The following is a 72089-nucleotide window of genomic DNA, read 5'->3' on the forward strand; positions in this document are numbered from 1 at the left end:
TCATAAAACATAAAAGAAGCATAGATCGAAGCTTACCTCTTGAAGATCGAGAGGAAGAACGACCCTAGCTCGGAAAATGGAGGGATTTAGCTCCAAGACTTCCAAGCTCCAAACTTGCTTAAAAACACTCAAAAACCTTTGTGGAACCTTAAAACTCAAAGAAAATGGTGGGGATTGAAGGAAAAACACAAGATTTGGGAGAGGGAGGTCGGAAGCTTGCTGCGGCTGAAAATGGGAGAAAACTCTCTCATTTCGGCTAAGTGCCCCTTTTATAGGTGGCTGGCCAGGCCACGTTCGGGGGCCGAAAGTGCCTCCGCATGCATGCAAGGTTCGGCGGCCGAACATGAGGTTCGGCGGCCGAACCTGGACTTCCCTTACTCATGCTTTCGGGCGCCTAAAGTCCCTCCGAAAGCATGCATGTTCGGCGGCCGAACTTCGAAGTTCGGCGGCCGAACCTGGGTTTTCCTCCAAAGATTTTTCATGCAAAAACTCATTTAATTTCTTACTTAAAAACATGAAATTCATGAAAACATTTCATAAAATCATAGTTTTACCCTTCTAGAGGTTTCCGACATCCGAGGTCCCACCGGACGGTAGGGATTCCGATACCGGAGTCTAGCCGGGTATTACACAAGCACACACTAACATCCATAAAACTCATTACATAACTATACTGTACTTTTACATTACAATTTGATCATGTCCATTGCTAGCTATTACATAAACATGACTTCTTTACACTATCCGGACTCCTGCTATATCCTGTACCTGCAAGCCTGGGGGTAAAGGGAGAGGGGTGAGCTAAAAGCCCAGTGAGTAGAGCTATTAAAACACATTAACACTATGCTCTATGAAATGCATCATAACACAAACAATTCACATAAGGGTTGGGTGAACCCGTCACCAATTAGTCCAAGTTAACTCTGTGCCAGGCCTGTAGAATAGGGTCCTGGTCTTTCCTGTCAGAACATACATTACTTACCATTTTCCCAGGGCCTCCTCTGGGCTCCTGGTCTTCAAGTCCCATAACCGTGCTAGACCATAGGATGGGATCCTGGTCTTTTCTTACTCTGTGCCAGGCCTGTAGACTGGGGCCTGGTCTTTCTTACTCTGTGCCAGGCCTGTAGACTGGGGCCTGGTCTTTCTTACTCTGTGCCAGGCCTGTAGCATGGGGCCTGGTCTTCCTGTCATGGACTAACTGGGTCATCCGACATTCACCCACAACAACAACAATTTATGCAATGCGGCATATTCGTGAAAACTAATGCAATCATCCTATTGCATAATCATGATGCATGAAACATGATAAAGCATTTAATTTAAAAGATTAAGTTTTAGTTCCACTCACCTCTGGCTGACTCTGACAACACCGAAGCAGCTGAACTCACTGCTGGGGTCCTTGGTTCCTCGGGTCCGAACCTACACAGGTGGACTCAAATGAGGGACCAAACATACCTGAACATAACTATAAACTACTCCCCAAAAACCCCCTAAAACATCCTGAAAATATCACATATAGATATGCATGAAATGGCTGAATAGGGCACTTTCGGCGGCACCTTCGGCGGCCGAAAGTCCTGGACAGATCCGAAAGTCAGGCACTTTCGGCGGCACCTTCGGCGACCGAAAGTCCCAGACAGAGACGAAAGTCTCTTTTCGGGGGCAACTTCGGCAGCCGAATGCTGCCTCCACAAAGGGGGTTCGGCGGCCGAAACTCCCTTCGGCGGCCGAACCTGGTTTCTGCCAGAAGGGCAGAAACTTGGTTCACATGAACCCCTTGCCTCCCAAAACTTCAAATCAAGCATATATCTCACCCAAATCATGCATACAAGTTCCTAGGGGTCTCAAACAGTCATATACCCCAACTACAACACTTCAAACATATTCAAACAAGCCACATTGTTCAAAACATCAATATTAACCCATAAACTCAACATATACCCTAACATGCATTTCTACCCATAGATCTTGCATAAAACTTATTTAAAACACATAAGGAGCTTAAGATCGGCTCTTACCTCTTGAAGATCGAGAGGGAGACGACCTAAATTTGGAGATCCACGAAAATGAGCTCCTGAGTTCCCAAAGCTCCAAAACTTGTTTCAAAAGCTTAAATCTTCAAAACCAAGTGAAAACAAGTGAAAATCTTGAAAGATTTAGAGGAAGAACATCAAAAATGGGTGAGAGACGGCGGAGAGCTCACCTTGGCCGAAAATGGGGAAAAGCTCGCCCGTTTTCGGCTAAGGGACCCTTTTATAGTGGTTGGCCAGACCACGTTCGGGGGCCGAATGTGCCTCCGCATGCATGCCATGTTCGGCGGCCGAACATGAGCTTCTGCGGTCGAACCTGGACTTCCCTCACTCATGCTTTCGGGGGCCTAACGTGCCTCCAAAACGCATGCATGTTCGGCGGCCGAACTTGACTTTCGGCGGCCGAACCTGGGTTTTCCTCCAAAAACTTTTCATGCAAAAACTCATTTTATTTAATACTTAAAAATCATAAAACACATTAAAACATTTTACAAAAACATGATTTCACCCTACTAGAGGCTTCCGACATCCGAGATTCCACCGGACGGTAGGAATTCCGATACCGGAGTCTAGCCGGGTATTACAGCTACCTTTAATATTTCTGATTTGTCTCCTTTTGATTTTGGTACAGATTCGAGGACGAATCCTTTTCAAGAGGGAGGGGATGATGTAAGCACAACCAACAACACCAAAAATGATGAGCTAGCATTGCCTCGAGGACCAATTAAAAGGTTAAGATTCAATAGGTTGAAGGAAGCACTTCAAGGATTCATGTAGGAATATGTTGAAGCTTTGCAAGTTCATTTTGAAGTTGAAGAACAATCTGGCCATTCCAAGTCAATTAGGCCGAACGTGTCCTTATTGACAATTCAAATTTTGTATTTATAGTGGGTAGTTATTTAGCAGTGGGTAGTTAACCAGTAGTGAGTAGTTATCCAGTAGTGGATAGTGGCATAGATCATGGATTCATGCATAGTAGTGGGAAGTGGCAAAGACAATGGGTCCATGCATAGTAGTGGGAAGTGGCAAAGATCATGGGTCTTTATTTAGGTTATATAAAACATCTCTTTTTCCATATTGTATACAGATTATCAATTATTCAATACAATTGCTTTACACGATTCTTCTTTGAGAGCTTAAGAGAGATCTTGGTTCTTGACATTGCATCACGAATAAGGTTTGATACTAACTTGTATGATTCTTATTCTTGCTGCTCTTAAAATCAATCAATTATAAGTGTTCTTAATTGCATGTTAATTAAGGGTGCTTTAGATTGGGGAATTGTTTTCTGAACTAAGTTCTTTTTACTAGGGTGTGTATCATTTCAGTCTCTAATAGGCTGGGGTTCTGCATCATGGTCTTTGCCACTTCCCTCTACTATGCATAGACCCATGATCTATGCCACAACTAGGGATGAGCAGTATTCGGTTCAAACCGAAAAAACCGACCGAACCGAATCGATTTGAAAATTTGGTTCTGTTTTTTATACATTTCGGTTCGGTTCGGTTTTTAATTTCAGAAATTTTGGTTATTTCAGTTCGGTTCGGTTTTGATCAGAAAAAACTGAAAAAACCAAACCAAACCGATTAGTGATAATAATATATTTTTTCAATAATATAGAGAAATTAAATCATATTAAAATTAAAATATTTTAATTAAATTTTAAAATATTAAAAATAAAGTGTAAAAAATAAAAAAAATTATTAAAAATTGAAACCGATCAAACTGAACCGAATCGAATCGAATCAGACCGGTTCAGTTCGATTCGGTTTCTGAACAAAATCGGTTCGGTTCAGTTTTCATAAACACTAAAATTTTGGTTTTCGATTTATTCGGTTCGGTTCGGTTTTGAACCGAACCGACCGAATGCTCACCCCTAGCCACAACCCACTACTATGCATGGACCCATGATCTATGCCACTATCCACTTTTGGATAACTATCCACTATTGGTTAACTACCAACTGCTAAATAACTACCCACTAGTGAATTAGTGATGGGGAATCTGTTAATACAAATACAAAATTTGAATCGTCAATAAGGACACATTCGGCCTAATGGACTTGGAATGGCCAGATTGTTCTAGAACTTCAAAATGAACTTGTAAAGTTTCAACATATCCCTTCATGAATTCTTGAAGTGCTTCCTTCAACCTCTTGGTTCTCAACCTTGTAATTGGTCTTTGAGGCAATTCTAGCTCATCATTTTTAGTGTTGTTGGTTGTGCTCACATCATTGTGCCACATTTTCCTCTTCATAGGATGGATCGTGTGTATCATCATCCTCCTGATTGGTTGCTCTTTTAAGATCTAAGGTTGTCCTCAAGGTTATCCATTCTCAAATTTAGCTTTTGAAAACTATCCATGAAAGCTTTATACATATCTTTAATATCAAACATAGGGTCAGAAGTATTACCAGTATTATTCCCAGACATTATAGAAAAATTCACAATTCTCTCAACTCACGTGTTTAACTTTCAAGCACTCACTTTGTATGTCAAAAGTGCACTTCAGAATAAAGACTCAATAAGCCAAGGTTGGACGATTCAAATAATAAGGAAAGCAAGGAAAGACCTAACAAGAAAAGATAGGAAACAACACTAGATGCAAACTGACCAAAATGAACAAACGGATTGATTTAGCTCACAAAAGTGAAATTTCATGTACTAAGTGTAATTAGATGTTAAACAATGTGCAATTTGTCAAAATTTGCCACTTTCTACTACTATGCATGGACCCATGATCTATGCCACTATCCACTACTATGCATGGATCCATGATCTATGCCACTATCCACTTCTGGATAACTATCCACTACTGGTTAACTACCAACTACTAAATAACTATCCACTACTGAATTAATGATGGGGAATCTATTAATGCAAGTATAAAATTTGAATCATCAATAAGGACACATTCGGCCTAATGGACTTGGAATGACCAGATTGTTCTTCAACTTCAAAATGAACTTGCAAAGCTTCAACATATCTCTTCATGAATCCTTGAAGTTCCTCCTTCAACCTCTTGGATCTCAACCTTGTAATTGGTCCTTGAGGCAATGCTAGCTCATCATTTTTTGTGCTGTTGGTTGTGCTTACATCATCAGGCTGGGGTTCCGCATCAAATTGTATGTTAATCTTAAGAAATGCACATTTTGTACTGATAATGTCATATTCCTAGGATTTGTTGTTAGTTCACGTGGAGTTGAGGTAGACACTGAAAATGTTAAGGCTATCCAAGAATGACTTACACCTAAGAATGCTAATGAGGTGAGATCCTTTCATGAATGAGCAAGCTTCTATAGGAGGTTTGTTAGAGATTTCAGCACTATTGTTGCACCTCTAAATGAGATCATTAAAAAGGCTATTGGGTTTAAATGGGGTAAAGAATGGGAACTTGATTTTTCTAAAACCTTTGAAATTAAATGTGATACTTCTGGGATTGGTATTGGTGTTGTTCTTATGCAGGAAGGCCGACCAATAGCATATTTCAATGAGAAGTTAGGTGGCGCACATTTGAACTATTCCACTTATGATACGAACCAGCAAGCACAATCACATGAGAATCAAGGAAGCAAGGATCTATTGGTGCTCCCTAGTGGACCAGTGATAAGGAACAAAGCTAAGAAGCTTGAAGCAGCTATGAACTTACACATTCAAGAACAAGTAACACAAGAATTGACTGAGCTTGCCATTGGCAAATGTCTCGCGAAGCTTGAAGACACAACTAAGCTACTCACATTGCTTAAGGTGTGTAATGGAGATAGCGTTGTCTAATTTATTCGACGGGTTATGCCTCTTTCTGGTGGGATCAATTGAAATCCACTAGGAGGAATAAGGGCTTAAGGGCAGTTCCACCATGGGAATACTTGAAAGAGTTGAAACGCCAAAGATTTATTCCTTCGCACTATTATATGGATTTGTACAACAGGTTGGCAAGACTGGTGCAAGGAGGAAAGAGTGTGGAAGAATACCACAAGGAGATGGAGATGATGATGGCTCGGGCTCATATTAAGGAGGATGAGCAAATGTTGATGTCCAGGTTTTTAGGTGGTCTTAACCACTACATTGCTGAAGAACTTAACATGTACCAATAAAATACCATGGAGGATATGGTTGACAAAGCAATGAAAATAGAAAGGCGTCACAAGGGCAGGAATAATCTTAAAATCACATACAAGTCCTCAAATAGTGGTGGTGGATTTCCGGCTATAGAAGTGGAGAAAAGAAAGATTACAAAAGCCCAATCCAGGGGGCAAAGATTCAGTCTCCACCATTAAAGGACCTTCTCAAGGGAATGACAAGCAACTGTCAGGTAATTCGAACTTTTCTAACCCTAGTAGAGATATAAAATGTTTTAAATTCTTAGGGAAGGGACATATTGCATCTCAATGTCCTAATAAAAGAGTTATGATAGCAACTACTGATGGGGGTCTAGTGTCTAAGTCTGATCATAGTGATGATGAGATATATGCTAATATGACTTAATTGATTGACTGTGATGATTCGGATGTGTTTGTTGATAATGTGTTGCTTGCTGAACATGGTGAGATGCTTGTTGCTAGGCGTGCTCTGAATATCCAGGTTAAGAAAGAAAGCCTAGAACAACGGGAAAACATATTTCACACTAGGTGTTTGGTTAATGGAAAAGTGTGTACTCTCATTATTGATGGAGGTAGTTGCACAAATGTGGCTAGTGTGTATATGATGGAGAAATTGGGCGTGGCTTCTATTAGACACCCTAAGCCATACAGATTGCAATGGTTGAATGATTGTGGTGAGGTTAGGGTTGCACGCCAGGTGGTTATACTATTTTCTATTGGTAGGTACAAGGATGAGATCTTGTGTGTAATATCCAGCTAGACCCCGGCATTGGAATTCCTACCTTCCAGCGGAATCTCCGTTGGAATCCGAAATTCTCGGATGTCGGAGCCTTCTTGAAGGGGTAAAATAAGGTTTTTATAGAATGTTTTAATGTTTTTAAAGTTTTAACAAAGAAAGAAAATTGAGTTTTGAAAGAAAAAGCCATGGAGGAAAAACCCAGGTTCGGCCGTCGAACCTCAAGTTCGGCCGCCGAACATGGGGAGTTTGCGGAAGCACCTTTGGCCCCCGAAGGTGGTCTGGCCAGCCACCTATAAAATGCCCCTTGTCCGAAAATGGGCGAGTTTTCTCTCTCTATTTTCGGGCATAAGTGAGATTTCGCTCTCCTTTGGTTGATTTTATGTTTTCCTTCAAATCATTCAAGTTTTTGACATGCTTTTATCTTGTTTTGAAGTTTTTAAGCTCAAAATCAAAGTCTTCAATCTTGGAGACCCCCGAAGCTCGTTCCTCCACATCTCCAAGTTCCCGAAGCTCGTTCCTCCACATCTCCAAGTTTGGAATCGCATCTCCTCTCGATCTTCAAGAGGTAAGTGTAGATCCTCCTCTTCTTTCATGTTTTAATTAAGTTTTATGAGGGGTTAAGGGGTATTGATGCATGTTTGAGAGTAGATCTAAATGTTAGGGTTTATGTTAGTTTTATGCTAAATGTGATGCTATGTTGATGTTTGTTGGGGTTTAGGCTAGTTTTATGCCCCTATGAGCTTGAAAATGTGTTTATGCATGTTTTAAAATAGTTGGATGCATGTTGGGAAGTTTTGGGTGGCTGGATGAGTGAGGCGGAATCGGGTTCTGCCCTTCGGGAGGACCCAGGTTCGGCCGCCGAAGCCAGTTTCGGCCGCCAAACCTGCCTGTGGAGGCAACTTTGGCCGCCTAAACTTGCCCCCGAAAGTTTGGACTTTTGGCTCTGGAGGGGAGTTTCAGCCGCTAAACCCCCGAAAGTGCTTGACTTTAGGATCTGTGGAGGACTTTCGGCCGCCGAACCTTGCCCCCGAAAGTGCCTAACTTTCGAATCTGTAGGGACCTTCGGCCGCCGAACCTGCAGTCGAAAGTCCCCTGCCCAACCTTCCTTTGCTTGTTTTCCATGCATGTTTTATGATGTTTTAGGTGGTTTTTGGGGAGTTGTTTAGAGTCATGATAGAGTATGTTTGGTCTCTCATTTGAGTCCACCTGAGTAGGATCGGACCTGAGGAACCGAGGTGATCAGCAGTGAGTTAGCTGCTCCAGAGTTAGTTCAGAGTCAGCCAGAGGTGAGTAGAACTAAACTAATCTTTTATTTCGAGAAAACAAATGTTTTAAGCATGTTCATGCATCATGATATGTAATAGGTTGTTTGCATTAGAATTCACGAATATGACGCATTGCATTATTTATTGTTGGTGTGGATGGACAACAGGACGACCCATTAGCCCTTTAGATGTTATGTTATGTAATAGAAGTCCTGAGGAGCTCCACCGAGGGCCGGGCACAGAGTAGAGGGATTTTTGGGTCAGTCCATCCGTGATGTGAATTGTTTGTGATGTGACGCATTTCATAAAAGTATACGTTTAATGAACTGTTTTTACTATTCTGCTCACTGGGCTCTTATAGCTCACCCCTTTCCTCTAAACCCCCAAGTTGCAGGGTCAGAGATAGCACAGGAAGTCAGCAAGGGTAATGGCTACATTTATGTAATAGATTAGTAGTGGACATGAAATGACATGTAATGTAATGTAAGGTATTGTACAGTGATGTAATGAGGATTAGTATTGTGCTTGGCCCTAATGTATGGTTAATCCCTTTGGTATATGATCTTTATGAAATGTATTTAATGATGATATATGTTGAACCAAGCTTGATGTATGTAATGTTGACCCAATTAGAGCATTTGATGAGGGCTCTAGTACGAGATTTGTATGTATAGAGTTATGGTGCATGCACAGGTCAAGCTTGGTATATGAAAAGTTTAAAGTTTTTACGAAAATGAATGATCATGTATGGGATTTTATCAGATGTACAGGATGTTAGGCTTGCTACGAGTTTCGGCGACCTTAAGTCGATCTGAATCCTAGCGCCGATAGCGGTCCGGTTTTCGGGTCATTACATTGTGTGATGTGGTACCTATGCAAGCAAGCCATATGTTGTTGGGTAAGTCGTGGCAATATGATAGAAAGGTGCAACATGATGGGTTCAATAACAAGTACTCCTTCACTCATGAAGGACAGAAGGTTATACTCGCTCATTTATCACCTCAAGAGGTATATACTGATCAAATAAAGATGCTGGAGAGAGAGAGAGAGGCTTCGACCTTAGCTACTAAGGGGAGTGAGAGCTTGAGTTTTGCAGAAAAAATCAGAAAAAAGAGTGAGTCTGTAGGTAAAGATGCTGGAAAAGAATCAAGACCAATAAATGGCCCATTGGTGAGAGAAAAGATGCAAGAGGGGAGGGAAAAACAGACATTTTATGTGAGAGCGAGAGAGGTTAAGAGTGATATTTCTTTAGGGAAGCCCATGTTGCTTATAAGATATAAGGAGATTTTATTTGCTGACACTGATATTAACCTTTCTTCTTTGCCTTCTAGTTTTAAGTCTATGATGCAGGAATTCACTGATGTCTTTCCAGATGAGCTACCTAGTGGATTGCCACCGTTGAGAGGGATTGAGCATCAGATAGATTTCATACCTGGTTCTAGCATCCCAATTAGACCGGCTTACCGAAGCAATCCAATAGAAACAAAGGAAATGCAAAGGCAAGTTGACGAGCTTATGGAGAAGGGATTGGTGAGAGAGAGTTTAAGTTGATGTGTTGTTTCTGTGCTGCTTGTTCCAAAGAAGGATGGCACTTGGCGAATGTGTGTTGATTGTAGAGCAGTTAACAAGATCATAGTGAAGTATAGGCATCCTATACCTCGGCTAGATGATATGTTGGATGAGCTTCATGGTGCCAGGTACTTTACAAAAATTGATCTTCTCAGTGGATATCATCATATTAGGATGAAACCTGGTGATGAATGGAAAGATGCATTTAAGACAAAGTATGTTTTGTATGAATGGTTAGTTATGCCTTTTGGTTTGTCAAATGCACCTAGTACGTTTATGAGGCTGATGAACCATGTATTGCGTGCATACTTGGGAAAATTTGTAGTTGCTTATTTTGATGATATCTTGATCTATAGCAGGTCCCTCGACGAACATATTGAGCATGTTAGATTTGTTAGTGTATATGCCCTAGGCCATTATCTTGGGCCTTTTTGTATGTCGTTTTGGTTATTAATAAAAGAAGTTTTTATCATTATTATTTGTTTGCATGTTATATAATAATGATTATCATCCCTGGTTACTTATTATTATGTTGATAATAATAAAATATAACTGGTATTATTATTGATTGATAATCATGAGATGATTATGTATATGTTGATATAATTCAATAATCATAAATACTTGTTAGAGAACAAAGTATTGGATGGACCCGCATTGAGATCACTACATGGGTTATTGTCATGAGTGAATCTCAAAGTAGTTATGTCTTAATCCTTTGACTTGAGATTGTCATAGTTTCCAACATAAGGACTATTATGTTTTGACATAACCAAACGTTGTCTTTAATCGGACAATCATAAAGGTTATGATTGAGCATAATAGAAATTATGTAGAGGATAATGAACAATCAAGATAGGATTTGTCCCTCTCTATGAGAGAGATATCTTTTGGGCCCCTCGATAAGTGAGACTGAGAAATGCATGACCGTGCTCAAATGAATTGATAGTGTGATCAATATCATTTGAATTTATCAGTCTACTTAGAGATCGAGAAATCATAAGTTTGAACATTATAAGTTTGACATTGACCATGACTTATGTTCAAACTAGATATCGTGTGACAAAGGAATTAATTCATGTTCTATTAGGCTTTATCGGACTATTGATCCTCATAATTAGTTGGGTAGTCATAATGTCTTGCTAGAGGCCACTTATGACTTATGGGCCTTGTGGGATTGGGCCTATTGCCAATTAATGTGAGCCTATTGGGTCACACACAAAAGAACGTTGTTGATGTGCTATGTCATATTAATGGGCTAAAAGTCCAAAGTCCATTAATATAATTAATAATAATAAGTGTTATTATTATTAATCATTAATATATTTAATAATAATAAAGTGTTATTATTATTAATATTTAATAATAATAAAGTGTTATTATTATTAATATTTAATAATAATAAAGTGTTATTATTATTAATCATTTATTATTATGAGATAATAATATTTAAAAGATCTGCAGTCTATCTGTAACTCTCATAGATAAAGGATTCTATCACATAAGATATTTGAGTATCTGCAAAATTGTAATAGTGGGTGTAACAGCCCGAAAATCGATACCCCTTTGTAACGGCCCAAACTGCTCGGCGCTAGGATCCAGATCGGCTTAAGGCCGCCGGGACCCGTAGCAAGCCTAAACTGCACTCTGTGTACCTGATCAATCCCAGACATGGTCCAACTCGAACACTAGCTTTTAAACCATTTTCTGTAACACTACCAAGCTTAACCGTAAAACCACAGCCGTCAAGGCCTACACCAGTGATCTACTACTAAGCTGAAAACATAGAACCCTCTCTCTTAGGGTCAGCATAAGACAGGCTAGCCTTACTTTCCATTATGGGTCAAGGGGTTTTATACCCTTTCTTCCCTCTCAGATGGGTCAAGGGGTTTTATACCCTTTCTTTCCTGATCACTGGAGTTTTATAAACACATCATATGTTAAGCCTAGCTTGACACATTTCTCATCAAGAAACGTAAAACAGGACACATGCATACACCAGGGATTCAGCATACACTGGGCAAAGCACAACTCTCGACATTATCTCATTATATACTCTATCTCTTTTCCACCTGCTCTTTCCATGCATAACCTGTATATACATCATGCTAAAACATCATGTCCATACATCATGTCCACGACTATACTATACACACATACATAACATAACATAACATAACATAACATCACTTTCTCTTTACAACATCAACACATATACATCAAGCTTCTTTCATCCATATACATGCCACATGCCACTCTAGCAAAACCTAGCTATGCTCTTACAGCCAACCACTGCAACCCCTGCTTACACTATGCTTTTCCCATAGCTCACTCTGCTGACCTCTGCTGAACTCTGGCCCTGCAAAACTGGGGTTAAGGGAATGGGGTGAGCTACAAGAGCCCAGTGAGTAGAAACCATAAAACAGTTCATTCATTACATGCTTTCATGGAATGTCTCATAACACAAACATCTCACATCTCGGATTAGACATGATCCCAGAACTCCCTCTGTCGGTGCCCGGCCCCTATGGACTCCCAGGTCACTACATGTACTAGAGCCCTGCCCCTAACTGCGGAGCTCCCAAAGGTCTTATCTAGACATAACAGGTTGCGGGCTACTGAGATCGCCTTGGTCCATCCCATCAACAATAATAATGCAATGCAGCATATTCGTGATCGCTAATGCAGTACAACCTAGTATCATATGGCATCCATGATGCGTGTCTCATGCTCATACTGTCACTATCTTAACCATTAGCATTAAAACATGCATAGTTAGTTCTACTCACCTGAAGCCAAGCTGTGGCTAACTCTGGGCCAACTCTCACACTGGAGCTAAACACCTCGCCTCAGATCCGATCCTACACAGGTGGACTCACATAAGGTGCCAAACAACTCTAACATAACTCTCAAACATCTCCCCAAAAACCCCCCTAAAACACCATAGACATGCATGGAAAAACATGCAAAGGAAGGCAAAACAGGGCACCTTCGGCGGCACTTTCGGCGGCCGAAAGTCCTCTCCAGAGACGAAAGTCAGACATGTTCGGCGGCAGGTTCGGCGGCCGAAACTCCACTCCAGAGCCGAAAGTCCAAACCTTCGGGGGCGAGTTTAGGCGGCCTATCCCACCTCCTCAAGGGTTCGGCGGCCGAAACTCCTTTCGGCGGCCGAACCTGAGTTCCTCCAGAACCCAGATCCATGCACCAACAAGCCTCCCTAAACCTTCCTAACCCTCTTAACATGCATATAACCTCGTAAAACCATGCACAAACCCTTAAACACATATATAGGAGCTTAAACACCCTTAAACTCCCACACACAACAACACATAACCACATCGAGCAAACAAAGGCATAAAGGATGCATAAACCCCTTCATGCACAACTCATGCAAACCATGCAAACCTACCCTTTATCCCTCCATAAAACTTGCTTAAAACACCATAAAACATAAGGATCAACACTTACCTCTTCAAGAACTAGAGTTGGTGTGATCCGAACTTCAAAACATGGAGAAATCAAGCTCTATAAGCTCCAAACTCCAAAACCTTGCTCAAAGCTCACAACTCTCTAAACCAAGGATAAAACTCATTAAAAACCATGCAAGAACTTGCAAAAACCATGAAATCATCTCAAGGAGGACATGAGCTCACCTTGGGTGGGAAGAGGAAGAAAACTTACCTCTTGAACCGACCTAAGGGCTTTTATAGGTGGCTTGGTCAACCGTCTTCGGCAGCCAAACTTGCACCCGCAACTCAGCCAACTTCGGCGGCCGAACCTAGCTTTCGGAGGCACAAACTCTACCACCTTCGGCGGCCGAACATACCTTCGGCGGCCGAACCTCTGTTTTTCCCTCATTGACCTTTTCTCGTCAAACACTTAAAACCATGTTAGAAAACCTTTAGAAAACCGTGTAGAAAACTTCAGTTGACCCTTGCAATACCCCTCAAAACGAATCCGACATCCGAGATTCCATCGGACGGTAGGAATTCTGATGCCTGAACGAGCCGGGTATTACAGTGGGTTATGAACACAACTCCTTTTAGGAAAAGGAGTTGTGGGAAAAATACAACTCCTTTTAGAAAAAGGATTTGTGTGAAAACAAAAGACTGAAATATATAAATACCCCTTTTACGAATTATGGAAAGTATGTGTTTTTTAGAAAACTCAGTCTAAAAGATTGCAGATTGTGGAGCACATAATCTATCCATCTTTGAGAGAGCTAGCACTCTAGAAGGATAGAAGATGTTCGTGTGGATACCATTGAGGGTGTTCGTTTGAAAAGGCAGCACCATCAGTCCGGCATTGTTTCTTCTTGACGAGATTAATAGGTTAGTCTCATATCCATCTTATTAATTAAACGAAGCACTTGGATTATGGGAAAGGAAATAACCAGAGATTTTATTTTTCCGCTGCGTAACTGGGTTGCAATAATCTCGGAATTTCCCAACAGTGGTTTCAAAGCTTACCTGTGCTTTTCGTTTAAATTAATTATGCCATGATTGATATTATATATGCGATATATGGTTATTAGAATGGCATGATAATTATGGATAAATGATCAGATCATTTAGATAATTTTTGTTAGAAAAATTAAATTAATTAAAAAAAAAGGAATTTGAATCTGCAACTGGATTCATATCGTGAACCCATAAATTGGGCATCACTACAGCATTGTGGCTGCTATGATTGTCGTGCGGCAACCGAACCTAGTAGCATGGGCTTGTCACCCAAGTGGGGGGCTATGAGATGATGGGACGTTGTTCCAGCTAAGAAGGTTGGATTCGGTCTAGGCTAATTTCAGGCTTTGCCCATTCCAAGCTAGGCGTTGAACCATGGGTGACTCAAGCGAAGGCTTGGCTCTCCTGATTCTTAGAGCAGAGGGTACCGCGTTAATGCAGGTTGCTGGATCCTCGGGCAGCAACTACGGTTTCTCCTTAGGAAGAAGATGCCCTAATTACTATTCTGCCCCTGAAACAAAAAAATAATAATAATAAATTTGAGAAAATAAATTATTTTCTTTTAGTCTTTAAATCAGATTTAAATGACTATATTTTATTATTTTCTTTTAGTCTTTAAATCAGATTTAAATCAGATTTAAATGACTATATTTTATTATTTTGTCATATGTTAGTATGAGATACTATGCATCATTGTCTATATATATCTATGCACATTGGATACTATGATATATATATATATATGCAAGATAAAATAATTAAAAGTTGAACCCTCACTCTAAAATTTTAAGTTTTAATGCCACCCATATATTAAAAACTTATCAAGACTAAGATCACCAAAATGCAAGTTTTGCCAAAGCAAAGTGCATTAGGTTATCCTAGTAAGATAGGATGAGTAATAGTTACTCATTTATTTAATTTTGGTTGAGCTTAATTTGGCTATCAAAACGGTTTTGGGCCTAAGGCATTAGATGGGGTATAACATGCATTTGACATATGATGTCAATACCTCATAATCTAAGAGTTACATTAGATGTAATTGGTAAGGGGTTACCTACCTAAATAACTTAATTCTAAGCGTCATGCCAAAGTTGACTTAGAATTAGGTGAAATATGGATCTTAGCCCGCTAAAATATTATTATTTTGAGGGTTATATTTTAGTGGGAGATTATTACCACCTTAATATTAATTTACTAAATTAATCATCTTTGCATATTTTGTAGATAATTATGGCTGCTAATAACAATTCCACCTTATCACTGCGATCTATCCTTGAGAAGGATAAACTGAAAGAAAATGGGAATAATTTTGTTGACTGGTTTAGAAACTTGAAAATTATTCTCAAGCAAGAGAAAAAGTCCTATGTGCTTGATGAAGCTATCCCAGAACCACCTCCTGCTGATGCTACTAATGCTGTTAAGAACAAGCATAAAAAGCATATGGATGATTCTAATGACATTGGATGTCTTATGTTGGCAACTATGTGCCCAGAACTTTAGAAGGATCTGGAGCACCTTGAGGCCTATGAGATGAGTGTCCATCTCAAACAGGCTTTCCAACAACAAGCTAGGCAGGACAGGTATGAAACCACCATCGCATTGCATGATTGAAAAAGGGCTGAAGGTGATTCAGTTAGTGCTCATGTTTTAAAGATGAAAGGCTACATTGATCACCTTGCTAGGCTTGGCTATCCTCTGAGTTTAGAACTCTCCACGGATTTGATCCTACATTCTTTACTTGGCAGTTTTTCTCAGTTTGTCATGAACTATAATATGAACAACATGGAAAAATATATTCCTGAGCTGCATGGGATGCTAAAAATAGCTGAGGTAAATATCAAGAAAAGGCCTACCCAAATTTTGAATATTAATAAGGGTAAGCCCATGAAAAATAAGGGGAAGCCCAAGCCCAAAGGTGGTAATGGGCCTAAGGGACGTGGCAAGCCTAAATGGCAATCCAAGCCAAAAGTTCCTAAGGAAATAGTTCCTAAGGAAGGAATTTGCTTCCATTGTAAGGAACTAGAGCATTGGAAGAGAAATTGCAAACTCTATTTGGATGAGTGCAAGAAGAAGAAGAGTAGTGAGACTACGACTTCAGGTATTTATGTTATAGATATTAATTTATCTATTTCTACTTCATGGATATTAGATATCGGATGTGGCTCTCACATTTGTACAAATGTGAAGGGTTTCAAAAGGAGTAGAAAACTGAAAAGGGCGATGTGGACCTACGTGTAGGCAATGGAGCAAGAGTTACTGCCATAGCTGTAGGGACATATGAACTAGTGTTGCCCAATGGGCTTTTGTTAGTTCTGAACAATTGCTTTTATGTTCCTACTTTGAGTAGGAATATTATTTCAGTTTTTGTTTTGGACGATAAAGGTTTTTCTTTTCTTATTAAGAATAAGAAATGCTCCATTAATAAAGATGATTTGCTTTATTGTATTGCAAATTCATATGATGGCCTTTAAGTCCTTGATCTAGATGATTCTAGAGACAACAATATCTATAACATAACTGCTAAGAAAACTAAGTCAAATGAGTTGAACCCAACATATTTATGGCATTGTCGTCTTAGCCATATAAATGAGAATCGCATACTTAAGCTCCATAAAGATGGTTTATTAGATTCATTTGATTTTGAATCATTTGAAAATTGTGAATCTTGTTTGCTTGGTAAGATGACAAAGGACCCTTTTACTGGACAAGGTCAAAGGGCTTCAAACTTATTGGGCTTAATACATACAGATGTATGTGGCCCACTAAGCATTAGTGCTAAGGGAGGTTATCAGTACTTCATTACATTCACTGATGATTTCAGTAGGTATATCTATGTCTACCTAATGAAACATAAGCATGAATCTTTTGAAATGTTTAGAACTTTTCAAAATGAAGTACAAAATCAACTTGGTAGAACTATTAAAATGCTTCGATCTGATCGAGGCGGTGAATATTTGAGCCAAGAGTTTGATGAACATCTTTAAAACTATGGAATTGTTTCACAATTAACTCCTCCAGGAACTCCACAATGGAATGGTGTTTCTGAAAGGAAAAATAGAACTTTATTAGATATGGTTCGATCTATGATGAATCAAACAAATCTCCCTTTATCGTTTTGGGGTTATGCCTTGGAAAATAACTGCATTCATTCTAAACCGAGTACCATCAAAAGCGGTTGAAAAGACACCATATGAGTTATGGACTGGGAAAAAGCCCAGTTTGTCTTTCCTTAAGATTTGGGGTTGTGAGGCTTATGTGAAACGCCCAATTTCAGATAAGCTAGCTCCAAAATCTATCAAGTGCAATTTTGTGGGGTATCCTAAGGAAACCAAAAGATACTATTTCTATATTCCTTCAGAGAACAAAGTGTTTGTTGCTCGAAATGGTACCTTTTTAGAAAAGGAATTTATCTCTCAGAGATTCAGTGGGAGTACAGTGCGATTTGAGGAAACTCAAGAACCACAAGAGAGCATTGAACCGCTGGTAGAACCACTTCCAGAACCACAAACAGTTGTGGAAACTGAAAGGGTGACACAAGTCCCATGCAGATCTGATAGGACACGTCATCAGCCTGAGAGATATGGATTTCTCATGACTGACAGTCGTGAACTTTTGCTCGAGGATGTGTACATGACACAACCTAAGGGTTTTGTAATCCCTGAGAATTCTAGAAAGATTTGCAAGTTTCAGAGATCCATTTATGGATTGAAGCAAGCTTCTCGGAGCTAGAATCTTTGTTTTGATGAAACAGTCAGTGACTTTGGATTCATCAAAAAAGAAGATGAACGTTGTGTTTACAAGATGGTTAGTGGGAGTGCAGTTGTGTTTCTAGTCCTATATGTGGATGGCATATTACTCATTGGAAATGATATCCCTACCTTGCAAAACGTTAAGACTTGGTTAGGGAATTCTTTTTCAATGAAGGACTTAGGTGAGGCCGCATATATCCTTGGTATTAAGATCTATAGGGATAGATCCAAGAGGATAATCGGTCTGAGTCAAAGTACTTATATTAACAAGGTGCTGAAAAGGTTCAGCATGCAAGATTCCAAAAGAGGATTCTTGCCCATGTCTCATGGTATTCATCTCAGCAAGAATCAATGTCTTATGACATCTGATGAGCGAGAACAGATGAATAACATCTCTTATGCTTCTGCTATTGGATCTATCATGTATGCCATGTTATGTACTAGACCAGACGTCTCATATGCCTTGAGCACAACAAGCAGATATCAGGCAGATCCCGGTGAAAGTCACTGGACAGTTGTTAAGAATATCCTAAAGTACCTTAGAAGGACAAAGGATACATTCCTAGTTTATGGAGGATTGGAAGACGAGCTAGTTGTAAATGGTTACACAGATGCTAGTTTCCAAACCGATATAGATGACTTCAGATCACAGTCAGGATTCGTATTCACTTTAAATGGTGGAGTTGTTAGTTGGAAGAGTTCCAAGCAGAGTACTATAGCAGATTCTATAATAGAAGCTGAGTATATAGCAGCATCAGATGCAGCTAAAAGGGCAGTCTGGTTGAAGGAATTCATCTCAGAGTTGGGAATGGTTCCCAGCATTGCAAAACCTATGGACCTTTATTGTGATAATAACGGTGCCATAGCACAGGCAAAGGAGCCCAGATCTTATCAGAGATCTAAACATATACTCAGGTGATATCACCTTATTCAAGAGATCATTGATAGAGGAGATATCAAAATATGCAAAGTAGACAGAAATGACAACATTGCAGATCCACTGACTAAGCCTCTTTCACAGGTCAAGCATGATCAGCACACTAAGTCTATGGGTATTAGATACTTGTATGATTAGGCCTAATGCAAGTGGGAGATTGTTAGTGTATATGCCCTAGGCCATTATCTTGGGCCTTTTTGTATGTCGTTTTGGTTATTAATAAAAGAGGTTTTTATCATTATTATTTGTTTGCATGTTACATAATAATGATTATCATCCCTGGTTACTTATTATTATGTTGATAATAATAAAATATAACTAGTATGATTATTGATTGATAATCATGAGATGATTATGTATATGTTGATATAATTCAATAATCATAAATACTTGTTAGAGAACAAAGTATTGGATGGACCCGCATTGAGATCACTATATGGGTTATTGTCATAAGTGAATCTCAAAGTAGTTATGTCTTAATCCTTTGACTTGAGATTGTCATAGTTTCCAACATAAGGACTATTATGTTTTGACATAACCAAACGTTGTCTTTAATCGGACAATCATAAAGGTTATGATTGAGCATAATAGAAATTATGTAGAGGATAATGAACAATCAAGATAGGATTTGTCCCTCTCTATGAGAGAGATATCTTCTGGGCCCCTCAATAAGTGAGACTGAGAAATGCATGGCCGTGCTCAAATGAATTGATAGTGTGATCAATATCATTCGAATTTATCAGTCTACTTAGAGATCGAGAAATCATAAATTTGAACATTATAAGTTTGACATTGACCATGACTTATGTTCAAACTAGATATCGTATGACAAAGGGATTAATTCATGTTCTATTAGGCTTTATCGGACTATTGATCCTCATAATTAGTTGGGTAGTCATAATGTCTTGCTAGAGGCCACTTATGACTTATGGGCCTTGTGGGACTGGGCCTATTGCCAATTAATGTGAGCCTATTGGGTCACACACAAAAGAACGTTGTTGATGTGTTATGTCATATTAATGGGCTAAAAGCCCAAAGTCCATTAATATAATTAATAATAATAAGTGTTATTATTATTAATCATTAATATATTTAATAATAATAAAGTGTTATTATTATTAATATATTTAATAATAATAAAGTGTTATTATTATTATTATTAATTATTAATATAATTAATAATAATAAGTGTTACTATTATTAATATTAATTATTAATATAATTAATAATAATAAAGTGTTATTATTATTAATCATTTATTATTATGAGATAATAATATTTAAAAGATCTGCAGTCTATCTGTAACTGTTACAGATAAAGAATTCTATCACATAAGATATTTGAGTATCTGCAAAATTGTGATAGTGGGTTATGAACACAACTCCTTTTAGGAAAAGGAGTTGTGGGATAAATACAACTCCTTTTAGGAAAAGGAGTTGTGGGAAAAATACAACTCCTTTTAGAAAAAGGATTTGTGTGAAAACAAAAGATTGAAACATATAAATACCCCTTCTACGAATTGTGGAAGGTACGTGTTTTTGAGAAAACTCAGTCTAAAAGATTGCAGATTGTGGAGCACATAATCTATCCATCTTTGAGAGAGCTAGCACTCTAGAAAGATAGAAGACGTTCGTGTGGATACCATTGAGGGTGTTCGTTTGAAAAGGCAGCACTATCAGTCCGGCATTGTTTCTTCTTGACGAGATTAACAGGTTAGTCTCATATCCATCTTATTAATTAAACGAAGCACTCGGATTATGGGAAAGGAAATCAACAGAGATTTTATTTTTCCACTGCGCAACTGGGTTGCAATAATCTCGGGATTTCCCAACAAGGTTGGTCCTGCAGGTTTTGAGGCAAGAAAGCTTGTGTGCTAGACTTAAGAAGTGCACATTTTGTATAGATAGACTTGTTTTCCTTGGTTTTATTGTGAGTGCATAGGGAATTAAGGTAGATGAAGAGAAGGTGAAAACTATAAAGGAGTGGCCTATTCCTAAATCTATTTCAGATGTGAGGAGCTTTCATGGCCTTGCAAGCTTTTACAGGATATTTGTGCACGATTTCTCTACGATTGCAGCACCACTCACAGGAATTATTAAGAAGGAAGTTGGGTTCAAGTGGGGAGAGGAGCAACAGAAAGCTTTTGACTGCTTAAAAGGGAAGTTAACATCCGCTCCTATATTATCTTTACCTCACTTTGATAAAACTTTTGAAATTGAGTGTGATGCTTATGACGTAGGTATTGGAGCTGTGTTGATGCAAGAGAAGAAACCAATAGCCTATTTCAGTGAAAAGTTGAACGGAACACATCTCAATTATTAAAACTATGAAAAGGAGCTGTATGCCTTGGTGAGAGCACTGGATGTGTGGCAACACTATCTCCTGCCCAAGGAGTTTGTGATACATATGGATCATAAGTCCTTAAAACACTTGAAAGGACAAGGCAAGTTGAATAAGAGGTATAGTAAGTGATGCAGAACCCAGGACCAACATGTGATAAAAAATCTCGGCACACGACTTGATAAAGAACGTGACAAAGATATCTTCCAGAAGATTGCTCTACTACACCTCTAATCAACGAATGTGATTAGAAACATAGATAATGGAGTAAAAGTTACTCTACCACACCCCCTAACCAACCAATGTGATTAGAAACATAGATAATCAAGCGAAGGTTGCTCTACTACACCCCTAACCAATAATTGTGATTAGAGACATAGATAATCAAGCGATTCCAGTTTCGAGAACACCACAAGAAATTCTTAATAAGTTAGCTAAGCATGGAGGAGATCCATATTAGAACACCACAAGGTTAAACCTTAATAAGTTGCTAAATAATAGAGAACTAAATATTGTTCATAAAATCATCTTTATTCCTTGGCTAATTGTGGCTGTCACCTTAATGGTATTTTTATAGCCTTCAAAACCTTAACCAGAAGGTGTAATTACAATATAGGAAGGGTATCTAGTCAAATAGTCAAACATAAATTACATTAAAGATCATTTTCATAAATTATCTAGGAGAAATCTCCTTCCTAAATGGGCTGCATGAATTTGGCTTCTAATATAGGCCAAATTAATTTAAAATAAATCCTACAAAATACTAAAATACCAAAATAATAAAAGTTTAGTACCCTTTCTATTTTTATTGCTTTATATTTTCATTGCTTTATCAACCATATCCTCCATGGTATTGTATTGGTACATGTCAAGTTCTTCAGCAATGCAGTGGTTAAGACCACCTAGAAATTTGGACATCATCATTTGCTCATCCTCCTCAATATGAGCCCGAGCCATCATCATCTCCATCTCCTTGTGGTATTCTTCCATACTCTTTCCCCCTTGCACCAGTCTTGCCAACCTGTTGTACAAATCCCTATAATAGTGCGAAAGAATAAATCTTTGGTGCATCAACTTTCAAGTATTCCCATAGTGAAAATGCCCTTAAGCCCTTATTCCTCCTTATGGATTTCAATTGATCCCACCAGAAAGAGGCATAACCCCTGAACTCAACAGCAACGATATAAGACTTCTTCTCCTCAGTATAGTTATGACACTCAAATATCTGCTCAGTTTTTCTCTCCCATTCAATGTATTCTTCAACATTGTTATTCCCTTTAAATTCAGGAACTTTCATCTTTATGTAGCTCAAATCACCATCAATGGTGTTGGTTTGGTATGTCTCGGTGTCATCATCATTTCTACCAAGTCTAGCATCACCACCTCTATTCAACCCAATGCCAGTTCTATTACCTCCATGAACTTATCCTCTCCCCCTTCCTTGTCCGACATTATCTTCTATATCATCAATTTCACCTCGGACTTGAGGTTCTTGGACTTGTGGTATATCGGGGTTAAGAATTCGATGAGCCATTCTTGTAGAAGTGGAAGCTCATGAGACTTTCAATCTCTCCATACTTTCGGTCATCCTCTTAAGAGACCTGTTGAGTCTTTGTAACTCACTGCTGACTGACTTCTTAAAGAGCTTATAATCGTTACCCATGTCTGATTCACTCTCATCAGTACTATCCACCACATTCTTGTCTTTACTCATCCTCCCTTAAATCAACAAAGAATAAAGAGAACTAGCAAATATTGTGTTAGAAAAGAAAGCACTCAAGTGTTTGCACTCTTACCACTATTTTGTTGATTCTTCAATTGCACATTAGAAACTAAGGTCAACCAACCAACCATAAGGTGCGTTTAAAGAAACAAATAAGAAAACCTAAAGAAAGAAGGAAGCGCGCAAAAACTATAAAGAAGACACTGATAATTTGGAAAGTAACACAAGAACTAGGGTTTGTGCTACTTAGAAAATATCACCTAGAGCATAGACACAAGCAAATAATACTCCTGCAACGTCAAGGAAGCAAAAGCAAGCTTAAAACAAAAAGGAAACATAGAATTCAAATAAAAACGAACCTGGACAAAAGTTTAAATTTAATTCACTTCAATGCAAATTAAATATGGATCTATTTAAATCTACTCAAAAAGGCAAGTATCAAAACACCACAAATAGAATCAGAAAAAAAAAATTAAATTTCACTCAATTCAGCGTCATGGACGAAAATTCTGGTATTAAAAGAAGGATTTGACATCAAATCAATTTAGATGCAAATTGCCTTAAATGTGCACTTTAGGAAATAGGTAGAATATCTTTTGTCTCCTAATCTGGATTCAACCCAATTCAAAATTCAAAATTGATTCCCATAAATTATAGCAATCAATTGAGATAGGTAAGGCAATATGGACGAAAAAAAGGAAGTATATCACAATTTCGGCCAGATCAAGATAAATAAGGCAAAGGCGATTTTGATTTTTGATTTTTGATTTTTTTTAAGGATTTCGATTTTTTTTTACGATTAATAATTAAGAAGGTGCAGCCATGGACACTCAAACTTTCACGGAATTTAACAACAAAGAAAAGGAAAACTCAAAAAACCTAGATCCTAAGATAAATCAAAATTTACCTCACTTTGGCTCTGATACCAACTGACGCGGAACCCTAGGGCACAAGCCTCAAACCCACACGCATAAGTAGATATGGAATCTAAAGATTTGATAAACCCACCTCCTATAGCACCCCACACTTAGAGTAGCTGAAACACCAATGATCGAAGGATTTAGATAAAAATCCGACAAACGCCACAATGAATAGTTGATAAGTTAGTGAAGATTCTTGGTGTAATTGATGAAAGCAAATCCTCACTCTCACTCAAAGCAATACACGCCAAAGGCATGAAAAGAATTCTGAAAATTTAGATTCAAAGCTATCTTTTACAAGTGTTTCTTATCCTTATATAGTAAGGAGAGAAAATAAAACCCTAAGACACTCTTTTTGAGGCTGGCCAAACCACACACAAGACTCAAGCCCAATCACACACTAAAATAATACATCAAATACATAAGTATTAAAATATAAGTCCAAAACATGGCCTAACACTCTAAAACTTAAAAGATAAAATATGACCAAAATACAAGCCCAAACAAAGCTAAAATAAAACAAGTGTTTAAATAATAAAATATAGCAAGTCCATCATAACAATGCCGAATAAATTAGACAGCGCTATCTCCATTACACACCTTAAGCAAGATGAGTAGCTTAGGTGTGTCTTCAAGCTTCACGAGACATTTGCCAATGGTAAGCTCAGTCAATTCTTGTGTTACTTGTTCTTGAATGTGTAAGTTCATAGCTTCTTCAAACTTCTTAGCTTTGCTCCTTGTCACTGGTCCACTAGGGAGCACCAATGGATCCTTGCTTCCTTGATTCTCATGTGATTGTACTTGCTGGTTCGTATCAAATTGAATACTAAAATTTTATTTTCTACTACTTGTCATCCACAAACAGATAGCTAAACTGAAGTTGTTAATAGGAGTTTTAGGAACTATGCTTCGTGCTATTATGGGTAGGAACTTGAAAACTTGGGAAGAATGTTTGCCCTATGTTGAATTTGCTTATAATCGCGTTGTCCATTCTTCTACTGGTTATTCACCTTTTGAGATTGTGTATGGTTTTAATCCATTAACTGTATTAGATTTAATGCCTTTACCTTTGAATGAGTTATCTAATTTAGATGGAAAAGCGAAGGCTGAAATGGTTAAATCAATACACATGAAAGCGCGTGAGCATATTGAGAAGCGTAATAGGATGTATGAGAAACAGGCCAATAAGGGTCGCAAGAAAGTTGTATTCAGACCAGGTGACTGGGTTTAAATCCATAAGCGAAAAGAGAGATTTTCGAATCAAAGGTAATCAAAACTAGATGCACGAGGGGATGGACCATATCAAGTACTGAAATGGATCAATGACAACGCATACATAACTGATCTGCCAGGTGAGTTTGGTGTAAGGGCTACCTTTAATGTTTCTTATTTGTCTCCTTTTGATTTTGGTGTAGATTTAAGGATGAATCCTTTTCAAGAGGGAGGGAATGATGTAAGCACAACCAACAACACAAAAAATGATGAGCTAGTATTGCCTTAAGGACTAATTACAAGGTTGAGATCCAAGAGATTGAAGGAAGCACTTCAAGGATTCAAGAAGGGATATGTTGAAGCTTTGCAAGTTCATTTTGAAGTTGAAGAACAATCTGGCCATTCCAAGTCAATTAGGCCGAATGTATCCCTATTGATTATTCAAAACTTTGTATTTGCATTAACAGATTCCCCATCACTAATTGAGTAGTGGGTAGTTATTTAGCAGTTGATAGTTAACCAGTAGTGGGTAGTTATCCAGTAATGGATAGTGGCATAGATCATGAGTCCATGCATAGTAGTGGGTAGTGGCATAGATAATGGGTCCCGGCATAGTAGTGGGAAGTGGCAAAGATCATGGGTCTTTATTTAGGTTATATAAAGCATCTCTTTTTCCATATTATAGACAGATTATCAATTATTCAATACAATTGCTTTATGCAATCCTTCTTTGAGAGTTTAAGAGAGATCTTGGTTCTTGACATTGCATCACGAATAAGGTTTAACACTAACTTGTATGATTCTTATTCTTGCTACTCTTAAAATCAATCAGTTATAAGTGTTCTTAATTGCATGTTAATTAAGGGTGTTTTAGATTGGGAAATTATTTTCTGAACTAAGTTCTTTTTACTAGGGTATGTATCGTTTCAGTCTCTAAAAGGCTGGGGTTTCGCATCAGCCACAAGATTAAACCTTGATAAGTTGTTAAATAATGGAGAAGAACCAAATATTGTTCATAACATCATTTTTATTCATTGGCTAATTGTAACTGTCACCTTAAGGTGTGTTTTTATAGCCTTCAAAACTCTAATCCTATTATAGGAATGTGTAATTATAATTTAGGAAGGGTATGTAGTCAAATAGTCAAATCTGGATTATATTAAAGATTATTTTCCTAAATTATCTTGGAGAAATCTCTTTTCTAAGTGGACTGCATGAATTTGCCTTCTAATATAGGCCAAATTAATTTAAAACAAATCTCACAAAATACTAAAATACCAAAATAATGAAATTGGCCTATGCAATTTGGCCATACATGCATTACGCGATCTAAAATTGTATTGTGCGTCCACATGTGTTGAAGAGAGTGTGACTTGTTTCCTTATTCTTCCATGCTTCTCAAATATAGTTCTTATCTAGTAAGTCTTGAATTAAGCGATTGTAATTTGATTTGTCATGATTTAGAGTTTCCCATTTTAAATTTTTGAAGCATCGTATTATTTTTTTGCTTGTATCATTCTCTGCTTTTTCAAAAAGATTCATCCTTGAATTTTCGACCATAATGACGAGAAAAGAATCAATAGACATGAGATTCTCTTTGAATTCAGTTTGACATTTTGCAAATAAAACACTAAATTTTGGCATCTCTCTTCTTTTTTTTCTTTTTTTATTTAAATCAAACAACTGAAATAGTTTTTTTTTTCATTCTTTTTTTATCTCATTTAAAAAAAAACTCACACTACTAAAATAAAAAAGAATTTTTTTTTTTATATAAATATAACTAAAATTTTTTTCTTTATTTTTTTTCTTATTTTTTTTGAAAGAAACTATAAGATAAATTAAAATAAAAAAATAATAAGATAGAGTAAAAAAAATATAAAAAAAACTTACGAAATAAATAAATATAAATAAATAGGAATTTATCTATCACTGTTCTCTGATACCAACTGACGTGGAATCCTATGGCACAAGTCTCAAATACACACGCACAAGTAGTTATAGAATCCAAAGATTCGATAAACCCACCTCCTATGGCACCCCACACTTAGAGAAGTTGAAATATCAATAATCGAAGGATGTAGATGAGAATCTGACAAACGCCATAGCGATTAGTTGATAAGTTAGCCAATATTCTTGGTGCAATTTATAAAAGCAAATCCTCACTCTCACTCAAAGTAATACATGTCAAAGACATGAAAAGAATTCTGAAAATTTAGATTCAAAAGTTGCCTCTTACAAGTGTTTCTTATCCTTATATAATAAGGATAAAACAAATAAAACCCTAAGACACTGTTCTTAGGGTTAGCCGAACCAAACTCAATCACACACTAAAATAACACATCAAACTCATAAGTATTAAAACATAAGTCCAAGACATGACCCAACACTCTAAAACTTAAAAGATAAAATATAGGTAAAATACAAGTCAAAACAAAATCAAAATAAAAGTAAGTGTTTAAATAATAAAACATAGCAAGCCCATCATAACAAAACTGAATCTTCACAAAATCCATTTTTTTATCTTCACCTTAAGCTTTCTTTTGTGTAACTTTAGCCCATAGGTTTGATTAGACTCCCTAAGTATATGATTTGAAGTGTTGCACCAAATATGTCTCATATGAGTTGAAGCACGCCTCAAATGTATATGGATCATATGAATATGATTTTGAACTCTTTTTAGATTCATTTGAATGATATAAGTTTGTTCCACACCATTGTTAGAAATTTGCCTTATTGGATCCGTATCATATACTAGTTAGATAGCAAATTGTCAGATAGACTATCAAATTTAGAAATTTAATTGACTAAAATTATACTAAAATGCAAAAGTTGAGTCAATTAAACCAAAAATAAAAAGTTTGAATTAAAAATGTTGGCCTATTTTAACATTAGTACTCCATTAGAATTACTCATTTTATTTCATTTAATTAAAAAATATATTTTTTTATTTTGAATAAGAGAATTGATTAAAAAAAATCAATTGAATTAAATTTTTATAAAATTTTTTTATCAAAAAGATATAAGAAGGCTGAGATAGGAGAAAATATAAAGTGAATTGATTCAAAAAGGTCTAACGTTGGCACGTATTTTGTATTTTAATTTAATTTTTTTAATTTTGATTTAATTAGCTCAATCTTTATATTTTGATATAATTTTAATCAATATATAAATTTTTAAATTTAATAGTTTATATGACAATTTAATAGTTTAGCTGACATGTCACATATATTATTACTATTATTTTTTATATATAAACTAAACGTTCGCCATTTTCAATCATTTGATCATCGGTTTAATAATAATAATAATAATAATAATAATAATATTAGAATAATGTAAACGTTCGCCATTTTCAATCATTTGATCATTGGTTAATAATAATAATAATAATAATAATAATAATAATAATAATAATAATAATAATAATAATAATAATAATAATAAACGTTCATCATTTTCAATCATTTGATCATCGGTTAATAATAATAATAATAATAATAATAATAATAATAATAATAATTATTATTATTATTATTATTATTATTATTATTATTATTATTATTATTATTATTATTATTATTACACTTGGCATACAAAGTAAACTATCAAATTGTCATGTACACTGTCAAATTTAAAAATTTACATATTAGTTAAAATTGCACCAAAATAAAAATACAAAGGCTGGACCAAATAAATTAAAATTAAAAGATTTAGATTAAAATATAAATACATACAAATGTTGGACTTTTTGAGTTAGTTGGTCTTTCTAAAATTCAACTTTTGATTTTGAGCCTTGTTAGTTATAGATCCACCAAATATACATAGAATTTGATGCGGAACTCAGATCAACATGTTATCAAGAATTCCAAACACACACTTGATAAAAAATGAGGTAAAAATATTTTTTAGAAGGTTACTCAACTGCACTCCTAACCAACCAATATAATTAGAAACAAAGATTATAAAACAAAAGTTGTTCTACTACACCCTTAACTAACATTAGAAATAAAGATAATCAAGTGATTCCAGCTTGAGAACGTCACAAAAAATTCTTGATAAGTTAACTAAATATGAAGGAGATACATATTAGAATACCACAAGATTGAACCTTGATAAGTTGCTAAATAATAGAGAATAACCAAAATATTATTCATAACATTATCTCTATTTATAGCCTTCAAACCCTAATTTTAATGTACAAAGATATAATCTTCAAACTTTAATTTTAATATAGAAAGATATAATTATAATATAGGGAAGATTATCTAGTTAAATATAGAATATATTAAAAATTTTTTCCTCAATTGTTTTGGAGAAATCTCCTTCCTAAATAAGTTGTATGAATTTAACTTTTAATTTATACCAAATTAATTTAAAATAAATTCTATAAAATACTAAAATATCAAAATAACAAAATTTGGTTTAAGTGCAATTCGGCTATACATGCATTACACAACCTGAAATTATATTGCGCGTCTACATATGCTGAAAAGTGTATTGCTTATTTTCTTATTGTCTCATGTTTTCTAAATATAGTTCTCATCTCATAAGTTTTAAATTAAACGATGATAATTTAACTTGTCATGATTTAAAACTTCTCGTATTCAATTTTTAAAGAGTGTGAATATTTCAATCCACAATTTATTGTTGAAAAATCGTGTAGTAAATACTCGTATGAATTATCAAAATTCATTTGGTTGGAATAATTTAGTAAGGAAAGTTAAAGTTCCCATAAATATAAAATGTGATCTTGTTTGGTTGTCATGAGCGTACAACTTCCCGAAAAGTTGGTGTGTTTTACTTTTTGTCTAAGAGGGAAGTAAATTCCTTTCCTCAACCCAAGTAACTTCAAGTTATTTTCTCTGCTTTCTATTTTATTATTTTTATTTTTCTTCATAGTTAAGTATTTAGATGAAGATTAATAAAATATTGAAGGTCATGTTTCTCTGTAGATAAAATATAGAAAAATTTTGTAATATAATTTTGTATAGATTATATATGCATTTAAATATAGAAATAAATTAACAAAAAGTTATTATTAATTATTATTACCATCATAAAAAATTATATACTGGTTATCATATAAATCGTGTATTTACTTCTCAAAAGTTGAGTATTTAACAATGAATTTTTTTTATTAAATTAAATATTTTACATATATTTACATATTATTTATGACAATTAATTCTTTTATTAAATTAAATATTATATTTTAAATATTTTACATATATTATATTATTCATGACATTTTTATAATTACTTTCTATTAATACACTTTTTACAGAATTTAGCTTACCAATCAAACACATCTACATCATACTTATGAAGAAATTAACTTTTTTGGAAATAGATCATTTTGTACTCTATGAGAATTTAATTTACCAATAAACACATCTAAATCATACTTATGAGGAAATTAATTTTTTTAAAAATAAACTTCAAAATGAGACCCTAATGCTTGGGCAGCATCGAGGTTTAAAAGCCAAAATGCACCCTTTAAAGAAGATCAGAATTCTATATTAGAAAAAGGTTTTGAATAAGCTTTCTTACCATATGTATACGTATATATTGTCACATTTATTTTTTAAATTTTTAATATTTTTTAGTTAAAAAATAGTTTTTCTCCATCATAGCTCTAACAGCAAATATTATGAAACAGAGATGCAAGAGGCATAAGCCACTAAATCATTTTATTTGAAATAAATCCTATAAACCAGCAATTATTACTCTATAATAGTAAAACAAGGTCAGTGGTGGTGAGATCAACTGCACATTCCAGAGTCTCCACCAGCCTATGAAACACCAACAATGAATTTCTACTCCTAGTTCTTCAGCCATTTTCTAACCCAAAATCTCAAGCAAACAGAAAGAGAAGCAAGAAAAAAGGGAACCAAACTAAACATTTACATATCCCGTCTGATTCTGATAGCTACAAAATCAGAGAATTGGTGTGCTGAAGTTTCCGGGCATCAACAGGCACATCCACCTGACTCAGCCTGAGATTGTGATGAGGCTCCACTGCTGGATTTCAGATTCACATCAACCATGTCTTCTTGCTTAGTCGAAGAAAGTGTTTCCATGCCTGGCAAGGCAGCAGCAATTTTCCGGAACAATGGCTGCACAACATTCAAACATGAATTAAAAATTAAAACAAATAAAGACAAATTATTGAATAAAAATGAAAACGGCATCAAAATATGGGCAATACGGTGCTATGGCCTTCAGTAACTGATCCTAGCCTTCATGTTTAAAGAGATCTCCACCAGCTCATAAGGTCAATTAATGAGTTCCCATAACTTATGTTTCTGTTTTGACTTCACCAGTTTGGTTTTTTGCTGCGCAGTAGACTAATGGCTTACAAAGCTAACCACTAGCTACCCAGTTCCTTAATAGGCTCAGCCATGCAAAAGAGTGGCGAAAACAGATGGGAAAGCTACCCTATTTTCTCAACTTCTCGTACATATATAATTGGGAACATGTCTATACAACAGTAGGATCACAGCTGGTCCCAAGAGGGCATAGATTGAATTCAAGTCAGTGTTCTCAAATTCCAAATTTTTTCTCCTTCCTCCTTTCCTTTTTCTTCTTCATTCTTTCCAGAATTCTCTATCCTTCTTTCCCCGAAATTTCTTCCTCATCTTCCCCCTATTCTTCTTTCTTCTTCCCTTGAAATGAAATTTCTTTCCTTCTCTTTTTCTCAGCAGATCCTGTTTCTTCTTCTTTTCTTGGATTCTTGAATCAAATTCCTTCTTCCTTTGTTGATTCTGTTATTTCTATTAGTTTTCTTCTTCAAGTCTTCACTTCTAGTATTTCAAGAAACCCGTTTCTTGAAATTCCTGAAATTTCAATCTAGGGTGATTTTAACTGAGTAATTCTTTTTCTGCAAGCTCGAAGTTTTTCGTTTCTTCCTCAATTTTTCTTGGAGACAAAATAAATCAGTCCGTGGAACTACAAGATTGACAATGAAAGATCTTACAGAGGCTTCTCAAAGGCCTTTATGACAAGGGAACTTTTGAGATGGTGCGGGATTTTCTTTCCCTTGATGACATGTTTAGTTTCATAGGAGTGAAGATTTGATTCAGCAGAACTTTGGTAATGATGCTGACAGTTCAAATGATGAGAATAATCAGTCTAAAGAATGATAACAATTCTGAAGCTTGTAAAAGCCTCTAGAATTGGAGCTTGTACCATAGTTTCAAATCATGGTCGCAGCCGCATGCAACGGAAACAAGCCTGTAACAGTCATAACATAATGGTGACGGCCTGTCGCGGCGCAAATTTTTTGGAAAAATTTGTAAAGTTTATGAAATTAAAATATATTGAAAGATATAATGATAATTAAGTAACTTAATAGTAAGTGCAAATATATTAAATAAACATAAAATACATAAATTTTAAATATTATATGTAGTAACTTACCTCAATTAATGCTACCAGAATGATTGTTTAGGGTAGGTTTTTGAGTAGAAATTTAAGTATATAATCTGCTATCAAAACATTTAAGAGAAATATAGCAGCTTTTGCTTGAAAAGTTGAAATGGAGGCTGGAAATAAGTATGGAAGAATGCTGGAGTCTGGACTCTAGAGAAGTGGAGAGAGTGTTGGATGGAGGACTGCTTGGCTTGCTGGTTGTGGCGAAGACACAAAGTAGTAAAGAGTAAAAAAAAAAAACAAAAGACTAAAGAGAAGAAGTAGAGAAATCAGTTTTTTTTCCCCTTCAATAATGCATACAAAGGCTGGGCTGGACTACTGGTAAGGAAAGTAGCGGCCGTTATGGCCATTACATCGCGGCCAATAATAGCCATTACCTTTGCGTAACAGTCATAACGCCCATTACAGCAACAAAATTTTCTTTCCGTTATTTACAGGCCTTAATGGCCACGGCAGGCTCAAAAACTTGTAAATAACGACCGTTATGTAACGTAACGGCCTTTATTTAAAGCCATAGCTTGTACACATTTCAGAAGCTGGTCATGTAAATTCAAGCAACCTACTTCAATTGCTGATGATATTGCAATTTTTACGAGCTCAAAAGGTTGACGAAAAAGAACCTATTATTTTACTAAAACAACATCTAGTTGGAAGTGATTTCAGTTTGATAGATAAATTTTGCAGGCAACTCATCTCGAGAGAAAATCATGTGAAAAAGTGTTTTTTTTTTCTTCCCAAAGGAAAGAGATTTAAGTTTTTTGCGATGAACGCAAATGATGCAGAAGGAGAAGATATGGCAGTTTATGAAGGAGATAGAAGTGGAAAAGAGCCTTGGAGTTTTGGGGATAATACAATTGAGCTGGGATAACAAAGACACATAAACTTATAGAGAACGAATTTCAAATGAGGCAAACAAAGAAAATTGAATTTTAGCAATGGAGGATTTCTGCATTGAAATGTAGTGCTAACGCCAAAAATTATAACAAATAATGCATCTGTCCCTTTTTTTTTTCCCTTTCCAACAGATGATGCAGATGAATACAGATTCAGCAAGCAAAATTACTGGTAGTTCCTTTATTCATTCTTGAGGACAATAATGGTTTCAAGAGGCAGGGAATATTATAAATAAGGGAAATGAGCTGGGATGAGTAGACTGAGATGGGAGGAGCTGATTGTAATAGACAGGGATAGGTAGCGCAGTTATTCCGGTTACATGTAGGATTCACATAAATAGGAGTGAACTACTATGGGGCATATTCCAGAATTAATGAACAATGCAGATTCTCTCTTTTCTTCTTTCCCTCCCACCATTCTCTCCTTAACTTCTTCTCTTATCTGTAACTGGGAACATGGCTACATTAACAAGCAATTCATTCAGCTAGCACGGCTCCATCTCTCTCTCTCTCTCTCTCTCTCTCTCTCTCTCTCTCTCTCTCTCTCTCTTTTACCAGTGTACAGACTATTTGGCCATGACTCCACAGGCACCAAGAATCAGGCTAAGTATCAATCTTCAATTTATGATATGGAATCATGTATGTGTTTAAAGAGAAAGAAAGAAAGGAAGAAAATAAAAAATAAAAAATAAAAAATAAAAAATAAAAAATAAAAACAGAGAGCACACCTTAATATTAAAACCAGCTTTCGCACTAGTTTCTATAAACATGACATTAAGATCACGAGCTTTAGCTTCTCCTTCTTCTATAGAGACTTGCCTGTTGAATAATACCCATAAGAGAAAGTTAATACATTCAAGGTAGTACAATTCAATGGTCAAGCTTGATGACAGGAAAAAAAAGGAAGAATCAAATACCTCAAACCCTTGAAAGCTATATAAATATATAAAGAAAACTTCTGGCCTAAATGGCTGCCCAAGAATGTCTTTTTTTATTAAAAAAAAAAAAAAAAAGACTACGTAGCTCTGATGTAAGGAACAATATTATGCTCAATGTGTGTCTGCACCTTAGAAAGGGCACAATATTCAACAACGACTACATTTTTGCAATTGAGCATTCACCTTTTGTCTGCAAGGTCAGTTTTGTTCCCAACAAGAACAATGATCACATCGCTGCCCCTTTCAGTGCGAACCTCTTCAATCCATTTTGATGTGTTCACAAAAGTTTGACGACCTAAAGTACACAATATCAAGTTGAAAACATCCACAAAGTGTGAGAACAAGATTGACAAACAATAAGAAAGGAGAGAGGTAAAGAAGACCATAGGCACCAATCAGTTCCAAAATGCAGTAAAACAATGAAGCAAGTTTACAGCCTTAAATAAACCAATAACAAATTAGGGAACTGGAAAGTTTGATAAAGTGGCTTGACTTGATATTTGTTGACATGCAAGTTTGTTAAGCTGCTTAAATGAGAATGATGACCATATATTAGCATAAAATTGCGTACTTGCAACGTCATACACAATGACAGCAACTGAGGAATCCCTAATGTAGCTAGGTATGAGACTTCTAAATCTCTCTTGTCCAGCTGTATCCCTGAAACCATACACATTAACAAGGATGAAAATTCCATCAGTGGAGGCTTCCACAAGCATGGAAAAGAAAGCATAAATCAAAATTAAATACCAGTAATATTATCAGAGGTATCCTGATACTTTTGCACAGAGAAAGATATGCATACACATAGACATAAATGAATGCAGACACATATACACATGCACAAGAATCCAGCGACCTCAGATCATACAATATGGTTACATGATCATTGATGACCATACATTTCTGAAACTCCATTCTCTTAGCACTTATATATTCCTCACAGTCTAGTGCTATGTAAATTCTTTTTTATGTTCCACCATGAATGACCATTCATTTCTATACACTGTGAAGCTCATGAATTATCTCTATATTTTTGCACTTGATTCTTCCCTAAGGCCTGAAGAACTCTATACAGATATAGGTATTGCTTGTATATCCGTAATTCTAATTAGATTTTGCTGCAGAATAGCTCAAGACAGTGTGCATGTCTGTCTGTGACTCATGCTTTTTATTCAATACGTCTCAAATACACTATTCAATCATCGGCACAATACTTTGACTATTAAAGAACCAACGAAGATGTTTCCTTGAACAGACACATCAGAAGAAAGGGAACTGAATTCTGAATATCAAAATCTAACTTGGAGATATCTACAAGAGCACGTCCTTGATGATAATCAGTTCCAATCCCTCCAAAACAAGAAAATAAATATCAAAATAGTATCTGACATAATATTTTTGTTTTAATAGTTTCATATAATTAATGCTCAATAAACTGAAGAGAGGGGCTGCTAGTTGCCTTCACATCTGCTTTTGCTAATTTTCTCTTTACCACATGTAAGAAACGCAACACACACTTTTGACTCTGAAACTGGCAGTTACTTGGTGTTCCATGGAAAGTTTCTTCTGTTTTTTATACTGGCCTCATCTGTCCTTTCCCCTTTCAATGTTTGCACTTTCTGTTTGATTCTGTTTTTCTTATTCCTACTTCCTACTTCTTTTTTAGTTGCCAACTGAAAAATTCTCTCATTGCATTTCTCTGCTTGCTCTCTTCCCATTCGCTACTCTACAGGTTTTTTCCCCTTATTTTTTAACTCTTTGTGGTTCTTTCTTTCTGAATTTGCATTGTTTTCCTCAGAACAAGTCTTCTTCTGTCAATAATAGGAATTGCTCCCACCATTATCAAGCAAATCAGATAAATGCACAACAGATAATAAGTTAGTTTATTATCCAAGGAAATAAGAAATATATTTTCACTGCACGTATCTTCCACAAATTCATTATCAAATGCTGCTGAAATTGAATTTTCTTAAAGATGTGTTTTCCTCGCTACTGAAAAATCTTCACAAACATCAAACTTCCTTTGCAGCAAATTTTACCGCCCCATTCTTTCTCTCAAGCCAACAATGTAATTTCACATTTCTCAACTCCTATTTCATTTCCATCTTTAGTAGGATTTTCAGAAGGAAGCAAACTTATCCACAGCAAATATTGCCAAACATGGCTTCCCTTCTGATGTAAGCACAACCAACAACACAAAAAATGATGAGCTAACATTGCCTCAAGGACCAATTACAAGGTTGAGATCCAAGAGGTTGAAGGAAGCACTTCAAGGATTCATGAAAGAATATGTTGAAGCTTTGCAAGTTCATTTTGAAGTTGAAGAACAATCTGGCCATTCCAAGTCAATTAGGCCGAATGTGTCCCTATTGACAATTCAAATTTTGTATTTATAGTGGGTAGTTATTTAGCAGTTGGTAGTTAACCAATAGTAGGTAGTTAACCAGTAGTGGATAGTTATCCAGTAGTGGATAGTTAACCAGTAGTGGATAGTTATCCAGTAGTGAATAGTGGCATAGATCATAGATCCATGCAGAGTAGTGGATAGTGGCATAGATCATGGGTCCATACATAGTAGTGGGAAGTGGCAAAAATCATGGGTATTTATTTAGGTTATATAAAACATATCTTTTTCCATACTATATACAGATTATCAATTATTCAATACAATTGCTTTATGCGATTCTTCTTTGAGCGCTTAAGAGAGATCTTGGTTCTTGACATTGCATCACGAATAAGGTTTGATACTAACTTGTATGTTTCTTATTCTTGCTGCTCTTAAAATCAATCAGTTATAAATGTTCTTAATTGCATGGTAATTAAGGGTGCTTTAGATTGGGTAATTATTTTCTGAACTAAGTTCTTTTTACTAGGGTATGTGTCGTTTCAGTCTCTAATAGGCTGGGGTTCCGCATCAATTGGTATCAGAGCTAGACTCAGTAATAATTTCTTAACTATCCTTTGTGTCTTTTCTTCAATTTTTCATGATCTTTCCATTTGGGATACCTATTAGAGTCGAATACATTATTTAGTTGCTGTTCAAATCGAATTTTACCCTAAATTCTTGTTTAGGCGGAATTACTATCTTCAGCGGTTTGGTTTGTGCTTTCTACCCTAATTCGTATGCTCCTATTCTAACACTCTTAGAATAGTATTTCCAATGTTTTACTTTAGTCCATATAAAAAAAAAATACCAAAAAGAATAAAAAAAAAAGGAAAAAGAATTTATGCACTTTGGGTCAATTGTTCAAACTTCATTTTGATATTGATACCTACTAGTATAAATCATATTTCATATACCTTGAACATATTTCTGGATTTGGGATTCGAAATACATGTTTGGGGTAGGTTTAGGGCAAATTTGGATAGTATTTTCACAAAAACAGTTGTACTTAATACTTGCTGTTTTAAGTGTCAATTTTGTTTGCTTGCTTTGAATTGTTTTTGTTGAGTCAATATTAAGATCAGTTAACCTAGGATTGCATGCTTAGGGATAACTTCATGTTAAGCAAATCCGTCTTGTTAATTTTTGATTCTTAGTTTGTCAATTTGGTGTCTTTCTGTGTGTTGGTTCATTACACTTGGTTTGACAAATTGCACATTATTGAACACCTAATTACACTTAGCACACAAAATTTCACTTTTGTGTGCTAAATCAATCCGTTTGTTCATTTTGGTCAGTTTGCATCTAGTGTTGTTTCCTATCTTTTCTTGTTAGGTCTTTCCTTGCTTTTCTTATTATTTGAATCATACAAGCTTGGCTTATTAAGTCTTTATTCTGAAGTGCACTTTTGAGATACCAAGTGAGTGCTTGAAAGTTAAACACGTGAGTTGAGAGAATTGTGAATTTTTCTATAATGTCTGGGCATAATACTGGTGATACTTTTGACCCTACGTTTGATCTTAAAGATATGTGCTTTCATGGATAGCTTTCAGAAACTAAATATGAGAATGGACAACCTTGAGGACAACCTTAGATCTTCAAAGGGCAAGTCCAATCAGGGGGATGACGATACACACGATTCATCCTATGAAGAGGAAAATGTGGCACAATCAGCCCCTTTCCGAGCCAGAAGGTTCAATGATCGTGTACCCTATGTAGATAACAATATGAACTCCATAAAGATGAAGATTCCAAGCTTCAATGGTAAGGCTGATGTTGAGGCCTATTTAGAGTGGGAGCGTAAAGTGGAGATGGTTTTTAACTGTCAAAGCTATTCCGACGATAAGAAGGTAAAACTTGCTACCCTTGAGTTTTCAGACTATGCACTAATATGGTGGGATGAGCTTGTGAAATCTAGAAGAAGGAATGGAGAGTTACCCATTGCTAGTTGGGAAGAGATGAAGCGAATCATGAGGAAGAAATATGTGCCTACTTATTATCATAGAGATCTCCATCATCAGTTGCAAAGATTAACCCAAGGATCAAAATCTATCATAAGGAGATGGAGTTGCTCCTGATCAAAGCAAACATAGTGGAGGAGGAAGACCAGACTATGGCTCGTTTCTTTGGTGGTCCAAACAAGGAGATTACTGGTGTGGTTGATTTGCAACCATATGTTGATTTGGTAGACTTGGTGAACATTGCCATTAAGGTGGAAAGACAAAGAGGCCGAAATAGATGGGGGAGTAACAGGGCTGCTCAAAACTCCAACATCAAATGGGGTTCCAAATGGAACACCAAAACTGATCCTAAAAGGTTTGATAAGTCTTCAACTTAAAAAGGCATGTTACCATCCAAAGAAACATCCAACTCTCATGATAAAAATGAATCAGCCCCTAAATCTAATAGGACTAGAGATATTCAGTGCTTTAAATGTAAAGGGCGTGGGCTTTATGCCAATGAGTGTGTTAATAAACGTGCCATGATAGTGAGGGGAGATGAGATAGTCTCTGAAATTGATTCTGATTCTGATGAAATACCACCTTTAGAAGATTGTTCTGATGTAGAGATAGAAGAGTATCCTGTTCAGGGAGAGTCCTTGGTGATATTGTGTACTTTAAATGTTTCTATTAAAGAAGAGGGGCTTGAACAGCGTGAAAACATCTTTTACACTCGCTGTTTGATAGGTAGTAAAGTCTGTTGCATGATAATAGATTCGGGTAGTCAAGTTAATTGTGCTAGTACTATTTTAGTTGATAAATTAGGACTAGAAACTATTAAACACCCTAATCCTTACAGACTTCAGTAGTTGAATGATAGTGGCGAGGCAAAGGTAACCAAGCAATGTAAAGTGTCATTTTCTATTCGCAAGTATGTAGATGAGGTTACTTATGATATTGTATCCATACAGGCTAGACATATTTTGTTGGGTAGACCATGGCAATTTGATAGGCGTGTCATTCATGATGGGTATAGTAATAGGTTTTCTTTTACGTTCCTTTGCGTAAAACATATACTTGTACCATTATCTCCTACAGATGTATATGCAGATCAAGTGAAATTACAACAATCTGCTAAATTGGGTAAAGAAGGTGAGACAAGTAAAAATAATGAGGGAAAAGAGGCCAGTAGTAAAAAGAAGGTTTCAAATGACCCAAAGGAGAGTGACTACATAGGAAAGGATAAAAATGAGAGACGTGCAGGAGAGAAAATGTTAGTGAGTGTGGAGGTAAAAGGAGAGCTGAGTGAGAAGAGTGAAGAATTCAGCAAGTCTTCCTTTTATTGTAAAGAGAGAGAGTTGAAGAAAGCATACTTAGGGAAGAGAACTTTGATTATGTTGCGTTTTAGTTTCAATTTTATGATTGAGACTAACCCTACTAATGAATTGCCTAGTTTTTTTTCTAAGTTATTGCAGGATTTTGCGAATGTATTTCCTGAGGAGGTGCCATCTGGGTTGCCATCCATTTTGGGAATAGATTATCAGATCGATTTTGTTCCTGGAGCTCATATTCCAAACCGTCCAGCTTACCAGAGTAATCCTGAGGAGACGAAGGAATTGCAAAAGCAAGTTGATGAGTTGCTAACTAAGGGACATATCAAGGAGAGCCTCAGTCCATGCGCAGTACCTGTTTTGTTGGTTCCAAAGAAAGATGGAACAATGCGCATGTGTGTTGATTGTCGTGCGATCGACAAAATCACTGTAAAGTATCGACATCCTATTCTTAGATTAGATGATATGCTTGAAGAATTATGTGGTGCTATTGTCTTTACCAAAATTGATTTGAAAAGCGGTTATCATCAAATTAGGATGAAGTTAGGTGATGAGTGGAAAACTGCCTTTAAGACTAAATATGGTTTATATGAATAGTTAGTGATGTCTTTTGGCTTAACTAATGCACCTAGCACATTTATGAGATTGATGAACCATGTTTTGCGTGATTACCTAGGTAAATTTGTGGTTGTGTATTTTGATGATATATTGATTTATAGCCGAAACCTGGATGATCATATTAGGCATGTCGAACTTGTTCTACAGAAGTTGCGTGAACATGAATTGTATGCTAATCTTAAGAAATGCACATTTTGTACTGATAATGTCATATTCCTAGGATTTATTATAAGTTTACGAGGAGTTGAGGTAGATACTGAAAAGATTCAGGCTATCCAAGAATGGCCTACACCTAATAATGCTAATGAGGTGAGATCCTTTCATGAATTAGCAAGCTTCTATAGGAGGTTTGTTAGATTTCAACACTATTGCTGCACCTCTAAATGAGATTATTAAAAAGGCTGTTGGATTTAAATTAGGTAAAGAACAGGAACTTGCATTTAACACATTAAAAGAAAAACTTACTGCTGCTCCTGTTTTAAGGTTACCTGATTTTTCTAAAACCTTTGAAATTGAATGTGATACTTCTGGGATTGGTATTGGTGCTGTTCTTATGCAGGAAGGCCAACCCATAGCATATTTCAGTGAGAAACTAGGTGGCGCACATTTGAAATATTCTACCTATGACAAAGAGTTCTATGCACTGATTAGGGCTCTTGAAGTTTGGGAACACTACTTGCTGCCTAATGAGTTCGTGATTCATACCGACCATCAGTCTCTCAAACACTTGAAGGGACAAGGTAAGTTGAACAAGCGGCATGGTGAGTGGGTTGAGTATCTCGAAATCTTTCCTTATGTGATTAAATACAAGCAAGGTAAAGAGAATGTGGTAGCTGATGCATTATCTAGACGTTATGCATTGACTTTCATGCTTAGTTCTAATTTGTTAGGGTTTGAGCATTTGAAAGACATGTATGAGAATGATACTGATTTTTCTGATGTATTTAAGGCATGTGAACATGGGGCGTTTAACAAGTTTTATTTGCATGATGGGTTTCTTTTTAGGGGGAAACAAATATGCATACCCAATCATGGTTTCAAATAACGGCCGTTACGTAACGTAACGGCCGTTATTTACAGGTAACAAAGGCTGCCGTGGCCGTTACGGCCGTTAAATAACGGCAAGAAAAAAATGTTGCCGTAACGGCCGTTACTTTCCTTTATATCAGAATCTTGCATTATTGTCCAGCCAGCAGCTCCTGCAGCACCAGGAATCTTGCAGAGTTTGTCTAGCAGCTCCAGCCTGTGCTTCACGTGAAAAATCTCTACCTTTTCTACTTCCTTTTATTCTTTAGTCTTTACTTTAGTCTCTCTTCCGTCCAGCACTTTGAGTCTCTCCAGCAAGCAGCACTTCTTCTCCATTTCCTCCAGCCTCCAGTCCAGCAGGCAGCACTTCTTCTCCTCCATTTCCTCCAGCCTCCAGCAGGCGGCAGCAGCACTTCTCCTCCATTTCAGTTCTTCTTCTTCCATAGTTTTTTTCTTCCATAATCCATACTTATTTCCAGCCTCCATTGAGGTAAGTTACTGTTTAAAATTTATGAATTTTATGTTTATTTGATATATTTTTACTTATTATTAAGTTATATAATTTAATTTTAATTATACCTTTTAATTTCATGAACTTTACAAGTTATAACTTACAAGTTACAGCATACAAGTTACTTTATTATAATATATTTTTTGTTTACACATTAATTTGAATTTAATTTAAGTTGCACATTAATTTGATAATGTATTTTTTATTTTACAGTATATTATTTGATAATTTGAAAATGCCGAGAGGGGGATCTGATAAACCAAGTCAAGATATTGGATGGAATTTTGCCACTCCCACGGGAAAAAAAGGAGAAATGACCTGTAATTTTTGTGGTAAAAAAATAACTGGGGGGATAACTCGCTTGAAGCAGCATTTGGCAAATATACCAGGGCAAGTTGCTGGTTGTCAAAAAGTTTCTGCGCAAGTAAAAAAAGACATGGGAAATATGTTGAGGGGTTTTGAAGCTGCAAAAAGGGATAAAGCAAAGAGGGCAAGGGAGTTGGAAGATGAAATCATGAAGATGACAGAAGTTGAGGGTTCAGATTCAGACGAAGAAGATATTGAACTAGAAATTGCGAGACGCGAAAGCATGCGGCAGTTTGATGAAGATGCTTATAGAAGGAGAGCTTCTCATTATGAAAGTGGTGAGAGTAGCCATCAAGCTCCTCCTCACTCGGGAATTAGTCGTTCAGCGACCGTTCGTGAAAGAGGTAGAGAAGCATCAAGATTTGTCGAGCAAACATCAACACCTGCTTCTAGATTAGCAGCAACTGAAATTCAAATAGAAAAGAACAGAAGTCTGAAACAAACAAAGATTAAAACCAAATGGCTTAAGTCGCAAAAAGAAAAGTTGCTTAAAGCCTTTGATAATTTTGTTATCCACAACAGATTACCTTTTAGTGCGGTTGAGTCACCATGGACAAAGCCATTACTCAAAACAGCCGCTGAAGTGGGACCTAATGTATCACCACCTTCAGCATATGAAATCTCTGAAATATATTTGAAAAATGAATACAAAGAAATGAAGAAATATATTGCTTCATTTGAGGGCATGTGGAATGAAAGAGGAGTTACCATTATGTGTGATGGATGGAGCGGACCAACCAGGATGAGTATAATTAATTTTCTAGTCTACTCTCCTCGTGGAACAGTGTTCCATAAATTCATAGATGCAAGTAATGTTAAACGAAAAAATGGAGAATATTACTTCAAAATCATGAAGGAGGTGGTTGAAGAAATTGGCCCAAGCAAAATTGTTCAAGTGGTGACCGATAATGAAGCTGCTATTAAATCTGGTGGCAAAAAGTTGATGGAGAAGTTTCCAAATTTGTATTGGACAGCATGCAGTGCACATTGCATTGATTTAATTTTAGAAGAGTTTGGAAAGAGGAAGAATATAAAGACCGTCATTGAGCAAGGAAAAGTTATCACCCAATTTATTTACAATCATAATTGGGTGGTAAATTACATGAAGAAATTTACTAATGGTCAAGATATAATTCACCCCGGGATTACTAGATTTGCAACTAATTTTATTGCATTGGAGAGTCTTCTTCGATGTAGAACGGGGTTAAGAAACATGTTTGAATCCGAGCAATGGGTAGGAAGTAAATATGGCCAGGCTATCAGTGGACCAGCTTATGAAGCTAAGAAAATTGTTCTTAGCTTGGATAGAGAGGGAAGAAATTTTTGGGAGAAAGCCGAGCAAATTATGAAAATCCAAGAGCCATTACTTAAAGTGTTGAGATTAGTGGATGGTGATGAAAAACCAACAATGGGATTTATTTATGAAGCAATGGAACGAGCAAAATTGGTCATTAAGCAAAATTCCAGAAGTTACATAGACTACTGGAAAATTATTGATACTCGTTGGAATTTTCAATTACATCATGATTTGCATGCGGCTGGTAAGAAGCACATAAACTTAATACTTAATACTTAATAATTTAATAATTTCTATATCTTATAAATTTTAATAATATTTTTATGATTTGCAGGATATTTTTTGAATCCTCAATATCAGTATGGTCCACATGATATTGGAAATGATAGTGAAATTATGGCAGGCCTTAAAAATGTTATTCAAAAGCTAGAGAGTGATTTGGTAAATCAAGCCCATGCATTGAACTAAGTATATAATATATAGCTAACTTGAATAATTTTAATAAACAATTTTAGTAGTATAATAAAGCAAATAATTTTTTTTATTGGTGTAGACACAACTTTATAAGCATAAAATGGAGAGTTTTGGGCCCGCCTTAGCACAAAAAGCCATTAAATTCACTGATCCAGGTAAAAATATAAGATTTACACATTATGTTATATTTTTAGTGTTCTAAAATATAAAATCAAATATTTGAGAAAATAACCTATATTATTAAAATTATTATATGTTTTAATGCAGCTGAATGGTGGATACATTATGGTGAAAGTGCTCCTGAACTACAAAGAATTGCAGTAAGAGTGTTGAGTCAAACCACTTCTGCATCTAATTGTGAAAGAAATTGGAGCACTTTTTCACTTATACATACAAAGACGAACAGATTACGGTATCAAAAATTGCATGCACTCGTCTTTGTTCACTACAATATGCGGCTGAAGTTGAGGAATTTGAGCAGAAAGAGTCAGCATGAGCTAGAAAAGAGTTATAATCCAATTAATTTGGATTACATTTTTGAGGAAGATGATCCACTAAATCCTTGGTTGGAGGAAAGGGAAAATCCTGTACTTGATGGTGAAGAAAATCCTTGGCTAGAGGAGGATGAGCCCGCTCCATCACAATCACAACAAGTTAATGCTCACTCATGGACATAATATTGGAGACAGTGATAATGCTGAACCTGAAGATTCTTTTATACTATCTAGTTTCAGTGATGATGATGATGGTGGTAGTAGTAAGGGTGGAAGAGGTGAAGGTCGTGGAGCTACTAGTTCATTACAATCACATGATGATCCCTCTTCATATCAAAGGCATAGTCCATCTCCATCTCCAGCTCCAGCTCCAACTTTGCAACATACATATCACAGATCCCGTGGTTCTGGTGGCAGCAGTGATAAGGGAAAAGGTGTTGCACATGGAGAGTGTTCTATAGATGCAGATAATTATGGATATGGGACTTATGGTGCAAGTGAATCTTCAATGGAAGCAACATCTACTAGTGATTATGGATATAGAGGAAATTTTCAATGGGAATACTCAAATCCATATCCATATCAGCCTTCTCCATTGTATTCTGATTTATCTTTGTCAGAGCAATCATTCTCCCACACTCAAATCCAGTCCAATCATAGTGATCAATTTGGTATGGGTTCATTCTTCAGCTTTGATCCATCACAATACTATCAATATCATCAAGATCAAAGCTCTCAATCACAAGATGAAGGTGGTGGATCTACTCAAGAACCTGCTAGACGCTCATTCTGGTGGTAATTGAGGTAAGTTACTACATATAATGTTTAAAATTTATGTATTTTATGTTTATTCAATATATTTGTACTTGTTTATAAGTTGTATAATTTAATTTTTGTTATATCTTTCAATATATTTTAATTTCATGGACTTTACAAATTTTCTAAAAAAATTTGCGCCGCGATAGGCCGTTACCGTTACGTTATGACCGTTAAAGGCCTGTTTCCATTACCTGCGACCGCGACCGCAATTTGAAACCATGTACCCAATTGTTTAGTGCATGAGTTGCTTGTTAGAGAATCGCATTCAAGAGGGTTAATGGGACATTTTGGTATGCAAAAGACTTTAGACATGTTGAATGAACACTTTTTATTGGCCTAACATGCGAAAATATGTAGAGAAAATTTGTGCTCAATGCTTTGCATGTGAACAGGCTAAATCTAAGTCCTTGCCACATGGGTTGTATACTCCTTTGCCTATACCTACTGAACCTTGAACTGATATCTCTATAGATTTTGTAATAGATTTACCTAGGACAAAACAAGGTAGAGATTCAGTGTTTATTGTTGTAGATCGCTTTAGTAAGATGGCACATTTTATTCCATGCCATAAAACTGATGATGCAACAAACATAGCTAATTTGTTTTTCAGGGAAGTAGTCTGTTTGCATGGTATCCCTAGGACTATTGTTTCTGATAGAGATTCTAAGTTCTTTAGTCATGTCTGGCGTGTTTTGTGGGGGAAATTGGGTACTAAGCTTTTATTTTCTACTACTTGTCATCCACAGACAGATGACCAAACTGAAGTTGTTAATAGGACTTTAGGAACTATGCTTCATGCTATTGTGGGAAGGAACTTAAAAACTTGGGAAGAATGCTTGCCATATGTTGAATTTGCTTATAATTGCGCTGTCCATTCTTCTACTGGTTATTCACCTTTTGAGATTGTGTATGGTTTTAATCCATTAACTGTATTAGATTTAATGCCTTTACCTTTGAACGAGTTGTCTAATTTAGATGGAAAAGCGAAGGCTGAAATGGTTAAATCAATACACATGAAAGCGCATGAGCATATTGAGAAGCGTAACAAAATGTACGAGAAACAGGCCAATAAGGGTCGCAAGAAAGTTGTATTTAGACCAGGTGATTGGGTTTGGATCCATATGCGAAAGGAGAGGTTTCCTAATCAAAGGAAATTAAAACTGGATGCATGAGGGGATGGACCATATCAAGTGCTGAAACGGATCAATGACAACGCATACATAATTGATCTGCCATGTGAGTTTGGTGTAAGTGCTACCTTTAATGTTTTTTATTTGTCTCTTTTTGATTTTAGTACTGATTCGAGGACGAATCCTTCTCAAAAGGGAGGGGATGATGTAAGCACAACCAACAACACCAAAAATGATGAGCTAGCATTGCCTCAAGGACCAATTACAAGATTGAGATCCAAGAGGTTGAAGGAAGCACTTCAAGGATTCATAAAAAAATATATTGAAACTTTGCAAGTTCATTTTGACGTTGAAGAACAATCTGGCCATTCCAAGTCAATTAGGCCAAATATGTCCTTATTGACAATTCAAATTTTGTATTTATAGTGGGTAGTTATTTAGCAGTTGGTAGTTAACCAGTAGTGGGTAGTTATCCAGTAGTGGGTAGTGGATAGTTAACCAGTAGTGGATAGTGGCATAGATCATGGATCCATGCAGAATAGTGGGTAGTGGCATAGATCATGGGTCCATGCATAGTAGTGGGAAGTGGCAAAGATCATGGGTCTTTATTTAGGTTATATAAAGTATATTTTTTCCATATTATACACAGATTATCAATTATTCAATACAATTGTTTTATGCGATTCTTCTTTGAGAGCTTAACAGAGATTTTGATTCTTGACATTACATCACGAATAAGGTTTGATACTAACTTGTATATTTCTTATTCTTACTACTCTTAAAATCAATCAGTTATAAGTGTTCTTAATTGCATGTTAATTAAGGGTGCTTTAGATTGGGGAATTGTTTTCTGAACTAAGTTCTTTTTACTAGGGTATGTGTCGTTTCAGTCTCTAATAGGCTGGGGTTTCGCATCACCTTCCATATTCTTTCTTTTAAGGCTGTAGCCGCATTCACAAAACCTTATATTTCATTACCTCTATCTTTGTCTCTGTGTTGAGAGAAGAACTCCATAACATTTAAAACAGCTCCCCACTGCCCCTAAGGATGGAAGAACATACATTGATAAACAGAAATTCTATTGCATCCAGGTGCAATACTTAACTACTGTGCAAATAAATCAACTATTGATCCTTTGCATGGTGAAAGCACAAACTTAATGTAGGATACTCACAAATTTATTATAAATAGTTATATTTCTACAAATAACAGGAAGCAAAATATATATATATATATATATATATATATATATATAAATATATATGGCCACCTATATGAACAAGGTTAATATATTTAAAGCGATGGATCTAACCACAACTGCAAACGAACAGTTCGATCTTCAAGGTACATGGTTTTTGATAGAAAATCAATGCCAATTGTAGCCTGACATCAGTTGAAAACGGAAATAAGTTAGATAACAACAGAAAAAAAAAATACCTTGGCAATCAACAAAAGATTAATATATTTTGAAAAATAAAAATGACATCTAGCCATGTCAAAAAAATCCATATATGAATTAAAGGAAAGGAGCATGAAAAACGAGAGAGGGCATATGTCAACAAGTAATGACTTTTTTCTTTATTTCTATCTTCTGTTCGGCAGAAATGCGAATGTTGAGATAAATGTCCAGTAACATGACAATGGAAAAAGATTAGGAATGAATATATCCACCAGAGAGTGCACGTAGCACACATTGGAAAGAAAACAAGAGAACTAGTTTGAGATAGCTTGGTCCATCAAAGCCCCTGTGTGATAAACTAGAGAAAATGATAAAATATTTGAAAAAATCATCCAACCATTAGACCAAACCGGATAAAGCTGGAATTATGCTGTACTAGCACCAGAGGCAACCCTGTAGTCTTGTCCCAGGCCCTTGATTCCAAGGATCAGAGCCACGACCAAACTGGCCCCCTAACCAGGTATAGGGGTAACAATTAATGTAAAGTGGCATTGCTATACAAAAGACAGTGGCCAATCATATAATCAAATCATATGCTAGAGGATAAGAAAACAGAATCATGAACTCGGTGCAAATTCATTAGATCACTTTGTGATTTGGCATTTTCCTGAAAGATCATACTGAGTTATCATCTCCCATTTCTAGTGAATTACATGATTGGAGATGGAAACAATTTTTTACTGACACTTGCCCTGTTCGTATATCTTTTTCTGCAATTCATAATTTATTCACCTGCTTCTTTCATTAAGGTTGTTACTATGGTATACCTCTATAACTACATATGAAACACTTGCATCTACTTTAATATTACACTTTTACACCTCATTTAAACCCAATTTTATTGCCAGTACTTCTCATACTATGAGCTAATTGTTCCTCATTAAAAAAAAAGTTATTCAGTTATACTTTTTTTCCTGCTTCTTCACCATCACGTTGTGGAACAAAGCAGTAAAAAGTTTCAATCTTATAAGTGAACAGAATTAAAATTTTATGTTTTTCTTGAAAGGAAGAGATGCTAGGAAAACACTTTGTATTAAGCACTACATAGTAACGCTGGCTGGAACCTTAGGCAATAAAAACCAAAGAAAGGCACATGTAAGGGGAAAAAGAAGGGGGGAATCGTTGATCATTAGATCAATGTCAAAGACTTCACTCTGTTTTGCCAGCTTCTGGATCAAATCAAACAACTGAATATATTAATGGACAAATTTTTTCTCATTTTAAGTGGCTCTGAAACAATTACTTTACATTAAACACGACAAGGGAAATGCAATAATATTGAAAATTTCTCAATTTGAATTCTCCCTTCAGGTTTCACTTCAAAACCCAAAACGCTATAATCAAAGAAAACCAAGACATGCAAAAAATTAAATAAATAAAAACTAGATAAATCAATCCAGAGACAAAAACATGAAGAATCTTGAAAGCAAGATCAAGAACTATACTGATATATCTGAGACAAAAGATAAGCAGAATCAGATCACAAATAATGAAAAACAGTGATCTGGGTTCTATCCCATTTTGTATGTTATTAAAATTTTTACCTGGTAGGTGTTATCGAATTTATCATACATGAAGCGAGTGATGATGCTTGTTTTGCCCACTGATTGGTCCCCCAAGAATACGAGCTTATATTTCGCCAGAGCTGAAACAGGTGCCATTTCTCAGATCTCTCCAATTAACCAATGAATCTCAATCTCCGCAGGAGTTTTACGCTTGTCTGATTCAGATTGGTTTTGATCTTGTTGGTTTCAACAGTTCAACTTCAAAGAGGAGAGACTAGAGAGCTACTGATTTTCCCTGAATCCTCGACAGCTAAACAAATCTGGCGTTTAATATTATTATACTATACATCTGAATATATATATTCTTAGATATGTGCTTTTATATGAGTGCAACTAAGGCGGATTCATAATTTTATACCAATTAAGCCTTGTTAATAAGGTTAAAGCATTTATATAGTATAATATTATTTTTTTAATAATAAAATATTATTTTTTATATAATAAAATATTATTTTTTATATAATAAAATATTATTTTTTATCATATCTATATATTTTTTAAAATTTGTATGATAATTAAAATATTAATTTTTTATATTTTAAATTATAAAAAATAATATTTTATTATTAAAAAATATTATTCTATTAAATTAAAACTTATTTAGTGTATAATAAAAATATAAGAGTTAAATTAAAATTTATTTGGTCTTTAATAAAAATATAAAAATTAATTGATTTAAATTTTAAATTAAATTTATTTGATTCTTGAGTAAAAATATAGAGATTTAATTGAATTTATATTTATATTTTTTTTGTTAAAGATATTTAAATATTTATAAAATTAAATTAATAGTTAATATTTTTCTATGGTTAACACCTTATTGTTTAACTTTTTATCTAATTAAAACATTCATACTTTTAAAATATTATGAAATTCTTAAATATTTAATAAAAATGTTTTTCTGGGAAATATACTCGCAAATATTTTAAAAAGTTCTAAAAAACTTCAGAAAATATTTTTAAAAATTGTTTTAGAAATTTCTGAATAATAAAAATTAATCTTCCTTGAAATACGTATGTTTAGTGGTGAAATTTTTAAATATATAATTTTTTTAAAAAATCATCAAAAATAGATTTTCTTCAAAATAAATTTCTGAAAATACTTCTCGTTGTACTTTTAACGTTGAACTTTTAAAAGAAATACCATTTTGAAACATGCCTTTAAAAATGAAAAAAAAATCATATTTATTAATTTTCCTAAATTTCATTGTTTTTTTTAAAACAAATATATTGGTTGTTTTAATAAAATTTTATCAAACAAAAAGAGATATTATCCCAAACAGAGAGAGCATCATACCTAATAGATTCTTTAGGCAAAATATTAGCAGTTAGAGTGGCATAACGACGAACCCATCTAACAGAAATATCAATTGTAGAGTTTAACAAAAATTTACAATCATTCAAAATCAAACCAAGTTCAGAAATGTCTAAATGTGGAGACTGAAGATGTTGAACCAATTGCAAACAGTCCAAAAGAATGTAGCCATTAAAACGTAAAAATTACGTCGCAAAGAGCAAACAGTGACGGAGAGCTAAAGTTTCAACAATAACCGGCGTATCATTACCTTCCGAGAAACCAGAAACACTACGTTGAAATATACCCTTAGAATTTTCCACAACAAAATCGTAGCCAATAAAATCTTGAGTTTGAAACAAAACCCCATCAACTTGACAAAGCCAACTGAAATTGTCCAAACTTGAAGATGACGCATGAATTTGGAGAGGAATGGCTTCAGGATCACGAGTAGGGTTGGAGGAATAAAACAAGTTCCTACCATAATATAAAGTAGCGGTGGTATTTCTATGCAAAGTACCAGCACGTTGAGCAACCTTTCAATCCAAGATATGATGCATGATGTCTTCCACAAGGTAAGCTGCTGAATTTTGTACATGGTTCCATAATAATAAGTTCCTTACTGACCATAATTTTTATGCACAGACCATTACAAAGGTTTTTTGAACCTTGTCTTGGAACTTCAAAATCTGCAGTAAAAAATAAAAAAAATTATCATTAGACTGCAAATTACTCACCCCCATTAACCTCCAAACTTACTGCACCAAGGACATTTAGCATCTACATCCACACCCCTTTGCCTTAAATTATCCTTTGTAGGCAATATATTTCTACAAGCTCTCCAACAGAAATCCTTCACTTTTGGAGGGACCGAAACATTTCACAAACTAGTCCACAACTCACCCCCCACATTAAAAGATGATATTTCTAGCAAGTCCATACACACAAAGTATGCAGACTTCACCGTATACACACATCTTTTATCAAAGTACCACAAGAAGGAATCTTTCTTTGTAACGACCCGAAATTTGACCGTTACCGGCGCTAGGATCCAGATCGACTTAAGGTCGCCGGGACGCGTAGCAAGCCTAACATACATCCTGTCATACCTGATAAATCCCATACATGATCATACATTTACATAAAAACTTTAAACCTTTTCATCTAACAAGCTCGACCTGTGCATGCACTGAAACTAAATACATAAAACTCCCATACTAGAGCCCTCATCAAATGCTCTAGTTGGGTCAACATTACATTAATCAAGCTTGGTTTACATTTCTCAACACATTAAAAAAATATTTCATAATGATCATGAACAAAACGGATTAACCACAAACTCTAGGGTCAAGCACAATACTAATCCTCAATACAAATTCCTACAATATTTTTTCATTACATTACATTATCTTTCATGTCCACAACTAACTATTACATACTTAAAACTTTTACTCTTGCTGACTTCCTGGTCTATCCCGAACCTGCAAACCTGGGGGTTAAGGGAAAGGGTGAGCTACTAGAGCCCAGTGATCAGAACATATAAAACAGTTTATATAGATATGCCATCATGAAATGCGTCAAATCACAAACAATTCACATCACAGATGGATTTGTCACCAATAACCCCCTCTTTCCTCTTTATCATAACAAATTGCCAGGATGCGTGGCATGGGCAGCCCTGGACTTTCTTACACTATGCCAGGACGCGTGGCATGGGCAGCCTCGGACTTCCTTATCATACTGAGGGCTAATGGGTCATCCAAAATCCATCCACATCAACAATAATTAATACAATGCATCATATTCATGAATTCTAATGCAAAACAACCTAATACATATCATGGCATTCGTGATGCATGGATCATGCTTAAAAGGATTTCATTGCTTTGAAAATAAAAGAAGTTATGTTCTACTCACCTCTGGCAGATACTGGACTGACTCTGAAGCAGCTATCTCACTGCTGGGGTCCTCGGTTCCTCGGGTCTGAACCTACATAGGTGGACTCAAATGAGGGACCAAACATATACTACCATGACTCTAAACATCTTCCCAAAAATCCCCTAAAACATCATAAAACAACCATAGAAAACATGCAAAGGAAGGCTGAACAGGGCACTTTCGGCGGCAGGTTCGGCGACCGAAAGTCCCTCCAGAGCCGAAAGTCAGGCACTTTCGGGGGCAGGGTTCGGCGGCCGAAAGTCTGCACCAGAGCCGAAAGTTCAAACTTTCGGGGGCAAGTTTAGGCGGCCAAACCACCTTCACAGGCAGGTTCGCCGGCCGAACCTGAGTTCTTCCAGAATGGCATAACTCAAGCCTCTCACACACATTCAGCCAACCAAACCTCACAACACAAACCAACTCAAGCAAAAACATGCATAAACACATTCTTAAGCATTTAGGGGCTTAAAACTAACCTATACCCCAACAAAATCAACATTTAGCATACATTAATCATGCATTTAACCTTAAACTACCATAAACCCTATCATTTTACAACTAGCCTAATCATGCATCTTTACCCCATAACCCTTCATAACACTTGCTTAAAACATCAAAGACAGTGAGGATCAACACTTACCTCTTAAAGATTGAGAGAAGGCGTGACCCAACTTGGAGATTTGGAGAAAACGAGTTCTGGAGGTCTCCAAGCTTCACAACTTCGATTTTGAGCTTAAAAACTTCAAAACAAAATGAAAGCTTGTTAAAAGCTTGAAAGATTTGAAGGAAAACATCAAAACTAACCATGGAAGGATATGGACTCACCTTTGCCCGAAAATGGAGAAGAAAACTTGCCCATTTTAGGACATGGGGCCTTTTATAGGTGGCTGGCCAGACCACCTTCGGGGGCCAAAGGTGCTCCCTAAACTTCACCATGTTCGGCGACCAAACATGAGGTTCGGCGGCCGAACCCGACTTTCCTTCCTTGGTGCTTTTCTTTCAAAAACTCAATTTCTTTCTTATTTAAACCCTTAAAACACATGAAAATATTTTAGAAAAACATATTTTACCCTTCTAGAGAATTTCGACATCCGAGATTCCGCAGGAAAGCAGGAATTCCAATGCCGGGGTCTAGCCGGATATTACATTCTCCCCCCTTAAGAACATTCGTCCGCGAATGTTCACCAAACTAGCATAGCATGGCATAACACACATAAACATATAAAAACACACAGATATTAACCTTAAAAGAGATGAGGGTATTGCTGGAGCATAGACTCTCGTGTCTCCCATGTACATTCTTCTATGTTGTGGTGATTCCAAAGGACTTTCACCATCGGGATTTCCTTGTTCCTTAGCTTTCTGACCTGTGTGTCCAAGATCCGTACTGGCTGCTCAACATAGGTGAGATCTCCTAGGATCTCCACATCAGGCTCACTAAGAACCTTGTCTGAATCTGACACGAACTTCCGTAACATGGAAACATGGAAAACCAGATGGATTCTCTCCATTGAAGCAGGTAGGTCCAGCTTGTACGATACATTCTCGATCTTTTGCAAGATTTTAAAGGGTCCGATGTACTGTGGAGCTAGCTTACCTTTCTTCCCAAAATGAATCACCCTTTTCATAGGAGACACCTTGAGCAACACCAAATCTCCCTCCTGAAACTCCACATGCTTCCTGCGGACATCTGCATAACTCTTTTGCCTGCTCACAGCAGTTCTGATCCTTTCTCTGATAATGGGCACTACTCTGCTGGTGATCTCTACTAGCTCAGGCCTTGCTAAGAACCGTTCTCCCACTTCTTCCCAGCAGACAGGCGACCTGCATTTCCTCCTATAAAGAGCTTCATAAGGAGCCATCCCGATGCTAGCATGATAGCTGTTATTGTAGGCAAACTCCACCAAAGGTAGATGCTGCCTCCAAGAACCGCCAAAATCTAGCACACACATTCTGAGCATATCTTCAATTGTTTGGATGGTCCTCTCTGACTGTCCGTCAGTCTGTGGGTGGAAGGCAATGCTAAAATCTAACCTGGTACCCATAGCATTATGCAGACTCCGCCAAAACCTGGAGGTGAACTGGGGTCCTCTATCAAACACTATTGAAACATGAGCCCCATGCAGCCTGACCATTTCATCAACAAACACCTGCGCCAATTTGTCCACAGAATAGCCACTCCTGACAGGGATGAAGTGAGCAAATTTGGTCAGTCTGTCCACAATCACCCATATGGAGTCTAATCTGTTAGACGTTGCCGGTAACCCCACCACGAAATCCATAGCTATTTTCTCCCATTTCCACTCTGGAATCGGCAGTGGGTTAAGCATTCCAGCCGGCTTCTGATGTTCCAGCTTCACCTTCTGACATACTTCGCAGGCGGACACAAACTGTGCCACTTCTCTCTTCATAGCTGGCCACCAATAAACTCTTTTCAGGTCTTGATACATCTTGGTGGTTCCAGGGTGAACACTGTACCTGGCATTATGAGCTTCCCTCATAATGTCGCCCTTCAGACTCACGTCATCTGGTACACATAATCTACTCCTATAACGGAGGCTCCCCTTGCTGTCAAATCTGAATTCTTCATTCTTGCCTGCTTGGACTGCTCTTGCTATCTTCACCAATTCGGGGTCCTTATGCTGTTTCTGAGCCACCTGCTCCAGAAACACGGGTGTCACCCTTATTTGGGCTATCAAAGCACCTGTACCAGACAACTCTAACTGCAGCCCTTCATTAATGAGCTTATAGAACTCCCTCACCACCGGTCTCCTCTCTGCTGTAATATGGGATAGATTGCCAAGTGATTTCCAACTTAGGGCATTTGCCACAACATTTGCCTTACCCGGATGGTACTGAATTTTGCAATCATAGTCACTAAGCAGTTCTACCCATCTTCTCTGTCTTAAGTTCAACTCTCTCTGACTCAAGATGTACTGCAAGCTTTTATGATCTGTGAAGATCTCACATTTAACCCCATAAAGGTAATGCCTCCACATCTTGAGTGCAAAGATCACAGCTGCCATCTCTAGGTCGTGTGTAGGGTAATTCAACTCATGCTTCTTCAGCTGCTTAGAAGCATAGGCAATTACCCTCTCATTTTGCATCAACACACAACTCAGTCCCACACGGGATGCATCACAAAATACTGTGAAGTCTTCATTACTGGTAGGCAGAACTAACACCGGTGCTGATGTCAATCTTTTCTTCAGCTTTTCAAAGCTTTCCTCGCACTAATCAGACCACACAAACGGCTGATTCTTCTTGGTTAATCTGGTCATAGGAGCGGCAATTTTAGAGAAGTCCTGAACGAACCTCCTGTAGTAACCTGCCAAATCCAAAAAGCTCTTGATCTCGGTTACTGTAATGGGTCTAGGCCAGTTGACTACAGCTTCTACCTTCTTGGGGTCCACTTCAATTCCGTTTTCTGATACAACATGCCCCAAGAATGAGATGCTCCTCAACTAGAATTCACACTTGGAGAACTTGGCATACAAGCCATGCTCCCTCAGGGTCTGCAGAACTAACCTCAGATGATGGGCATGCTCCTCTGCATTTCTGGAATACACTAAGATATCATCAATGAAGACAATAACAAAGTGATCCAGATACTAGCTAAAAACTCTGTTCATGAGGTCCATGAATGTTGTAAGGGCATTGGTCAGCCCAAACGGCATTACTAGGAACTCATAATGCCCATATCTGGTCCTAAAAGCCGTCTTCGGCACATCCTCTTCCCTGATTCTCAGCTGGTGGTACCCGGATCTCAGATCTATCTTGGAAAAACAACCTGCTCCTGCTAGCTGGTCAAATAGATTGTTGATTCTAGGTAACAGATACTTATTCTTGGTAGTGACTTTGTTCAACTGCCTGTAGTCGATACAAAGTCTCAAGGATCCATCCTTCTTCTTTACAAACAGTACTGGAGCACCTCAAGGTGAGGTACTCAGTCGGATGAAACCCTTGTCTACCAACTCTTGCAACTGCTCCTTTAGCTCCTTCAACTCTGCTGGCGCCATCCTGTAGGGAGGGATAGAGATTGGTCTGGTTCCAGGCATCAATTCTATTTCAAACTCTATCTCCCTAGCAGGTGGTAGTCCTGGAAGCTCGTATGGGAAGACATCTTGAAACTCTTTAACCACGGGCACTGAGGCGGGCTCCCTAACCTAACTATCAAGCTCTCTCACATGAGCTAGAAACCCCTGACAATCTCTCCTGAGCAACCTACGAGCCTGCAGGGCTGATATCAGACCTCTAGGGATACCCCTCCTGTCTCCTCTGAAGACAACCTCTGACCCATCCTGATCTCTGAACTTGACTATCTTGTCTCTGCAATCCAAGGTAGCACCATGAGCAGATAGTCAATCCATCCCTAGAATGACATCAAAATCCGTCAAGTCTAGAACCACAAGGTCGGATGGAAGGCATCTACTCTCAACAAACATTGGACTATACCGGCAGAATGACTCTGCCACTGATGGATCACACTTGGGTCTACTGACCCAAAGGGGATACTCTAATCCAGAGACTATCAAACCCAACCTCCCAACGGCTCTCGAAGCAACAAAAGAATGAGATGCACCAGGGTCCATTAAAGCATACACATCTGAACAACCAATGATGAGATTACCTGACACCACGGTGTTGGATGTGTTCGCCTCCTGCTGAGTCATAGTGAAGATCCGGGCTGGAGTTGATGGACCTTCACCTCGAGAACCTGCTGAAGAAGAGGTTGTCCCTCTCCCTCGGCCTCTACCACTGCCTTGTGTCATGGCTGGAGCTGCTGGCTGAGCCACACTACCAGAAGCTGTCTGCTGGGATGGTGTCATAAAAGGTGCCCTAGGACACTCCCGAGCCATGTGTCCCTGACTCGCGGTTGTCGAAACCGGTCAAAAATAACCTTTCCGGTTATCAACAATTTTACAACTGCAAATAGTGGTAAATGATTGAATCCACAGAGAATTGAATACTTATCTATTTTTCCCAACAAGATCAAGAGAATCAACTGAAAGCACAATTGAAAGCAAGTAACTGAAAGCAGAATAAAAGTAAAGTGCAATAAAGTAAAAAAGGGGGGTTTTGAGATTGATTTGACTAACAACTATTGAAAACAATTAAATCAGCAAGTAATTAAAATAAAATAGGAAATCAATATAAGAAAGGTCTAGTTGAAGATATGGATCCACCTTGGTTGTTTGGATTGATCATTGAAACTTATGTTCTCTTGATTGGTTCAATAGATTAGTTATGGAGGTGGAAGACGCTTCTCACCACCATGTCTCTCCTTATGATTAAATCAATTAGGGAACGTCCTCTAATTAATTACTAATTAACCAATTGCCAAGGAACGTCCTTGGGCCTTAGGCATCAAAACAATTGTTAATTGCATGAAGAAAGAGAGAGATCCAATCCTAGCTACTCCAAACGCATGAAGATGATGCTAGATCACACAATTCCTTAGTTTTTACACCAAGTGTTCTTAGGTCATAATATTTCCAGCAATTACGGACTAAAATATATCCCAACTAACAATCAATTAACTTTGCAATCAAGAATCAAGTGGCCAATTTGATCAAAACAACAAAGCAATCTTAGATTCAAGCACACAATTGTATGAATATTGAACTAATCAAAGACAAATAGTTTATGTTCAGATCTCACAACCCATAAAACAACCTTAGTTTCAACCAATCTTCAACTAGAATTAAAGGTTTCAGCCACTCATGGCTGAACCAAAACAGAAAATAGAAGAAGAGAGCATGAGATGAAGAACCGGCGGTGGAGGAAGGCTTGGGCGATCGGCGGCCGAACCTTGGAGGAGTGGGGGGTGATGAATTCTGCCACTTCTTGTCTTCTTGAAGCCTTTAAGTATGTCTTGAGAGGCTGCCTAAGGTTTCTTGGCAGTCTTTGAGTCTTTTAGAGGCTGCCTAAAATGCCCTTGGTCCAATATGTGCCTTCTATTTGCATGTGTGAAGGGAAAAACGTGGAGCATGTATCAAATTGCAAAGGATGGGCTCTTTGGTCTTTTACTTGCTGCCTAAGGTCTTCAAAAAGCTGCCCAAGTGTGTTCAAGTTGCTGCCCAAGGTGCCTCTTCACATTCCCTTGCCGCCCATTCACAATTAAGGAAGGTGGAGCCTCCTTTTGCAATTTGAATTTTGAATGTGCAAGGCATGAAGTGGGAAACATGTGATCTTTGGATTTGGCTTCCTTAATAAGCTGGATCTTGAAATCCATAATCTGAATATGAATCTTGGAGATTTGAATTTCAAAATACTTTCCTCATTTGGCTCTCTATATATGGCAACTTGAGATATGGCTTCTTGAATAAGGAAAAGGCTACTGGAGATTTGAAATTTGAATTTCAAATTGCCTTGGCTGAATGTTTTTTCCATATTTACCACTTTCCTTATTTAGAACTTTCCTTATTTAGCTTGACTTGATTTCAACTTGGCAGGCTTGCTCCCTTTTGCTCCAAATAAGGCAGTTTTAGCGGGATTTTCTCCAAAATGTCCTTTTATACCATTTTCTGCAAAACAATGTCAAGAGTACTAAATTAAGCAGAAATCATGTAAATAATCATCAATAATATCAAGATAAAAAGGACTAAAATATGCTCTATCAGTCCCTCCTGTCCACACCTAAAGCAGGCGGTCGTCCCATGCCGACACACTCCCTTATGCGGCTTCCCACACCTCATGCATTCTGAACCATCTGAACCTGAGCTCGAGCCACCACCTAAACCCAGACCTGACTTCAAACGGTTCCAGAACTTGCTCTTCTTGGTCTTGGATCTGCCCACTTTTTACTACCTGAAGCTGCTGCACTCAGAGAAGAGGGATCTAACTTTCTCCCGCCTGGGGTCTTGGAACCCGAGGACTGTGCCACTGACTGCTTGACTGTCCCTTGAATAATGGTACTAGCCTCCATCTTCCGTACCGCATCCATAATAGTGTGGAAACTCTCCCTCTTTGCTGCAAGTGTAACGACCCGGAAACCGATACCCCTCTGTAACGGCCCGAACCGCTACCGGCGCTAGGATCCAGATCGGCTTAAGGCCGCCGGGACCCGTAGCAAGCCAAACATCCATCTTATCACCTGGTCAAATCCCATACATGATCAAAACTTTAACATAAAAACTTAAACATCTGATGTATATACCGAGCTTGACCTGTATGCTACATAACTTGAAACATAAAAGAACCCCATACTAGAGCCCTCAACAAAACTCTAGCTGGGTCAACATAACATACATCAAGCTGGGATCACATCCAATGAACTAGAACCTAACATGTACATGCATCAAAACCACAAACATAAGACCTCCACTAGGGTCCTCATCAAACACTCTAGCGTGGTAAACAACACATGCCACAAGTTTAGTTCAAACACAACTCAACATTAAACCATAACATACATCATGTACTAAAAAGGGACTAACCAAGTCTTAGGGCCAAGCACAGCACTAATCCATAAACATAACTCTACTTTACGTTACATTACATTACATTATCTTACTATGCATTAAATCAATTATATTACATGTCCACACTAAACACTAATCTATTACATAAGCAAAACTTTAACTCTTGAGACTTCCCGATTGACCTCATACCTGCAACACTGGGGTTAGGGGAGAGGGGTGAGCTAAAAAGCCCAGTGAGTAGAAACAATAAAAACAGTTCATTAATTACATGCTTTTATGAAATGCGTCACAGCACAAACAATTCACATCACGGATTGGACATGACCTCCAAAGCTCCCTCTGTCGGTGCCCAGCCCCCAAAGGAGCTCACACAGGACTTTCATTACATAACATAGTGCCCGGCCCTCAAAGGAGCTCCACAGGACTTCTCTTGTCGTGACAGACTTATGGGCCATTGGGGTCGCCTTGGTCCATCCACATCAACAGTAAATAATGCAATGCGTCATATTCATGTAACTAGTGCAATCAACCTATTACATATAAACATGATGCATGAACATGCTTTAGGCATTTGATTTCGTAAAATAAAAGATTAAGTTTAGTTCTACTCACCTCTGGCAGACGCTGGACTGACTCTGCAACGGCTAACACTGCTGGCCTCCTCAGTCCCTCGAGTCCGATCCTACACAGGTGGACTCGAATGAGGTGCCAAACACACTCTAAACAACTCATACACAACTCCCCAAAAACCCCCTAAAACATCACTTAAACATGCATAGAAAATAACCATGAAAGGGCTGGACAGGGCACTTTCGGCGGCACCTTCGGCGGCCGAATGTCCCTTCCAGAGCCGAAAGCCATGCAGGTTCGGCGGCAGGTTCGACGGCCGAAGCCTCTCTCCAGATCCGAAAGTCAGGCACCTTCGGCGGCCGAACATCACCTTCGGCGGTCGAAAGTCTGCTCCAGATCCAAAACACAACTTTCGGGGGCAAGGTTAGGCGGCCAATCCATGCATCCATAGGCAGATTCGGCGGCCGAAACTACCTTCGGCGGCCGAACCTGAGTTCATCCAGAACTCAGCCTCTTATGCATAGAAGCCTCCCAAGCCTTCCAAATACCCAAAACAAGCACCCAACCTCTTAAAAACATGCATAAACCCTTAACCATGCACAAATGAGCTTAAACAAGCTTAAACTCTAACAAAGAACATCATAAAGCATACATAAATAGCTTATGACCCACATAAGCCAAAACCATCAAAACTACTCAAAACCTCACTTGCTCTCTCCCAATCATGCATACACTCTCCCACATGCATAAAGGAGCATAAACTAACATAAACTCCTAAACACAAACATCACATAACATACATTGAGCATAAAATCCACATAAACCTAAACATGCATACCTACCCATACTCAACCATCAAAATATCTTTAAACTTACTTAAAACTTCATTAAAACACAAGGAAAGCAAGGATCTACACTTACCTCTTGAAGATCGAGGGGTGGTGCGATCCCTAACTCGGAGGTGTGGAGGATCCAAGCTCCAACAGTCTCCAAGCTCCCAAAACTCCTATTTAAGCTTCAAAACTTCAAAACAAGGGTAGAACTCATGAAAAACTTGAGGGATGGGTAGAGAAAGCATGAAAACGACCAAAGGAGGGCATAAACTCACCTGAGCTCGAGAATGGGGAGAAAACTCGCCCATTTCCGATCTGAGGGCTCTTTATAGGTGCCCTGGTCAACAACCTTCGGCAGCCTAACGTGCCCCCTAAACTCATGCATGTTCGGCGGCCGAACCTTGGTTCGTTCAAACAAAGCTTTCGGAGGCCAAAAGCGCTCCCGAAACCTTTCCATGTTCGACGGCCGAACTTCACTTTTGGCGGCCGAACCTAGCAAATGCCTCCTAGGTCTTTTCTTTTCAAAACTCAATTCTTTTCCATTTAAAAACATAAAATCATGTGAAAACATTTTAGAAACACATTTTACCCCTCTAGAAGCCTCTGGCATCTTCAGAATTCCCGATTCCAACGGAGACTCCGCTGGAAGGTATGCCGGAATCTAGCCGGGTATTACAGCAAGAATTAGGGAGGAATACCTAGGGTGAAGCCTCATGGTATACCTCTTGGCCTTCTTCTGATCTGTATCATAAGTTTGCTCCACAAATGGCAACAGCTCCAAGAACTTATCTATAAACTCATCCACACTCATCTCCTCAGTCTACCTCAACTGTTCGAACTCAATTATCTTCAATTCCCTTGAGCTATCAGGGAAAACCCATCCTGCAAATTCATTAGCAAACTCTTCCTAGGTTAAACTGTCCAATCTTGGGTCCACGTAGTTTTTAAACCACTCACGGGCCTTTTTGCATTTAAGAGTGAACCCCGCCATTTGAATGGCTCTACAATCATCTGCCCCTAACTCATCTGTAATCATTTTGACTGTCTTCAGGTACTCAAATGGATCATCTCCCGTCTTGAACTTAGGAGCATCCAGCTTCAAGTAATCTGTCATCTTAACTCTGCTCCCTCCAGATGAGCTAGGTTTAGGTACTTGGACTTCAGGAGCTACAGGTTCAGGGGGCGGTGGAGGAGGTGCAACATTCCCTGGATTAGGGTTTGTTACATTTGGGTAGAAAGGTGAGGGTGGATACATTGGGTATTGGGGGTATGGTGGATAGAAAGGAGGGTAAGGCATGAAAGAAGGATAAGGGTTAAAGCTGGGGTAATCCGATGTACCTCCCATCGAATACCCGGGGCCCTGTGGAAAGGGTTGATATTGGGGTGGTTGAGCAAACCCCGAGGCCTGAGTGCCTCCTTGAGATTCTCCCATGCCCTCTTCAGACATGCTTACACCTAAACTTCCATCCCTTCCCTGGTCAACATCCATTCCCTCCCCCTCAACTAACACTCCTCCCTGAACTGCTCCCCTTCTACTTGCATCAAAAGACCTTCTGGGGTCCCTTGACACTCTCTCCCTACTAGATCTGCAGGACATTGCCCTTGGCAATGCAGGGGGACGAGCATCCATGCCCTCACTTTCTGGTGGGACTCCAGTCAATCGTGCAGATCGACGAGTACCTCTCATTCTGATTACTGAAAAACAACACACATCACATAAAATATTAGCATCATATAGTTCATGTGGAAAACACATGAACCCGCATCACATACATAGCATAACATTAATGCACATGCATAAAATCATGGCATTTTACATCATCATTCAAGACAGGACTCTACATCCTATCCTAGTGGACATGATTTTCCTATTGTGCTTGCCCTTCTAAAATACTTATGAGCCCGACACTCTCTAGGTCCGACCATATGAACCTAGGGCTCTGACACCAATCTGTAACAACCCGAAATCGGACCGCTACCGGCGCTAGGATCCAGATCGACTTAAGGTCGCCGGGACCCGTAGCAAGCCGAACATACATCCTGTCATACCTGATAAATCCCATACATGATCATACATCTACATAAAAACTTTAAACCTTTTCATCTACCAAGCTCGACCTGTGCATGCACTGAAACTAAATACATAAAACTCCTATACTAGAGCCCTCATCAAATGCTCTAGTTGGGTCAACATTACATTAATAAAGCTTGGTTTACATTTCTCAACACATTAAAAAAAACATTTCATAATGATCATGAACAAAAGGGATTAACCACAAACTCTAGGGTCAAGCACAATACTAATCCTCAATACAAATCCGTACAATATTTTTTCATTACATTACATTATCTTTCATGTCCACAACTAACTATTACATACTTAAAACTTTTACTCTTGCTGACTTCCTGGTCTATCCCAAACCTGCAAACCTAGGGGTTAAGGGAAAGGGTGAGCTACTAGAGCCCAGTGAGCAGAACATATAAAACAGTTTATATAGATATGCCATCATGAAATGCGTCACATCACAAACAATTCACATCACTGATGGATTTGTCACTAATAACCCCCTCTTTCCTCTTTATCATAACAAATTGCCAGAACGCGTGGCATGGGCAGCTCTGGACTTTCTTACACTGTGCCAGGACGCGTGGCATGGGTAGCCCTGGACTTCCTTATCATACTGAGGGCTAATGGGTCATCCAAAATCCATCCACATCAACAATAATTAATGCAATGCATCATATTCGTGAATTCTAATGCAAAACAACCTAATACATATCATGGCATTCGTGATGCATGGATCATGCTAAAAAGGATTTCATTGCTTTAAAAATAAAAGAAGTTATGTTCTACTCACCTCTGGCAGATACTGGACTGACTCTGAAGCAACTATCTCATTGCTGGGGTCTTCGGTTCCTCGGGTCTGAACCTACATAGGTGGACTCAAATGAGGGACCAAACATATACTACCATGACTCTAAACATCTTCCCAAAAATCCCCTAAAACATCATAAAACAACCATAGAAAACATGCAAAGGAAGGCTGAACAGGGCACTTTCGGCGGCAGGTTCGGCGGCCGAAAGTCCCTCTAGAGCCGAAAGTCAGACTCTTTCGGGGGCAGGGTTCGGCGGCCGAAAGTCTGCTCCAGAGCCGAAAGTCCAAACTTTCGGGGGCAAGTTTAGGCGGCCAAACTACCTTCATAGGCAGGTTCGGCGGCCGAACATGGTTTCGGCAGCCGAACCTGAGTTCTTCCAAAATGGCAGAACTCAAGCCTCTCACACACATTCAGCCAACCAAACCTCACAACACAAACTAACTCAAGCAAAAATATGCATAAACACATTCTTAAGCATTTAGGGGCTTAAAACTAACCTATACCCCAACAACATCAACATTTAGCATACATTAATCATGCATTTAACCTTAAACTACCATAAACCCTATCATTTTACAACTAGCCTAATCATGCATCTTTACCCCATAACCCGTCATAACACTTGCTTAAAACATCAAAGACGGTGAGGATCGACGCTTGCCTCTTGAAGATTGAGAGAAGGCGTGACCTAACTTGGAGATTTGGGGAAAACGAGTTCCGGAGGTCTCCAAGCTTCACAACTTCGATTTTGAGCTTAAAAACTTCAAAACAAAATGAAAGCTTGTTAAAAGCTTGAAAGATTTGAAGGAAAACATCAAAACTAACCATGGAAGTGTATGGTCTCACCTTTGCCCGAAAATGGAGAAGAAAACCTGCCCATTTTCGGACATGGGGCCTTTTATACGTGGCTGGCCAGACCACCTTCGGGGGCCAAAGGTGCTCCCTAAACTTCACCATGTTCGGTGGCCGAACATGAGGTTCGGCAGCCGAACCTGGCTTTCTTTCCTTGGTGCTTTTCTTTCAAAAACTCAATTTCTTTCTTACTTAAACCCTTAAAACACATGAAAACATTTTAGAAAAATATATTTTACCCTTCTAGAGAGTTTTGACATTCGAGATTTCGCCGGAAAGTAGGAATTTCGATGCCGGGGTCTAGCCTGGTATTATATTCTTACTATTAATACTAATAGGAATACTAATAATAGCCCTGATATCTCTTGAAGAAAAAAACTCCATTAAAAAAGCAATGTTCCAAACCCTCTCATTACCTTCGAAAAGATCACAAATATACAAATGTGGTTCAATAAAATTGGGGCCATCATCCGCAAAAAAGGTATCCTCCTTAGGAATCCAGGGAGCTGAAGCCACTAAAATCTTCTCTCCATTACCCACCCTCCATATTGTACCCCTTCGAATCAACTCCCTTGATGCTATCACACTTTTCCAAATAAAGCTAATACCATTACTTACATTTGCGGAAAATAAATCACCATTTGGAAAGTACTTTGCTTTAAACACTCTATAACAAAGAGTATTAGGATTTGTTAAGAACTTCCACAGTTGTTTGCCAAGTAAAGACAAATTAAAACTCCTAAAGTCCCGAAACCCCATACCCCCCCTCCTTCTTCCTACTACACATCTTCTCCCATGCTAGTCAATTAATACCCCTCCGCCCTTCTCTTTTACCCCCCCACTAAAAACCATTGACCATTCTATGCAATCATTCAAAATTGTAATGAGAATCAAAAAAATATTCATACAATATGCAGGTATAGCCTGCAACACAGATTTTATGAGAACCTCTCTACCTGCTCTAGATAGGAATCTGCTGCTCCATGAATTAATCCTCTTCCACATTCTTTCTTTCAGAAAACTAAAAAATTGCTTTTTTGTTCCTCCTAATAAGAGAAGGTAACCCCAGGTAGGCACTATGACTCAATAGTGAATGAACATCCAGGATATTACTGATATCAGACCTCACAGAGGAGACTACATTAAAACTGAAGAAAATGTCAGATTTGTTAAAGTTTACCTCTTGTCTAGAAGCAGCCGCATAGGTATTGAGAATATATTTAATACTATCTGCTTCTTCCAATCTGACATTAAAAATAGCAAAGAATCATCTGCCAAAAATAAATATGAGATTTTTAGGTATCTAACACCTGCCTTACAGCCCCTAGTTTCAGCATCTTTAAATAGTAACAATAAGCCTTCCGCACACACCAAATAGAGATACAGGGAAATAGGATCCCCCTGTCGAAGACCTCTACCAGACATAATAGGACCAATCCAATCACCATTAAAATTGATATTGTAAGAAACTTTCGAAAAGCACATAGTCAACCACCTAATCTATTGAGTAGAAAAACCAAATCGTTCCAGCATGCCTTTTAGAAACTCCCACTCTACCATATCATAAGCCTTAGAAATATCAATTTTAAGTGCACAATTACCCCCATTTCTGCCCTTATTAATTTTCATATTGTGAATCATTTCAAACGCAACTATAATATTATCAGTAATCAACTAATGAGGGATAAAGGCAAACTGATTCTAGATAAAGGCAGACTGATTCTCAGAGATAATCATAAGAAGGACCCTTTTAAATCTGTTCGCCAAAACTTTAGCCACAATCTTATATAACACACTACATAACGCAATTGGACGAAAGTCTTTAATAGTTTCAGGGCTATACACTTTAGGGATCAAAACAATCAATGTTTCAATAAGAGAAGAAGGAAAAGTACCTTGTTGAAGCCATAGGCGATAACCATCGGAAACATCATTGCTAATCAAGTGCCAAAATCTTTGGTAAAATGCAGGATTTAACCCATTTGGCCCAGGTGCCTTGTCTGAATGCATCTGAAAAAAAAAAAAGCAGCTCTAAATTCCTCATTTGAAAAGGGAGCACAAAGATCAGCATTATCGGCATCACTAATCAAGGGCGGCACCAACTCAAAAATCCATTCACAATCCACAGAACCGCTATAAAAAATAGACTGGAAATAATGCAGAACATGATTTTTAATTTCCTGCTCATCCTCAATCCAGGTATCCAATGACTCCTTTAATTTAGTAATATGGTTCATTCTTCGTCTACCATTAATTTGTGCATGAAAAAAGTTTGTATTTCGATCCCCGTTTTTAAGCCAAAAGCACTTTGCCTGCTATTTAAGTCTAGCTTATTCCTGCTCAAGGAGACGATTTCAATCTTCCTTTAAAGAGGCGTGAGAAACAGTACTGGGTCCATTATCCAATAATCTCATAAAAGTCTTCTTCTTTTACCAAAACTCTCTATTTCTACTCCTATCCCACAACGAAAGGGCAGAAACTAAATCATCACATTTCAACAAAAGGTTGCATGGTATAGAATTAACCCAAGCTCCTTTAACAACCTCAGCCAGACCCTCATCACATAACCATGTATTATCTAATCGAAATCTCCTTCTATCTCCCCTATTATCCTTAGGAGTTGTATTAATCACCAACAGTTTGTGATCCAATCTAGAAGCATGAACAACCGAACAGACAACATTAGTGAATTTACGAGCCCAGTTCTCAGTAGCAAGGGCTCTATCAAGCTTCTTTCTAACTAGATTATTCGACTCTCTGCCCTTCTCCCATGTGAAGAAAGAGCCAATAGTGGGTATTTGAACAAGATTACTGTCTTCAAGTGCCAGTCTAAACCCCTACATAAGATAATTTGGCAAAGTTACTCCTCATTCTTTCTCATCTCTCGAGCACAAATCATTAAAGTCTCCCGAACAAAGCCACGAAAGAGAGTTTCTACGAAATAAAGCTCAAATAAGGTTCCAAGATTGACGTCGTCGTTGCGATTCCGGAAACCCATAATAACTAGTAAACCTTTATTGAACATTATCTTCCAAAACAACCGAATCAATAAAATTTGAAGAAAAGTCAACTACAAAAACCGACACATGACTCTTCCATATTAGCGGAAGATTTCCTCCCAATCATTGTCTATTGATTGAGAAGCAACCATCAAAATGTAAAAAATTTCGAAAAAATTTCATACGAGAACTAAGATATTTTGTTTCCATCAAAAATAAAATGTCCGACTTGTAATTAGTAACCAAATCCTTTAATGCATTAACTGTCCGAGAATTGCCGAGTTCTCAGCAATTCTAACACAGAACGGTCATTGCTTTCGGCTATCTTGACATTTGACGCAGATTATCTTTCATGGAGAAAGGGAAAAAAAGTTAGGTTTAAGAAAAATGAAAAGACGAGAATATCGAGTTACAAAGGGATCACAGAGGGAAGTTTTTTAAAATTCAAATTTGAGATATGCCTAAATTTCATTGATTAATCAGGAATTTGATGTTAATATTTTTTTCCAAGTGTATTTAAAGGAAAATTGTTTTGTGACGGAGCGAGTAGCTACAGTTTAATTTTGAATCAAAACTCTTGAAGTCATGGCATAAGTATAAATAAAAACGAATTTATTCCTAACTTAGCCTAAAGTCGATTCGAGATTCACATTACATGACTGGATAGGATTGGTGGAAGTCCAAGAAATTAAATCTTGTGCTATGGATTGAGAGAAGTATACGTCTTATTCCACATTCTAGTTTCAGCGGAAATTTTGGTAGTTCACTTGTATGAAAAAAATTATTTCGTATCCAGTTATATATACTCAATTAATCAAAACTTATTATATATATTACAATCATGATAATTCCTACTTATAAAAATATAATAATAATTTATTATAGTTAAATATTTACACAATTTACTATAAATTAGTTTGTGAATTTATTATTAAAAAAAATAGTCATGAAATTTCAAAATAAGTTTGTCAGTTAAAATTTTAAGAACATATTTAATATTTTCTATTCTTAAAATAATCACTCAAAAGTTTTTATATACAAATTATTTGTAAAAAATATTTAATTGATAATAAATATTTAACTAATGCATGTAAACACCGAAATTCCAAAACTAAGACAGAGCAATTTCCAATTTTTAACCGGAAAATAAATTAAATTAAACTGATTAATTCAATTATTATCTATTTAATTTATTCGATTATTAATTTTTATAATTTTTAATTCGGTTAAATAATCAAAATTTAAAAGAAAATAAAACCGAAGCATCATATATAAACAACACGACAAAACCTTACGTTCATGTGTTGTTTCTTTAGCCGCCTCTCTGCTCCCTACTTTCTCTCCTTCTCGTTGGCAGCCATCTCCTTCGTTCCCAGTTCCTCTTCTTCTTTTTCTTCATCTTCAGTTTAAGCCCTTGCCGTGGCTTCTCGTTGCCGCTCCTGACCGCCGAATCTCATCCCTTCGCTCCTCACTACTGGATCTAACGACATCGCTCTTCGCTGTTGTTTATGCCTCCACTCCTCACTGCTGCCTGCGCCTCTGCTCCTCGCTGTTGCCTGTGCCGCTGCTCCTCGCGATGGAAGCACATTGCTCCCTGCGATGCACCTATGACTGACGGACTGCTGCTCTCCTTGCGATGATAGGTGTCACGGTTTCAGATTTTGACACTGGTCTGGAACCGTGTGGCACTTGATTTGAACTCTTTTCAAGTCAAGTCAACCAAGCTCTCTACGCGTTCACCTGGACAAATGAATGTAAAGGTTAGGACCTCCTGCCCCATTCTCGTAAAAACGGGAAATACTACAGTTATCATATGAAAATATCATGATCGGATAATTATAGCAATACAAGCACATCAACAAGCAACCAAGCACAGAGATTTATTGAATGAGCTACTTATTTTATTCTAGGGACAAAATAGTCATTACACAGTCATGTCAACGATCCATTCCCAACTTGCAGACAGGGGGGAACGCCTGCAAGAAGAGAAGGCACAATCCAGGGACTTAACAAGCTTACGGTGGCCAGTCGGGCCCAGCCCTTGCTGGTGGCCAACTAGTCACTGCCTCCTAAAGAGCCTTAAGAACAAGTAGAACTATGGTGGGAGGAGACATCAATATGTCTAAGGTGACACCCCCCTTTAATAAATAAATAAAAAGGAATTACAAGAAACTGACAAGACCCTTTTCTTACTACTAATTTATCCCATTATTATTTTTCGGAAATTCTAATATTGGAAAATTACAGTTTTGATCCCTGAAACTCTATGACCCTGACACTCCCCCACTTAAATGGTCGACGTCTTCGTCGACTGAGCATTAATGAAGTCCATAATCTTTTGTGTATATGCCTGTAGGCTTGATTCCTTCTCCCAACTGGTTTCCTAATCACCAAGGCCATTCCACTTGATAAGGTACTCTTTGTGTGGTGGACGCTTAATGGACTTGACGACTCGTTCTGCTAAGATTTCTTCCACTCCTTGATTGACAGGTGGTGCGCGAGTTACTGTTGGTCGTGATGTTGTGTTACGATTTGCATCAGACTCATCGACATTATATGGCTTCAATTTGCTGACGTGAAATACTAGGTGGACTGTCATACACTTCGGAGGTCCGATCCTGTAAGCGGCTGGTCCAATCTTGGCGACTACTGGTGCTGGTCCTTCATACTTCCGGACTAATCTCTTGTCACGGTTGCGGAGGAATCTCAACTGTTTTGGCAATAGCTTCACCATCACCAAGTCACCAACTGTGAACTCCTGTGGGCGCCGGTTCTCATCTGCCCATTTCTTCATATGACTCTTAGCTTTCTCTAACTGAGAGCGGGCAAGCTCCATATTTTGTCTCCAATCCTTACTGAACTGGAATGCTTTCGGATTAGGGCCGGAATAAGGCCCATCTACGTTATACGGTGCCAACGGTTGTTGACCTGTCACAATCTCAAAAGGACTTTTGTTAGTAATAGAGCTCTGTAAAGAATTAAAATAAAATTGAGCAACGTCAAGGAGGAAAACCCAATTCTTTTGGCTGGCACTAACAAAGTGCCGCAGGTACTCCTCTAACATTCCATTAACTCTCTCCGTTTGTCCGTCTATCTGAGGATGATAACTTGAGGACATCGCCAAGTTGGTGCCCAATAACTTGAACAGCTCCGACTAAAATGACCCTGTAAATCTTGCATCACGGTCAGTAACTATGCTCTTCGGGATCCCCCAGTATTTTACCACATGCTTGAAAAATACTTTAGCAATCTCCTCTACCAAGCAATATTTTGACACTGGCACGAACGTGGCATATGTGGAAAACCTATCGACAATCACCAGGATGTGATCAAATTTCCCTACTCGTGGGAGTCCAGCGATAAAGTCAATGGAAATACTTTCCCATGGCTTATTCGGCACTGGTAATGGCTGTAACAACCCTGCTGGTTTATGTCTATCCGCCTTATCCTGTTGACACACCAAATAAGTCTTTGTATACTCTTGGACATCAGTCACCATTTTCGGCCAAAAGTACCCCTGCTTCAGAAGTGCTAAAGTACGCTGCCACCCTGAATGGCCAGCCCACCTAGTGTAATGACATT

The 72089-nt window shown here is 37.4% G+C and overlaps 2 protein-coding genes across 2 annotated transcripts; one reads left to right on the forward strand and one right to left on the reverse strand.

Annotated features, from left to right (window-relative positions):
- Nucleotides 1-30705: 30705 nt before the first annotated feature.
- On the reverse strand, nucleotides 30706-50059 carry LOC110605213 (ras-related protein RABH1b). Its single transcript, XM_021743608.2, has 6 exons — nucleotides 49701-50059; nucleotides 48010-48080; nucleotides 34877-34965; nucleotides 34489-34600; nucleotides 34096-34186; nucleotides 30706-31159 (listed from the first exon to the last, which is right to left on the reverse strand). Exons 1-6 carry the CDS (start codon nucleotides 49815-49817, stop codon nucleotides 31013-31015), a joined length of 627 nt encoding a protein of 208 aa, XP_021599300.1. The 5' UTR covers nucleotides 49818-50059; the 3' UTR covers nucleotides 30706-31012.
- On the forward strand, nucleotides 44252-44932 carry LOC110605212. Its single transcript, XM_021743607.2, has 2 exons — nucleotides 44252-44409; nucleotides 44522-44932. Exons 1-2 carry the CDS (start codon nucleotides 44355-44357, stop codon nucleotides 44929-44931), a joined length of 465 nt encoding a protein of 154 aa, XP_021599299.2. The 5' UTR covers nucleotides 44252-44354; the 3' UTR covers nucleotide 44932.
- Nucleotides 50060-72089: the final 22030 nt, after the last annotated feature.

This window comes from Manihot esculenta, chromosome 17 (assembly GCF_001659605.2).
Source record: "Manihot esculenta cultivar AM560-2 chromosome 17, M.esculenta_v8, whole genome shotgun sequence".
NCBI lineage: Eukaryota > Viridiplantae > Streptophyta > Magnoliopsida > Malpighiales > Euphorbiaceae > Manihot > Manihot esculenta.

Coding starts and splice junctions, on each gene's coding strand:
- LOC110605212 (XM_021743607.2), top strand. CDS start 44,355: ATGGAGAGTTTTGGGCCCGCCTTAGCACAAAAAGCCATTAAATTCACT. Junction 44,410..44,521: donor CATTAAATTCACTGATCCAG/GTAAAAATATAA, acceptor GTTTTAATGCAG/CTGAATGGTGGATACATTAT.
- LOC110605213 (XM_021743608.2), bottom strand. CDS start 49,817: ATGGCACCTGTTTCAGCTCTGGCGAAATATAAGCTCGTATTCTTGGGG. Junction 34,966..48,009: donor ACTGTTCGTTTGCAGTTGTG/GTTAGATCCATC, acceptor GTATGGTTTCAG/GGATACAGCTGGACAAGAGA. Junction 34,601..34,876: donor CATTGTGTATGACGTTGCAA/GTACGCAATTTT, acceptor TGTGTACTTTAG/GTCGTCAAACTTTTGTGAAC.